Source organism: Cajanus cajan, chromosome 1 (genome assembly GCF_000230855.2).
Source record: "Cajanus cajan strain Asha chromosome 1, NIPB_CcT2T_4, whole genome shotgun sequence".
Taxonomy (NCBI): Eukaryota; Viridiplantae; Streptophyta; class Magnoliopsida; order Fabales; family Fabaceae; genus Cajanus; species Cajanus cajan.
Genome location: NC_138517.1, coordinates 32,376,092 through 32,448,180, shown reverse-complemented (window position 1 = coordinate 32,448,180; position 72,089 = coordinate 32,376,092). Strand labels below are relative to the sequence as shown.

The 72,089-nt window shown below is 30.4% G+C and overlaps 5 protein-coding genes across 9 annotated transcripts; 3 read left to right on the top strand and 2 right to left on the bottom strand.

Moving 5' to 3' along the window:
- Positions 1 to 19,656: 19,656 nt before the first annotated feature.
- LOC109804447 (protein CHLOROPLAST IMPORT APPARATUS 2) lies at positions 19,657 to 23,625 on the top strand. The gene is made up of 2 exons (XM_020366273.3): positions 19,657 to 21,127; positions 23,019 to 23,625. Exons 1-2 carry the CDS (start codon positions 20,147 to 20,149, stop codon positions 23,037 to 23,039), a joined length of 1,002 nt encoding a protein of 333 aa, XP_020221862.1. The 5' UTR covers positions 19,657 to 20,146; the 3' UTR covers positions 23,040 to 23,625.
- Positions 23,626 to 32,507: 8,882 nt separating this feature from the next.
- Positions 32,508 to 35,155, bottom strand: LOC109803911 (ATP-dependent RNA helicase). Its single transcript, XM_020365587.3, has 2 exons — positions 34,781 to 35,155; positions 32,508 to 32,708 (listed from the first exon to the last, which is right to left on the bottom strand). Exon 1 carries the CDS (start codon positions 35,059 to 35,061, stop codon positions 34,795 to 34,797), a length of 267 nt encoding a protein of 88 aa, XP_020221176.1. The 5' UTR covers positions 35,062 to 35,155; the 3' UTR covers positions 32,508 to 32,708; positions 34,781 to 34,794.
- Positions 35,156 to 46,590: 11,435 nt separating this feature from the next.
- LOC109803146 (putative clathrin assembly protein At5g57200) lies at positions 46,591 to 52,708 on the top strand. Of its 3 annotated transcripts, XM_029272585.2 has the most exons (15): positions 46,593 to 46,829; positions 46,976 to 47,045; positions 47,633 to 47,730; positions 48,128 to 48,266; positions 48,375 to 48,502; positions 48,590 to 48,682; positions 48,814 to 48,864; positions 49,487 to 49,552; positions 49,632 to 49,697; positions 49,799 to 49,879; positions 49,958 to 50,035; positions 50,559 to 50,753; positions 50,836 to 50,914; positions 51,361 to 51,473; positions 52,108 to 52,708. In XM_029272585.2, the coding sequence occupies exons 1-15, from the start codon at positions 46,740 to 46,742 to the stop codon at positions 52,552 to 52,554; spliced, it is 1,794 nt and encodes a 597-aa protein (XP_029128418.1). In that variant the 5' UTR covers positions 46,593 to 46,739; the 3' UTR covers positions 52,555 to 52,708. The 3 variants fall into 3 exon arrangements, with proteins under 3 accessions (XP_082915398.1, XP_029128418.1, XP_029128419.1); XM_083059272.1 differs by lacking the exon at positions 49,958 to 50,035 and having other exon boundaries at positions 46,591 to 46,829; XM_029272586.2 differs by lacking the exon at positions 49,487 to 49,552.
- A 1,880-nt stretch (positions 52,709 to 54,588) lies between these two features.
- LOC109804465 (uncharacterized) lies at positions 54,589 to 58,574 on the bottom strand. The gene is made up of 3 exons (XM_020366295.3): positions 58,075 to 58,574; positions 56,834 to 56,993; positions 54,589 to 54,867 (listed from the first exon to the last, which is right to left on the bottom strand). Exons 1-2 carry the CDS (start codon positions 58,433 to 58,435, stop codon positions 56,863 to 56,865), a joined length of 492 nt encoding a protein of 163 aa, XP_020221884.1. The 5' UTR covers positions 58,436 to 58,574; the 3' UTR covers positions 54,589 to 54,867; positions 56,834 to 56,862.
- Positions 58,575 to 65,368: 6,794 nt separating this feature from the next.
- On the top strand, positions 65,369 to 70,701 carry LOC109803541 (uncharacterized). Of its 3 annotated transcripts, none has more exons than XM_083059265.1 (5): positions 65,369 to 65,528; positions 66,079 to 66,272; positions 68,960 to 69,202; positions 69,486 to 69,634; positions 69,915 to 70,701. In XM_083059265.1, the coding sequence occupies exons 1-5, from the start codon at positions 65,442 to 65,444 to the stop codon at positions 70,106 to 70,108; spliced, it is 867 nt and encodes a 288-aa protein (XP_082915391.1). In that variant the 5' UTR covers positions 65,369 to 65,441; the 3' UTR covers positions 70,109 to 70,701. The 3 variants fall into 3 exon arrangements, with proteins under 3 accessions (XP_082915391.1, XP_082915389.1, XP_020220747.2); XM_083059263.1 differs by having other exon boundaries at positions 65,370 to 65,528; positions 66,055 to 66,272; positions 68,963 to 69,202; XM_020365158.3 differs by having other exon boundaries at positions 65,370 to 65,528; positions 66,055 to 66,272.
- The last annotated feature ends 1,388 nt before the right edge of the window (positions 70,702 to 72,089 follow it).

Genomic DNA, 72,089 nt, shown 5'->3' with positions numbered 1-72,089 from the left:
CTATTTTTTTTATAGAAAAAAATAAGATATAGTATCATAGTTATTGTTAATTTTTTTTAATTAAAATTAAAATTTTACCTTAATAATATAAGTAGTCTCGACTCATTTTCATTATAGTTTTTAATAGATACTATTAAATTGATTATGTATTATTTCTTTAGATCGACAATAACTAAAGTGTATTATTATGTACTTTAGGTTGTGAGTAAGGATATGTAAAAACATTGTTGTTGCTTCAATTATTGAAATATTTCTTGTTCTCACTAATCCTTCATTTTCTTGTAAAATTCTACAAAGTTTGAAAAAACGCACTCTTACTAAGCCTTAATTATTCAATGCAATCTTTTTCTGTCCCTTTATAAAGATGATTAAGGAAACTACGTCGCTCCAATTCCCAATTATGAGTTGTTTCTTTAACAAAATAATTATTATAGTACCATGTTACTACACCCATAAGCATATAAACCACACAAGCAACAACAAATATAATTATCTCCTTAAACTTTTCTTTTTTATGTTTTCTTGAAGTAATTATGGTATTGACTATGCTTACATCTTTTCTTCTCAATCTACACCATGTGAAACTAATATAAGAGAAAAACTAAAATAATTAAAATGAAACATAAAATAATTTCAAATATATTATATATGTCAAGTTTCTACTACGTATAAATTCATTATACTTCAATATACAACATTAGAAATGATAGTTAATTAATAAATGATATGACTTTTACTAGAAATAGAGAAACAAAACAAAAATATTAATTCTGTTAGCCACCTCAACCTCCACACACAATATTTTGTAAATATTTTAATCCTAATCCATTTCTGTATTAAGAATAAATAAATATATTTTATAGTAGTTATTAAAAAAGAATTGGCTATATATAACAATAGATCTTTATCTTATTCAATCCATTTTTGTATTGGAAATAAATAAGTATATCTTATAATAGCTATTAAAAAAGAACTCGCTAATATAACAATAAATCTTTATCTTATCTAATACATTTTTATATAAGAAATAAATAAGTTTATTTTATAATAGTTATTAAAAAAATCTGATTAATATAACAATAAATATTTATCGTATCCAATATATTTCTATATTAGAAATAAATAAGTATATTTTATAATAGCTATTAAAAAATAACTTGTTAATATAGTAATAGATCTTTATCTTATCCAATATATTTTTATATTAAAAAAAAAAATATATTCTATAATAGCTATTAAAAAGAACCGACTAATATAACAATAGATCAACCATATTCATTATTATTGAAGCATGGAATAAAGCACAAACCCTACATAATATAAGTGAGGAAGACATATGCCTAATTTTCAAAATCAAATAGTTGTGGGTTTTGGCAAGTTAATAACAGACTCGTGCTAGAAGCCTAGAACATAAGTAAATAATTTCTAGAACATAAGGGAAATTCATGGTGAGATATGTATATGAGAAGAGATATAATAATATTGATGTAACTTTTACTAAATATTATATTGCTTAATAATTATATTAAATGTGAATTTTGTAAATCGAACTGTTAGATTGAAAGTCCATATCACTTCATATGTTTATATTAAATTTTTTTAAAATTAAATAATAACTTGAAGGTAATTAAAGTGTTTATATTTTAGTATATTTTGAAATGTATATATTACATCTATTTTGTTTTACAAGAATGAAGTATCAAATCATCTTAGATTAATATAAAATTTTGAATATATGATCTAAGAGTGAAGAACTTTCAATCTAACAGTTGAATTTATAAAATTCACATTTAATATAAAATTATAACACTGGTGTAACTTTTATAAACTTGTTTAAGATAATGACATTTAATCTGATTGGATTGAAAACTGGACATAATCTCAATAATTAAGACAAACCAATATAAAAATAATGTATTTAATGTATCTCTTTTTTAAAATTCTTTATTATTAACATTACTACTTCACTATTTTAAAAAATAAAAAAAATTTATTAACACCTTCTAATATCTATCTTTTCTTCCCATATTGAAATACAATGGGTAAGCAAATTGGGATTTCTTGAACCAGCCCAACATCAATCTTGAGGCTCGGCTGGACTTCAACCTTCTCAATAAGGTCACTAACTCCCAGCTTATGGGGCTCATCAACTTTTATAATCTTAGGTTCAACAGTTTAAGGAGGATCCCTTATGAACCCTCGACTGGTTAACCTTTGTCATTGTTGCGGAACCCATTAAAATATTCTTCTGAATACTTGCGATAGTTCCCCATGTGTAGCTGATAGGATATTCAATTTCTTGCTTTCACTAACACCACTATGAGATTCGCAACCCAACCCTCACACACAGCATAAGACACCCTACTCCCTTTACCACAAGGCTCTTGCACCTTTTCCTTAAGGTCCTTTAGACCCTATCCAATTATCATTCACAACCTGGCCCTTTCTCCTATTGGTCCTTGTAGCATAAGCAATGAAGTCTTTCTCCAAATCTTATTCAAGCATATATGGTCCTCGTCCATACTAGAAGCTTGAGAATCAGAGCCTCCATCAACCCCCGAGATAACATCTTTGTATGATACCCTCACACGCCTCACTATCTTTTTCATTATCCACCGAAAGAGAACCTCCAAGAAACCTACAGGCATACACATCCACTACCTTTTGCTTCCTTCGACACTTACTATGTGACAAGAGGTCTAATTCCTCCAACGTCAACCCCTCTATATCCCTAGCAGAAAAGTCAGGCCCACTCATTCATGTTTTTTTTTTTGTTTTTAACTTCTCTCAATTTTCCTAAACAAAGCATCAAGAAGATAAGCGAATATCACTGGCAGTGTTCTTTAGGAGCCACGAAAAGTTTCGGAATCATTGATCTCATAATACATCCAAAAACCCATCTACTTTCTTCATTTTTTTTTTGGTAACTCCATCTACTTTCTTCATACATGCACGCATAGGCCCTATAAATCTAAGGCCTACGTTATTAATTACATCATGCCTTAGTGGTTTCTTATATATATTTTGATATATTTCAAAAGATTAATTTATATATATACAAAATAAATAACAATGATAAACTTACATCCAATTTTAAGAAGGAAAAAAAGTAAAGAGAAAATTAATAGATGTATCATGCAATGTCCTTCAAAACTAGTTGCAAGACCTTTTTTATAAATAATATATATATAGAGAGATAATCACTTATACACTGTCAGTGTAAAGTTTTTTTACACTGACAATTAATTATATTTTTTAATTGTGTCATGTTACTGTTAAAAGTAAATGTGTTTACAGTAACATAGCACAATTAAAGAATATAATTGGTTGTCAGTGTAAAAAAAACTTTACACTAACAATATATAAGTGATTAACATATATATATATATATATATATATATATATATATATATATATATATATATATATATATTAGTATTAATGAAAGTTAATAAATACTTTTTTTAACCCAATATTACATAAAGTGTCGATTACATATATATGGACAAAAAATAGATTGAGAAATATGTTGCTGCAAAGTTGAAAAAAACCTTAAACATCAAGCTGAACAAAATAAATAGAAGAACGACCCAACAAAGTTACAGAGGAGAAATTCAATTCCAATATATCTTAATGAAATATACCATCGATAAGAAATAAAAAAAAAAAAATCCAATAATACATGTAGATCGATTACGAATACTATTAGAAAAATAATTGGTTAAAACTTTTATTTGGTCTTCTATAATATTTTTTTGTTTCAATTTAGTTTCACTTTAATTTTTTGTTTCAATTTGGTCCTCAATAATTTAAATCATTGCAATTTGGGACTTCTGTCCAAATGATTTAAACAGAGTTAACTGGTGGCCACGTGAATGCTACGTAGATGAACAGGTAGATGTCAAACTTCATGAATACACGTGGAACCAGAACGACCCGTTCTGCTTGCACATGTTATGTGTTAATTTTGCAACTGGAATGGGCCGTTCCAAATGCAAATTTAACATAACATGAGTGCATCAGAACGGGCCGTTCTGAAACCAGAACAGGCCGTTCTACTTTTAGAACGGGCCTTCTGGATTCAGAACAGTCTGTTTCCAGAACACTAACTTCATGCTTTTTATTATATATTTTTTTCATTATATATATATTAATAAAAATACAATAAATTAATATTATTTATGAATAAAACTAAAAAAAATCAAATAAATAAAACCTTTCAAAATCTTTCTTTGATTTGAACTTATCCAGTTCAAAATCTTAACCAAAATGCCGCAATGTGATTCAAAAATTGAAAATAAAAATTCATAACATATCATAAATTCAAAGACAGAAACATGATTCAGAAACTGAAAATAAAAATTCAGAACATAACATATACTAAAAAAGTTCAAAGAAATTACTGAGAATGCACATGAAATAACATATACTGAAAAAGTTCAAAAATTCATCATTGATTGTATAGTGTCAATTTGGTAGTAAGTGGTTCACTCCAGTTTGACTAACAATGAAATAAAACCTGCTACCATTATCCTTAGTGATACACTGCATCGTCCTTAATGATACACTGTATAGCCTAAATGTTTAGCAATCGAAGTTATCAATCCCCATTGACAATATTACCAAATCTTGTGTTTGAAATGCTTTGTACGTTGAGATTTTATCCACGAAAATTCAGGAACCAGAACTGGCCGTTTAGGTTTCAGAATGAGCCGTTCTGGTTCCGGGTGTATTCAAGGAATTTGGGATCCATCTACGTGACATTCACGTGGTCACTAGTTAACTCCGTTTAAATCATTTGGACGGAAGTCCCAAATTACAATAATTTAAATTATTAGAGACTAAATTAAAACAAAAAATTAAAGTGAGACTAAATTGAAATAAAAAAATATTATAAAGAACTAAATAAAAGTTTTAACCAAAAATAATTTGGAATCTTAATAAATAAAAGTAGACAACACTAGCAAAATAAACAATCTTACAAGAGAGAAAGAGATGTTCAAAGATGATTCCAAACTCAAATAATTCAAATTGAAACACGTTAAATTTGTTGCATCTATCATAAATGACATTCAATTCGAGTGGTTTTAGTCAAGTTGCATAAAACACATTGAAGCAATCGAGCAACTATGTTGTTTGGAAATGTTTTTTCTTTGATTAACGTGTTCCATGAGAATTATCATTATGAAATCACACATCCTCTTTGTTTTTTTTTTCCTTTTCTCTCTCTCTCTCCCTCTCTCTCTCTCTCTCTCTCCCTCTATCTCTCTCTCTCTCTCTCTCTCTATCCCTCTCTCTCCCTCTCTCTCTCTCTCCCTCTCTCTCTCTCTCTCCCTCTCTCTCTCCCTCTCTTTCTCTCTCCCTCGCTCTCTCTCCCTCGCTCTCTCTCTCTCCCTCTCTCTCTCTCCCTCGCTCTCTCTCTCTCTCTTACATCATTTAATGATATTATTTAAAAATGTTTTTTCTTTAATGGATGATTTTTTTCAGTTGCATTATTTCTTTTAATATTTATAATAAATATATTTATATATATATATATATAAATAGTAAAATTTAATATAAATAATTAATTTTTTATAATATGTGTAAAATATATTTTTTTAATAATAGAGTAAAGCGAGAATATGAAACTAGTCAATAAAAATCCAGTATGATTAAATGAAATCGCTCCAAATTTAGTCGTTAGATTTCTAATATGAAGCAACAAGCCAAGCAACAGGATTTGAATTAATACTAATCGGCATTTAATAAGTCACATTATGACTATGACCATTCATACTTATAGTTGTCGTAACCATTCCTATATATAGTTGTCTTAAATTACTAGAATATGCAGTTGAAAGAATAAATTTTATTAAAGGTGTTGATTAGTCAGATCTTTTAACATATATTAATTATTGGTAAAATTAATAAATATTTTGTATTAATAATATAATTAAAAAAAGTATTACTCTACTTAATAGGTTAAATAGGCCGCTTAATTACAACCCAAAACCTAGGCAAGTAATTCAAATGGATTAAATATTTGCTAACACTAGCGACCGTTGTAGGAGTGACCGATGACGGCTTGAATTATGGATAAAATTATTAAAATTCAAGTTTTAGTCCATTAATAAATAGTATTTATTTAAAAAATAATTAAAATATATTTTTAGTCTTTATAGTTTAATTTATTTTATCTTTTAATTTCTATAGTTTAAAACAGTTTTGTTTTTAAAATTTTTATGCTTATCATTTTTAATTTTTTTGTTTTTATAATTTAAAATAAATATTTTTATTTTTTATACTTACATTTTTGCAATTCATTTAATATTTATTGTCAATTTTTTTTTGTGTTATTGTAATAGAAGTCTTTAGTTTTGTAACAGCAAAAAAAATGGTGTCTCAATAATGGACATTATAGGTGATGATTAGGGATAGCAACGGGGCGGGTCGGGTACGGGTTTCATGATACCCGTCCCCGTCCCCGCGAGTTAAACTCATCCCCGTCCCCGTCTCCATACCTGTCGGGTATAGATTTTTATTCTCATTCCCGTTCCCGTCGGATATCAGGTATACCCGTACCCGTACCCGTACCCGTCAACTTTTTTTATTTTTTATTTTTTGTAAAAAAAATAATATTTTTAAATTTTTTTTATTATATTATAATTATAATTAGGTTATTTCTTTATCTCATATTATAATAAATAATCACACATAAAAAAATATTAATTTTTTTTAATATAATAAAATTGAAAGTGAGTATTAAATTAAAAATAAAAACGGGACGAGTACGGGTACAGGTACGGGGCGGGTAAGTACATACTCATACCCGTACCCGTACCCGTACCCGGTCAAACCGGGTATTCCCCGTCAAAGTCGGGACGGGTTCGGGTATTACCCACGGGAGCGGGTATATTTGTCATCCCTAGTGATGATACAAAAGATGTACGAAGTGCTCGAAGACCTAAATTAGAATAATTTTAGTTAAATAAATTTGACAGACATATAATTGAACTAATATATCTGTTACCACTACAAGAAAAATGATAAATTGCGACGGACAAATTGCGACGGTTATCTAGAAACCGTCGCCGCTTTGATATTGCGACCCTTCATACGACAGTTTTTCAAAACCGTCGCAAAATTGTTCAACATTGCGACGGTTTATCGTAAACCGTCGCCAAATTTGTTTAATATTGCGACGGTTTATCATAAACTGTCGCAAAATTTGTTTAACATTGCGACGGTTTATGATAAACCGTCGCAAGTTTAACATTGCGACAGTTAATCATAAACCGTCGCAAATTTAACATTGCGACAGTTAGTCATAAACCGTCGCAAAATTTTCAGCATTTTTTTTTATTAGAATTTTAAATTTTTTTTTTGAAGTATTATGTATATTATCTTAATGAACTTATATTTTATTAACAATTTTATATATACTTTCTTTAACATGAGGTACACGATTTTTTTTTTCTTTATATAATTTCAAAATCGTGACTAGAATATAAATTTATCTTTCAACAAACTTATAAATTTATCTTGTATGTAAGATGTGTTAGAGTATATAAATAAGTATAATTATCATTTTATAACTTAATTTTTGAGTTATCACATCACATATTATTGAATAATTTACAATGTTAAATTTTATAAATTTTATTTTAAATGTCCATCTTTTTAACATTATTAAAAATATAAAAATAAATATGTTAAATTTTATAAAAATCCAGTTTAATTTATTTATGATATAAATATGTTTTTAATATCTAATATATATTTTTAGATGATAATTTATTTTAAAATATATCTTATAATAACAATTCTAAATGGAACATAAATCTTCTGATTTTTCTTATTTTGATTTTTTTAATCAATATATACAATTTTACTATTTTGATTTTTTCAATCAACGTATACAATAAATAAAAAACACAAAAGATAAACATGCATGGTAAAAATTTTATTTTATCAAAAACTTTTTATTTTAATATATTACATTATATATGTGAATATTAAGACATATATATATATATATATATACATATATATTATAATTAAAATTTTTTAAAAAATTAATTCATTATTAAGAAATTTTTTTTATTACATGAGAATTAATTTCTTTCAAAAATTTGACAGATATAAAATAAATAAACGTTTTTTCTAAATTTATATTTTTATTTTATTAGAATATAATTTTTATTTTTTAAAATATATTATTTTTTTAGATAAAAAATTATGTATATGTCAAATAGTAGTGGGGCAAGTGCCCACTATTCCAAACGTACATCTGTCCCTGTATAATTATACCAATATAACTTTTATTAAGTATTATGTTGCTCAATAACTTTATATTAAATGTGTATTTTGTAAATCTAACCGTTAAATTGAAAGTTCATATCACTTTATAAGTGTATATCAAATTTTGTTAAAATTGAACAACAACTGGAAGGTAATCAAATTGTTTATATTTTAATGTATTTTGAAATGAATATATTACATCAATTTTGTTTTATAAAAATGAAGTATCAAATCATCTTGGGTTAATATAAAGTTTTGTATATATAATCTATGAGAGATATGAACTTTCAATCTAACAGTTGGATTTACCAAATTCACATTTAATATAAAATTCTTGAGCGGTGTAATACTTAGTAAAAGTCACATTTAATATATATATATGAGGGGGTTTATAATTACATCAGTGTAAATTTTACTAAATATTACACCACTCAATAACTTTATATTAAATGTGAATTTTGTAAATTTAACCGTTAAATTGAAAATCTTTTACTATTAAATCATATATACAAAATGTTATATTAATCGAAGATGATTTCTTATAAAAATTAAATTAAATCTGTCAGAAAATTTATATTTTCGATGAGAAATTTTTTGTAGGAAAAGCTATATTATTGATGGAATATTTTAGAAAAATTTATATTTGTCGAAAATGTAAGAACTGGTTTTAAATTTGATATGAAAATATTATGATATAATTAGATAAGATTTTAAGTTAGTATTTTATTAATATTTGATAATTAAAAAATAAAACAAGGATAAATACATTTTTTGAATTTTATATGTTTGATTTAAGATAACTTACAAAATAACTCTTGGTAAAGTTATTCCGCTCAATAAATCATAGTGTGTGTCGAATTTCATCGATCCAATTAATTGTTAATTTAAAAATTATTAAATTTTACTAATAATTAATATAAAAAATTTAATTAGTTTTGGAATAAATTATTTTCTAATTAACAATATAATTGAAACATTAATTATTTTAAATTATTTAACTAAAATCTTATTGCCAATTTACTATATGATCTTAATATTATTGTATAACTAATATCTAGTTTTAAATTTGATATGAGAATATTATATATAATTAGATAAGATTTTAAGTTAGTATTTTATTAATAGTTGATAATTAGAAAATAAAACAAGGATAAATACATTTTTTTTGAATTTTATATGTTTGAATTAAGGTAAATAAATATATTAAATTAATTAATAATTTATTTAAAATATTAAAATTTAATTTATAAGTATGTAATAAATAAATATTTATAATTTTATAAATTATATTATCATTATAAATTAAATAATTTAAATAATTTAAATTATAATTTTAAATCGAAATAAGTAGATGTTAATTATAAAAGTAAGTACATATAAATAAAGAATAACTAAATATATTATTATTATTATTATTATTATTTGTAATATAAAATTATTATATATTATTATTATAGTACAAATATGAGATTGTATATTTGAGAATGACTTAAATGAATTAATTTGTACAAGTTATACTGACAACATACATATACATTTCGGTAGCTTACTCATCAGAACTTCACAGTTAAGCGTGCTTGACCTGGAGTAGTACAGGGATGGGTGACCTTCTGGGAAGTTTCCCAGAAATTACACAAGTAAGGATAAAACATGCTAAACAGTGAAATATCGTGAAATAAAATCCTTGAAAGGCCAAATATGAGGATTGTTACATTAATAAATTTATTAAAATAAAAAAAAATTATAATTTCCGACGGGTAAAAAAAGGGTTGTAATATTAATTTAGAGGCAGTTGGTGCGACAGTTGATGAAAGGGTCGCAATGTTAATATAGAGGCATTTGGTGCGACAGTTGATGAAACGGTCGCAATTCCAATTTTGTGACGGTTTGTGCAACGGTTCTGATAACCGTCGCAAAATTGCCTGGTGACGGACGATTCTGCGACGGTTCCCAAACCGTCGCAATGTTGTCTTTGCGGCAGTTCTAACCGTCGCAATGTAGGCCATATAACCGTCGCAAAATCGTCATTTTCTTGTATACATCAATACAAAAGAAATGATGTTACAAAAATTTACAATAGAGACTAAAAGATTAAAACAACTACAAGTATAAAGACTAAAAAAATCTAACTTAAATTATATAAACCAAAAATGATTAAAAAAAATACGTATAAGGACTAAAAATGTATATTTTAATTTATATAAATCAAAAGGTAAAATAAGTAAAATTATAAAGACTAAAAATGTATTTTAATCAAAATAATATATATATATATATATATATATATATATAATATAACTAATTTAAAATAAAATTAATAGGAAAAAGAGACACTTCGTAACTCTTTATTTTTAAAAATTATAAATAAAATTAAAAAAAAAAAGATAAATTGAATGAGTGGTTATATAAAAGATATGAACAAATATTTCATTTATTGTTTTTTTAAACAAATGAAAGGTATAATAGTTCACTGAAAATAGTTATTCATTGTATGTTCCTTTTATAATATATATATATATATATATATATATATATATATATATATATATATATAAATAATATGTGTGTATAAAATATTTATTATTATCACCTATTATTAAATTACACACTATCTAACCGAGGAGTTGAATACAACATAAGTAGTTAATGCATTGAACTCAATTGAATCAATCGTTCGAGCAATGTTTGAGTGTAATCATTGACAAAAATAATTCTTGCCGATTTTATTACTTATCTCCAAATCAAATTAGTTTAGTCTACGACAAAGTTTTGGAACCCCCCTGTTGTAAAATAAATAATAATAATAATAATAATAATAATAATTAAATACACGCTATCTAGAGTATGAAAATCGCTGATGAAAATTCAACTTTCGTGATGTACATCGAGTCTCACTCCTTTCTTAAGTATTCAATGATTTTAGTGTTATCTTTACAGATAACTAATACCATTGCTATATCCATTATGACCATTAATTGATCAACTACTATCGATCACGGGAAGATCGCTAATATTAGCGAAATTTTTAAATGCCCTTTCTAGCTTGCCTTCATACTTAAAACCTACCAATATGATATCACCCCATTGAACACTAACACCGTTTGTGATCATAATACAAAATTACAAGTTACTTACCATTACAAAATTTTTAGTTTATACTTGAAAATCTAATTTAATATTGAATATGGAAATACTTTATTAAATAGGTTTTTTTAATATATAGAAAGTAGTTTAATATCACATTTGGTTCTAATTATAAGCATTAAATTGAATTTTTTCTTTGATCCTAATTATAAGTAACAATCATTAATTTTTAAATTTCTTCATTTATTTCTCAACAGTTGCAAATATATATATATATATATATATATATATATATATATATATATATATATATATATATATATATATATTCACACACATAGATGTCACTCACATAGAATGTCGCAAGTTAGTCACGAACTTTTGAGCTGTCGCATCTTTACAATCATGAATTTCTCAATACTTGCATGAATTTGAGCTTCCAAGCTCTTGCACCTTTAGGATCACAAATTTCTGAGTTTGCATGCAATATTGAGCTTTGAAGCTCTCATACCTTTACGATCATGAACTTTTAAGTTCTTTAGCAATCCTCGACTTCCAAGCTTTTACACCTTTACAATCATGAACTTTCGAGTTCGCGTGAGATACTAAGCTTTTGCTCCTTTATGATCATGAACTTTCGAGTTCATGTGTGATACTAAGCTTTCAAGCTCTTGCACCTTTACGATCACAAACTTCCAGATTCACATGTGATATTGATTTAAGCTCTCGTGCCTTTACGATCACAAACTTCCAAGCTCGTATGCGATACAAAGCTTTTGAGCTCTCACACTTTTACAATCACAACTAAGGATTTGTGAGTTTACCAACAACTTTTAATTTCAACCTATCACAATTACAAGTTTCCAAACATTACAAAAGTTAACAAATCATCAAACCAAATATATCATCACATGAAGGAATCCAAATGCAAATTCAACTCATTGTTCGAAATAAACATAACACCAATTCAAAAATAGTTCAAAATAACAAACATCATCACCAAACATCCTCAAGCAAGGAAACCATCTGCCATTTGCTTATCTACCATCTTCACAATGACACCAAGACTGGAAACCTCCCCACTTAATTCTCCATCAATAATGGGAACCTCGACAAAATCTTCATAGGACCCCCACCCACAATAGGGACTTCAACAATTGTATGTTCAGTAGCATGATCAACATCCATCTCAACTCCCCTGTAGACACGAGTATCACCTTAACAACTTTCATAGCAAGCACCTCATTCGCCTCCAAACAACAGCCTTCTCATTTGTAGCCATAAAACCCTCAACTTTCTCAATTGCCACAGATTTCCCCTTGCTAGTTTTGACCATACTTTTTGCCTCATTCTCATCCTTATCAAGAATATCAGCCCCATTCAAAAAACATCCATATTAAATATATAAAAATCCACAAATAGCCTTTATGTGTTCCTCACAAACAACCTCCTCAATCACCAAAAGTTTCTCGCTTAGATCCTTCTTCTCACCCTACAACTACCCCTTTTTAAGGGTAAGTGAACCCACTTCATCATCTAAATCATTACGACTCACCAATAGGGCATCCTACTAAAAAACAAGCTCAGCTACCTCAATCGATTGGAGCTCTTTCTCCTCCAAAAGCTTTTTCTTCTTGCCATCAAGGCAAACACATGTCGTCATTTAGGTCACCTTATCAATACAATAACCTTCAACTCAACCTTAATCAACTTAATATCCTCATCCCCCATTGCCAACTACTCCAACTCACACTCCTTCTCCCAAAGCTAGCTCTTCAAAGCAACAAAGGCCCCCTTAACACGATACCTTTCTCAAACCACCCTAACAATATACTGCCTCCAACGACCATCCATCTGTCGCCCATCCCTCAAAGTAGTAGCAAAAGTGATCATGGCCTTTTAGTGCACCACATACGTCATAAATACTTACGGAGTTAGTGCAATTCACATGAGCTTGATACCTTCCCACTCGAGCTATGTTGTTCACCCACTTACCCTACCGAAAATTGACCATCACAAATGACCATGTGAATATAACCCTATTAGCATCCAACCCATCAATCAACCATGTGTTCTCCACCATGTGGCGGTCAAACTCACTCAAACAAGCAACTTGGTAAAAATCAGAACTCAACTTACCCACACTCCATAAGGAGTCCACAATAGAATCAGGTGACACATGATCTAACCTCCACGCCTCCCCTTATGGCTACAAATAGATAAGAAATAACTTACTGACTTCTTCACGAACGACCCCCACAAAAGCTTCCTACGCTTCCTTTATGGGGGTAAGTAGAACCCTCGCTCAACTCACTAAATCAACCTCCCATTGGAAGACATAGGGCCTTTCCCCTTATTAGCAACTTCAATAAGGTCTAGCCCTTCATCCACCACCACCACTACCCTTGATTCAAAACCCCCCACTTTGGTCTTTTTGCTAGAAAAGACATCATTCTTAGTGCAACCAAACCAGTGGACCCACTCGTTGTAGTTGAGTTGGTCTTCTTTGGCAAATGAAATGAGAGAGTGGTCCTCAAAACAACAATGTTTTTCTACTTCTTCACTAGAAGAGGCACCACCATTTCCTCCTTAGCTTATCCAACCACAACCATTGGTTGATGGACACTTATAGGCCTTTACTTGTTGTTGTCCACCTTAAACTTGGTTTTCGACTACTTCCACATACTATTTCCCATTATACATCCACAAAAACCAACATTGTATCAAAATATAACACAATGAATAACAACGATAAAAGAAAAGAAAAAAATCACCTAAGGCAACCGCACTCACCCTCCAAAGCTCTATCGAGACTAATGACGCTTGACAACGTGAGCACAACCTTTACATCTAAAGGATGAGGCAACTTCACCAACTCATTACACTCACTAACCGTAGCCTTTGTAATATCTATTTTATCCTCGTCATTGAATCTATGGGGATTCTCCCTCTAGTACCAAGAAAACTCAATTGCCCCATCCGACCCTTGAAACATAGAATTCCCCATCTTATGCTCGATGGTTGCCTCTATACAAACATAATCACTCTTAAAACCCTTGAACGATTGGACAAACAAACTAAATAGACCCCTCTTTTTCCACTCGTTCAAAGAACTCCAACCTATAGGTGAACTCACCTTCATCTAATAAAAGAACATGAACTTGACCAGGGTCGACTCCATCCCCAAATAAATACACAACACTTAGAAGGCTCAAAACAATTCCCAATTGTTCGGATGAAGTTAGCTTTAGGCAACATTCACTCGTCTCAAAATGTCACATTCAAGAGTACTAAAAGGTAAAGTAATGCCAATGTTATGAAGAACACAACAATATATATACATAAACGAGTGAGTGCACATCTCCTCGCCTAAGTATACCCATTCACCCTTGACATAGGAACGAACTGCAAACAAATGAGAATTAGAAGGTGTAGACAAGGCATAATTGTCCAATAGCATCACCATCGCCTCCTTTGTATGTAACTGACTCTCATACCAATCAACTTCACCCTTCACCCACTTATTTCCCTCCCTGTCCAAAGGGCCTTTAACCTTATCATCACCCAAATCCTTTGATAATGACACTGCAACTTCTTCAACCCTAACAAAGGTGGGCTCTGCCATCACCATTTGTTGAACCACATTAGTAGTAATCACCCCTACACTACCCACACCAAACGTCCCTTCACGGACAGTAGGAGGAACATTCTCACAACCTTATAGCAGCATCAAAGAAGTCACTATCCTCAAAAAATAATCTCAAATTCCTCTTCCCCCATTCCAACACACATGAAGACAACACGGGCCAAAAAACTAAAAAAAAAATAGCGAGGAGGAAGAAGGATACCTAAAGTGTTAATAAATTGGGACAAAATTTGGAACACAAAACAACAACCTAGGAACTCACGAACGAGCAAAAACAATGAGCAAACACAAGATGACGTACAACAAAGCAAGAAATGAACAATTTCTAAAAACCACTCTTAAAACATAAAGCATAACTATTGCCCTTTTTCTCTCTCTCCTAATAAACAAACCACATTCAAATTCGATATGCAACAAACGACCCAGATCTATCGTTGAAACAACAATTATTACTCATTAAAGCACACAAGAAAACTATCAAAAGTGTACGCCATACGCCAACAACTCCATCACTTGATCAACAAAAGTCAAAGGTGAACACACTAATAATTCCTTCACTCTACGAAGTTCAGAACTTGGGGGCTTATGTGCTACCAGCACAAACAGACCGAGGTGATGTCATAATGAGCTTAAATTGGCCGAGTAGCCTCGTCAGCTCATCATAATAAACCTAGAAATCTTGCGCCAAATCTCCATAAATCTTAAAATGCACTTAAGAGCGACATATCAGGGATAATATCTCTACCCATAAAACACTCCACATAATCACAAGGATATATTCCCAATGTATCATGTAAAACTATCTCTTAATCAAGAGATATGATCAACCACAACCACCTATATATGGGGCATCATGTATCATTTTAACCTTAATTCTACTCTTACCTTGGACTTTTCTCTAACTTGAGTGTTAAAGTGTCTTTAGAAATACTTTCACCTCATTGATATTGAAGTGACCATGATGTCATCCCCACCATCAGTGCACTTACAAATGTTGGTAAAATAGATACATTTCATGTGAAGACTAGGAGCAAACGAATTGAAGGAGAAAATCACCAAGTTAACCTTAAGTAGGTACAATATGATTTTTTTACACTTTTATTTAATTAAAAATATTATAATTATGTTTTTAAATAATTATATAGGTCAACAATCTTACCATACATAAATAGTTATAATCAGATGTTAGTATAATTTTTTTTATACACAAGTATGTTTTATAATTCAATTCTAATAAATAATTTACTTTATACGATATATAATAAATTAAAAAATTATACTATTATTTTATCACAAATAATGACATATGATGCATTTTAAAATAATTATCTTCAAACTCACGTATTATATAGTGTACCATCTTCATTGATCATTAGTTTCATCTAAACTTTGGTAATATATATTAAGTGTCTTCTACACCTTCATATAGTTAGAAATTGGTTAAAACCCTTATTTGGTCCCTTATAATATTTTTTTGTTTCAATTTAGTCTAACTTTAATTTTTGGTTTCAATTTGGTCCCCAATAATTTAAATCATTGCAATTTGAGACTTCCGTCCAAATGATTTAAACGAGGTTAACTGGATGCCACGTGGATGCCACATGGATGCCACGTGGATGCCACGTAGATGCACAGGTGGATGCTAAATTTCATGAATACACGTGGAACCAGAACGGTCGTTCTACTTGCACATGTTATGTGTTAATTTTGCAACTGGAACGGACCGTTCCAAATGTAAATTTAACACAACATGAGTGCATCAGAACGGGCCGTTTTGAAACCAGAACGGGTCGTTCTGAAACCAGAACGGGCCGTTCTGCTTTTAGAACGGGACGTTCTGAATCCAGAACAGCCCGTTTCCAAAATGCCAACTTCATGCTTTTTATTGTATTTTTTTTTCATTATATATATATTAATAAAAATACAATAAATTAATATTATTTATGAATAAAAATACAAAAAAAACCAAATAAATAAAACCTTCCAAAATATTTCTTTGATTTGAACTTATCCAGTTCAAAATCTTGACCAAAATGTCGCAATGTGATTCAAAAATTGAAAATAAAAATTCATAACATATCATAAATTCAAAGACAGAAACATGATTCAGAAACTGAAAATAAAAATTCAGAACATAACATATACTAAAAAAGTTCAAAGAAATTACTGAGAATGCACATGAAATAACATATACTGAAAAAGTTCAAAAATTCATCCTTGATTGTATCGTGTCAATTTGGTAGTAAGTGGTTCACTCCAGTTTGACTAACAATGAAATAAAACATGCTACCATTGTCCTTAGTGATATACTGTATAGTCTAAATGTTTAGCAATTGAAGTTATCAATCCTCATTGACAATATTACCAAATCTAGTGTTTGAAATGTTTTGTACCTTGAGTGTCTTTCTGTGAAATTCTGGAACCAGAACGGCCCGCGTTCTGAAACCAGAACTGCCTGTTCTGGTTTCACTCTTGGTGTGTAAATTTTGTACCTGGAACAGGCCGTTCCAGGTACAAAATTTACACACCAAGAGTGGAACCAAAACGGGCCGTTCTGGTTTCAAAACGGGCCGTTCTGGTTCCAGGTGTATTTAAGAAATTTGGGATCCATTTACGTGGCATCCACATGGCCACCGATTAACTTCGTTTAAATCATTTGGACAGAAGTCTCAAATTGCAATAATTTAAATTATTGGGAACCAAATTAAAACAAAAAATTAAAGTGAGATTAAATTGAAACAAAAAATATTATAAGGGACCAAATAAGGGTTTTAACCTTAGAAATTCTATGAAAAGTAAAGAATCAAACAAAATAGGGAACAAAAATAAAATAAAAATAGGACAAAAGATTCGTCGATAACCACTAGAATAATAAAATAGTGAGCAATAAAAAAAGAGAATGAAATTTGTAACTTTCCGTTGGTAACTTTCCAGTAATTTTCATCTTCCTCATTGGTTATGCTAAATCACGAGCTTGTGTTGTCATGTCACGCCTCACCCGCTCTTTTTCTGTACCTGTTTTGTGTCGCAACCAAGATTTATGTGTTCTCATTGCACCTTCGTTATAATACAGTAGGTGCATTTGATGCTTACCTCAAACACTAATTGAATGGGATCACAAATAATTTTACAAAGAAGCTTTAACACTATGGTTTCATTCATTCACGATTGTCAGAGGAGCGACAATAATGTAAAGGAGTTTCCAATTGGGAAGGAGGTTAGAGAGAGATCTAGTTTGAAGAATGCACAATATTATCATAAAAAAATAGATGAATCTAACAATCAATAAACACTAATGAGAAAATAGTTAATGAAATCAGTTATTTTGGCTTACAAAGTTGATGGGTAGTTGTACAATCAATTTTTGTTCCTGCCGTTATAATAGTGAGGTAATTTTAAAATCAATTAATTATGAACGATTTTAAAAGTACCACAACCTATTTTGTATGTATGGATATCTCACAAAACCTAAACTAGAACCACTGTCGAACCTTCAAAGAAGTGCCTCATCACAAAACAACATCATCCTTGTCAATAGCTTTATACACGAAAAATTCTCTCCATGAAAACTTGCAAGCAAAAATGTGCAACCAAAACCCATCACCACGAAACCTACAAACCAAAACCATCCACAAAAAGGTTCTTCTCCATTCAACCCATCATTAGGGAACACAAAACAAAACCCATTGTGAAATTTTGATGAGTTTTGTTTCTATTTTGCTGGAGAATTGACTTTAATGGCTCGTGATGATTCAGACAGAAGCCAAAGAATTGGTCAGAATCCAATGACATTTCCTTCCTCTTTCTCTTTCTCTCTACAACTTGATCCCCTTTCACTTTGCAAGGTAGAACGGTTTGAGTGAAGAGGCATTGTGTGTAGTGATAGGGAAGGAAACTTAACCCAAAGCAGAGGTGATGAGAGAGTGGAGAAGAGAGACAAAGTTGATAACAAAGAGAAGAGACCTTTCATAATTAAGAAGAAGAATCAAAGGGAGTTAGATTCTAATAGAAGAAGGTACCCACTATGACAAAGAGGAGTTCCCTTTTAAAATATGTTATACAAAAACTGATCTTGTAAACTACATATTTAGTGTTTATTTGGTATCTATTTTTTAATGTAATTTCTTCTTCTCTTTCTACGTCTAAATGTTTGATTTATGTGAAAGTTGATATATATATCGCTTCAAATTTAAATGTAAAAAATCACATCAAAACTTGAGTGCAAACATACACTTAAACAATTAAGGATTTCATATACAACATACAAAGTCCATTAGATATAACCTATTCAATAAGTTTCATATACGAAATTGGTTATTCTTATATATTTTTAAAATCAATTCTAATACAACCAATGAAATTATTTATAAAATTTTCACCGCTGCTCATTATATGGCAGGTCCCATATCTCAACATCATATCTATGTTTTGCACTAGGGAAAGTGGTGCACCATGAACCAATTGTGACCTTATTTTCATGTTTAAATAATGAAATTGAAACGGCTACGGTAAAACAGGTTGAAATAATTGAAAATCTAGTAGAAAACAAAAGGAAAACTAATGCAGGGTGGTCCCATGAAACCAAGCATTGTTTTTTTCTCCGTTCTCATCTTGTGAGTCACAGCTATATCACTGACTGTCCATAATCCATAGGCATAGCCAACTTACGCTCTGCCACTTTGCCTATATGTTCAGGTTTGGCTCTTTCCCTTTTCCTCTCCCTCGTGACCTTCTCTCTTTCAATTGCTAATTTCTAAACAAACATTCATTCTCTCTTCATATCCCCTTCCCATCTCTCTCCTTGTCCTATCCTATTCCTATATTCTCCAACTCTCCATCCCACCTTTTTGGCTTTTGCCTGCAATTGGGACCTTTAAAATCTATGGTAACCCCAAAAACTTACTTTTTCTTTACTTTTTTACCTTTCTACTTAGGGTTTAGGGTTTTGCACCTTCTAAAAAAGGCCTTATCTTCCTGGACAATCCCCCAATTAGGTGTGTTACACATAGACACAAACTCTCAAGATATTTATTCATTTCAAACTTTCAAACAAAGTTAGTTCCTAAAAATCACTTCTCTCATACTTGATATATAAACAAACACTTCATTGAACTAAGGATCTTGTTTATAGCAATGACACCAAGTTGTGGAAGAACCTATGGCTATGGATTCAATTTGCACTTCATTAAATCTTGTTCATCCACATCCACCCTAACTTCACCTACCTCTTCAACTACCTCAGAAACCACCAACTCTCCCCAATCCCAATCAATCTTCACCACCAAACCTCGAACCCTCCGAAAGCGACTCAACCAAACCTACAACGAAGCCGCGACACTCCTCTCCACAGCGCACCCCAATCTCTTCTCCGCTAAAAACCTAATAAAACCCCAACGCTTCACCAAACCGTTAACGGAACACACCAACGACTCTTCAGAACCGTTATTACTGTTCAGAGAGTATCACCATAACGATAACGGTAACGGTAAGGGTAACGGTAACGGTAGCGACGCTTTCTCTTTTCTACGCGAAGGAAAACGCGGTTTGAGAACGGGGCCAAACAAGGCCTTCTTCGGTGTGCGAGAGAAGCCATGCGAGTTCAGCGCGGGAATAGCGAACTGCGACGAGTTCGAGAGCGAGGACTTCGACTGCGAATCGATTTTGGACGAGGAAATTGATGAAGGAATCGATAGCATCATGGGAGGGAGAGTGGAAGACGGAGGCGGCGGCGGTGGTGGTGGTGGTTGCGGCGAATTTTGTTGCGGCGGCGAACGGCGGAGTCCGTGGTTTGGTGTGAGGGCTCTGCGGCGAGTTGAGGATGCGAGCTGGTGGAATTTTCTGGTGGTTGATATGGTTGAGATCTCGCCGGGGATGAAGAAGGATGCGACGGAGGGTTTGGTTCCGGCGACGGAGAAAAAGAATAATAATAATAAGAAGAAGAAGAAGAAGAAGAAGGTGAAGAAGGAATTGGCGGAGATGGGAGTGGGTGAGGGTTTGTTGCTGAAGTTGAATTACGACGACGTTCGGAATGCTTGGTCGGACCGGGGGTCGCCGTTCGCCGGTGGCTCGCCGGGAAATGGCGTCGCCGGCAGTGTGAAATCTAAAAGGAAAAAGGTTTGAACTTCCAAGCTTTCGTTTTTCACTGTGAAATGAGAGTAAATAAATATAGTGTAAACTGTAAACTCTTTCCATAAAAAAAAATTAGGGTAAATTATTGGAAATTAGGTTTTTAAATTTTTTTTAACTATTTGAAAAAATAAATGTGAGGAAAATATACTTTATAAACTTATTGTTTTATCGATTGAAATTGATTTAAAATTATAAATTATTTAATATATTTATTGCAATTTTTAATGTATTTTTAAAAAAATATGTTAAAATGAGTGTTATTAGTATTTTTTAAAAAAATAAAATTAGACATATATCTAAATTATAAAACGGAAAAAGATATATATCTAAATTAAAAAATTACATTTCTAAAGTTATTTCTTGGTTATTTAAAATTATTAAAAGATAGTTTAAATATATAGAATGAATAAGTAAAAAAAATTTAATTTTAGTTTTTTATTAAAAAATTATTTTTCATTTCTCTAAATTTTAATTTTATTATTATGTATTAATTTTAATTATTTACTTATTAAAATATTAAGTGATCTTACTAAATATTACCTATAACTATTAATAATATTATGTTAGTGTATAATATTTTTAAAATAATTTATAAATTTTTAAAATAAATATTATTTATATATTTTTAAATTATCATTAGAGAGAATTTAAAATAGTGATTTTAGATTTTAGAAAAAAAATTAAAAAATATATTTTATAGGAACTAAAACTAAAATTTATTTATTTTATAAAAATAAAAATATTTTGAATTAAATAATATTTATAAATTTTAGAAGAAAAAAAATTACATATATCAAAGTTAAAAGTCGGCCATTTTATAGGTAGAAAACATATTTAAGATTAATAATTTGAGGTCAATTCAAAAGCTAACGAATCAATTAAAAAAAATATCACATGATGAATGACCTACTTAAAATATTATTTTTTAAAATTTGGAAACTTGTTTGAAAGTTATGAAATAGTTTAAAAATCTACTTTCTTAATCATTTAACCTAAACAGTATAATTTTTTTCCGGTACAAACTTGTAGGATATTCTTCGCCGTTTGCAGGTGTTATTAATTGGGTTTCAAGCTCTAAATATTCCAAATTCCAAGTACATTTTGTCCTACCATTATTTAAATTTAAAAAAAAATTGCATGATTTTTTTTTAAAACTATGTTTTCATTATAAAAAATGGGGAAATTAGTTGCATGTACTTTCATAACCATCAGTATATAGAAAAGAAAATCATCTATGATCACCTTTTTTTTTTTAAGATAAGAAATATTATAAAGATTGTCACAATAAAGATTGAATCTAAGTCCTCATACTTTTAACTACTTCAACCTCTTTTTATTTAATTACTAAGCTAATTCTAGTGGTTTATAGTTATTTAAACGCTAGTAAACAGAAAGAATGAGAAAAAAAATATTAATATAAGAGATGATCCGGGTGATATATTATATAGAAAGAGATAATATCTGTTGCTATATATAAAATTCAATTATCCTAATTTATTTAAAAATAAGAAAAATACTTAATTTAATTAATAATAATAAATTTAATTGAAAACTACCTCTAACACAAAAACGGAAGGTTTCCTCCACCTAACTAAAGTGATAAATAATTGGTTCCCACTTCCCACAGCATTTATCTCTCTAGGTAGCACCCCAACAATGTCTTTGATGCGATATTTACGTAATTTTATTACAATATTTATTTGTTAGGATTTTTATTTATTTTTTTAACATCAGACATGTGTTTGTGTCGTTGCTCAATGTTATTTCGATGCAAAAGCACGTAATCGTTTTTATAATTATTTTGTTATTGTAATTCATAAGGTTAAAACAAAATAATTGAAGTATGTTTATGAAGGGTGAGTTGGTGTGGTTGCAGGACACGTGGACAGGGAATTGAGAGATGACAGAAAGAAAAGGACAGCGCAACGCCTGTGCCCTAATCAGACTTCAGTTTAAAAACTTCAACCAATGAAGGCATGAGGTGTTAAAGAAAACGAATGAAGGCATTATTGAGTTGAATTGTTCACATTTTTTTATAAATTAAAATTAACTTTTATATGTGTTAATTTGTAAAGCTTTTTATATAATTTTTTTAAAAATTATAAATTAGTTAGTGGATAAATTTATATAAAGAATTTTTTTAGAAGTTTATGTAGACACATTTTGGGAAGAAAAAAAATATTTGTTAGAAAAAGGAGTTTTTTTTTTTCGTTCATGATATGTTTTTTGATTTGGTTTCGTATAGTGGTTGGTCACTTGGTCCAACATTTGAGGATTATTATTTAAATACTTTGGTAGACTGTCATGTTTAGAATTTTTTTTTAGAACAAATTTTGGACTTGTGTGATGCCTGCAAATATAAAGTTAGGTTAAGATTCTTCTAAATCATAATAAGTTGTTGTTTTAGCTAGTCACTTAGTTGGTGATTACTATTTGTATCTTGTTTTTTTATTAATAATACCAACCATCTCATTTTTTTTTAATTTTAAAAATACTTTATCACCGATAACTGCAACATTATTTATTCCACTTCTTTTTAAAAAAAATAAAAAATTAAGCGATGTTATCTTAATCGAAAATATCATAATACTATATTAGCACATCAGTTGTCAAATTAGTAAATTACTAATTGAATTGCATAAATTATTTGTGTTATATAATATTTATTATAATATTAAGATAAATTTATATTATTTGCATCACAAATTAATTAAATATGTATTATGTATTAATGAACTGTTAAACCGGTAAATTACAAGTAGTAGCGGTCAATACTTTTACGATTCCTTCAAAGTTGTCACACGTTTGTGCATTGTCATATACAAATTTTTTTTTGTCAAAATGTCACCCTTTTATTTGTTTTTAAGCACCAGAATGTCACACTACACATTTTATTGATCAAAATATCACACTTTTTTTTTTAACTTTAAATTTTAACTTATAAAATATATTTTTAATATATTTTTTAAAATAATAAAATACAAAATAAACTAAAATAAAATATTTTATAAAATAGTAAGTACATAAATTTAAATATTTTTATTAAATTAATTTAAAGTAAAAATCATTATAAAAAAGTGTACAATCTTTTTTTTACTTAAGTTCTTTAAACTTGTTATAAAGGTTAATTTTTGTATAATATGTTTGATATTTATTTTTGTTTGAACAATGATTAATACTCATAATTTTCATAGTTGTGAATTTAATAGAGTCACTTTCATGTCTTGAATTGGTTCTAAAAAGTCTTCATAATTATTTTTACTTTAAATTTTAATTTATAAAAATATATTTTAATATATATATATATATATATGCATGCATATATATATATATATATATATATATATATATATAAATGAATGAATAAAGCATAATATATATGTTATTAAAGAATGTTTAAATTATAAATTAAATTTAAAGGATAAATTAGATTTAAATAATATAAATTACAAAAAAAATTGCATGAATTTTTTTATTTTTTATTATTAAAACACAAAATACATTAAGAAAAACATAAATCACAATTGTTGCAATTGTGGACATTTTTTCTTGAATGTCCAACAGTTCAGACAAATTTTAGTCATAAGACAATATAAGATAGATCATTCATTGATCACAGTTCTCATAGAGAGATAGAGACCTAAGACACACACATTCCACCAACCATGCGATGAGTGCACTGTGACATTAGGGGATGTGACACTCCAACCAGGACTTAGGGTAGATGGAAGAGTAGTTACTGAACCTAATTATCTAGATTAGGAGGAGTTGCGTGAAAGACTTTTAGGTGTGATTCCTCCGCTGGGAGTGTGAAAATGGTTTGCAATCAAACTAGTGTGGTTGAGAGAAATTATAAAAGAAAAACTCCCAAATGAATCAACCCAATTACAATTACAAGCATATTGTAAAGCCTACATAATGTACCTATTTGGAGGTGTTATATTGTCGACCAATCATCCAATAGAGTTAACCTTATGTATTTAAACCTATTAATAAATTTTGACAATATTATAGTTAGGTTTCAACATGTTTGACAACATTATATAGAGAGATGTATCTAGGAAGTCTTGCAGGTGCACAAGTTATGAGTAGGTGTGCATTATTGTTATAGTCTTGGGCATGACATTGCATACCTTTCATGATACCACAAGTCAATCATTCATAAGGATAATATCCTCGTGCAATTAGGTATATAAAATTTAAACATATTTTTGTCCTTATAGTTGTTACTATTGCTTATTTACTCACGTCATATATATATATTATACTAGATGGAGTGGTGGCAGGTTAAGGCATTCCGGGACACCAAAAGGTGACTTAGTTGGGCATAGGTCAAGAATTGATTACATGCAAAATACATAGGTATACATATTTCCTTTAAATTGTTAATTGTCACATATTAAGACATTAATATTCATTCTTAATTTTACAGTTCCTTTGGATGCCTTATAAAGGTTATGAGTGCATATTGCCAAAAAATGCATTTAAAAATTCAACAATGTGAAACACTTTTACTATTTTAATTTATTTTGCAGTGGTTGAATGGCAACAAATGGATAGGGTAAAACTCCAATTTGGTTTATGCTAAAATATACCATCATCGCCTATAAATTTGGATCAACAACATGAGACATCCATGCAAAGAAATGCTTACAATAAATGGGTAGAAGAACATGCCCACTGGATCCAACAATGGATGAAACACTAACAAAACGTTGTAGTAGGACAACCTATCCATAGTCATTCATCTCATACTGATGAATATATGGCATTGTATAGGCAAAATACAATTCTTTATTTGTCTATGCCCCAACAATTACATGACCCACGAGTTGTAGAAAACATTGATGATGGTCAAATGTTACAAGTGCTAATAGAAATGCCAACACAATGAGAATGTCCACAACAAAATATAACTCCACATTCAAACCCCATTGTTATTGATAATATGGAAAATGATGGTTGAGAATCACAAACTTATTCAATTGTTATAACTCCTCCAACACAACAACATCTTGATCAACACTCTAAAGCACCAATAACAGACAAATTTTTTAATAACCTATTGTCGCAACCCAAAAAATTTTTATCTCGCGACTAATGGTTTAGACATCCTTTTAAAGATCTCATCAATTAAGGAATGTATGGACACCAGACTAATCCTTAATTAATGATTTTGAAAAAATGAGTTTATGGAGTCGCCACCAATTTTTTACTCAAAACATTGGAAAAAGAAAAGGTTTTAAAAATCCAATAATGGTCTTGATAACCAGAATTGGGTTCGGGGACGATTACGTGTAGGGAAGATATTAAACACCCCTACAACACCCTCAATTGGTACCCTATGATGAAGTTAACGTTATAAACAATAATAATGTAAATATGAAATCCCCTTTTATTAATAACTATTTACATGCTTGAAATTTAAATTATACAATTGACTCTAAAATGTCTACATGATTGCTTTTATTATAAACAATATTTATCAAGGATAAGAAATAAAAGAGAGAGAAGAAAATTAACTGAAATACCTCTTGAACGAGCTCTATTAATCTTCAAATATGGAGATTTAGGTGCTTTGTGACAACCTTTCACACTATAATAAGCCTCACAAAACTCAAGAAATATAATAGGAGAGAGAGAGAGAGAGAGAAATTTCGAGTTCTAAGGATCTTTGGACGAAATTTTGGAGGTCCTGGTGAAATGAGCCCAAACTGTCTATTTATAGACTTCAAAAAGGGTCCAGAACGACCCGTTTCAAAATCGGAACGGCCTGTTCTGGATATGGTCGTTCTGTATTAATTTTGTAGGAACGGCCTGTTCTGAAATTGGAACGGCCCGTTCCAGGGATAAAACTAACACATCCTTTGGTAGACTGGAACGGCCGTTTCAAAGAAGGGTTTTTAGGCCTTTTTGTTAACTTGGAACGGCCCGTTCCAGTAAAGCTTTCAACCCACTTTTTATAAGCATGGAACGGCCCGTTCCAATCTTGGAACGGCCCGTTCCAATTTAGGGTTTTTGGCCATTTTAGAAACTTGGAACGACCCGTTCCAAATTCGGAATGCCCCGTTTTAGTTTTGGAACAGCCCGTTCCAGTCTTCTAAAATCAGCTTGTTTGGGCTTTTGGGCCTTCTAAAGTCCTGTCTTGTTGTTTGCATGCTTCGGGAGCTCCTTCCCTCCATAACAGAGGTCCATTTCCTTGTTTGTATGCCCCTGGACGAAATTGGGTGTCTACACCTATTTGGTGTAAATGTTGGTTTGTCATAATCAACTACAACATATTTGCAAAATATGTATCCTAATGGTGTCTCATTTTTAACCAACATGAATCTTATCTTTAGCAAGAGCCAAATACTATACTTCTGCATTTGTTAATGATTACCATTAATCTATATCCCAAACTTAATAGATTGTTGATTATGAAAACAATCATACACGATATCCAAGACAAACTTGTTCTCATCCCAATCCTTCGCAAAATAGAAAATCGCCACCTGTGGAATTAATTGGTAGTCATCTTCGATATTGAGATTCGTTTTTTAATTTATTTTTGTATTGCACTTTAATTTACAACCATGAAAATTAGGAATATTAAATTCACAACCATAAAAATTAGGAGATTAATTATTGTTCAAACAATAAAAATATCATACACATTAAACATATTATACAAAAATTAACCTTTACAACAAATTTAAAGAACTTAACTAAGTAAAAAAAATTGATTTTACAAGTTTTTATAATGATTTAACTTTAAATTAATTTAATAAAAAAATTTAAATTTATGTATTTACTATTTTATAAATTTTTATTAAGTTTATTAAGTATTTTATTATTTTAAAAAATAATATATGAAAAATACATAGTTGTTTACCATTCATGTATTTATATATATGTATGTTAATTCTTTTCACTAGCTTACTGTTTACGGTGAAACTCGTTTTATGGATTCTTTTTATTCGAACTAGCACGACACACGTTTCAATTTAGGTATGTTTCGTTTTGAGATATTTGAAGTACAACGAGATGGAGCAGAAAGATTTAAAAACTACTTGTTTCTAAATATTCATCAATGATTAACAAGTAATAATATTCATGAAAGTAAATCCTTAAATAAACATCATGAATGATAGATACATTTGCAATACAGATCATGGTTCACTTGCATAACTAACAGGAATTACAATGCCAGAATGCTAGAACTACGTAATCAAAAGAAATAAGAAGAACGAACTACACTAATACTACTCCTAAAAAGAAAACAGAAAAATGGCTGAGAAGGAATCATACCCAAAAACAATTCCGTGCACGAAAGCCATATGCGTAGGCAGAGAGTGCTTGAGAGTATAGTTTTAGTATGAGTTTCCCGACCTCCGTAAATTACCATGTTTTGCATATTTATAGAACTTAGTCAAGGGCAGTTAAATATGTACTCGTGAGTTATTACGTGGTCTGACAGATAACTTCTCATAACCGTTAATCCCACGTGTTTTTTATCTTTTCGATTCACTTTCCACTAACTGTTCCGTTTTGACTCTTCAACCCTTTTTGGAAACCTCTGGTAACCTCCTTTATCTATTTTCGAGCATTTCTCTTTTCGATTCGACTTTCGAGCGCAAATAATTAAGGCCCCTGATACAATCCTAGTAGGTGTTGACTTTATCTTCATTTCGAGTACAAAACACCTTTTTCGAGTCATACGGTTTTCGAGTAACCCTAACACTTACCCTTTGTTATTTTCATGTGATTTGGACTGCAATGATCATACTATGTATGAGAGCAGAGTAGGGTTAGGTTGATGTCTTGAGGCAGGTCTGCAGCTGGCAGATGGAGTTTATTCTTTATGTTATTTTTAGCTACTTAGTATAGCAATTGGGTTGTATTTTGTATATTTGGATTTTTAAGCCCCAGGCTAGACATATTTAGTTATATGTATGTTCTTATCTGTGTGGTACTGTTGTGGGTTGCTGTGTGACGGTCAGACAGGTCGTTACACTTTAGTGGTATAAAATTTAAAGTAAAAAAATACGTTAAAAAATTAAATTTCGAATACCCGACTTCTCAATATTTATAAAAGTGTGACATTTGTATTAATAAAATGTGCGGTGTGATATTTTGAAGCTTACAAAATAAAAGAGTGACATTGTGACCAAAAGTTGGTCACACACAGCACTTGAAGTTGCGATTAGGCATGGCAACGGGGCGGGGCGGGGGCGGGTTTTACGTTCCCTGCCCCCGCCCCGCAAATTTAAACCGCCCCCCGCCCCCGCCCCCGATACCTGCCGGGGGTAAAATCTAGGTCCCCATCCCCACCCCCGGCAGGGTTCGGGTTTCCCCGCCCCGTCCCCCGCCCTCGCTCCTATTTTTTTTCTTTTTTTCTTTTTATTCTATTTTTCTTTTAAATAAATATGAATAATTTTAAAAAAATAAAAGAAAATAAAAATAATATAAATTTTTACATATAAATATTTTTAATTTTGGTTTATATATATATAAAAATAATTTTTTAATTATATTATTAAGCGGGGCAGGGGCGAGGGCGGGTATGGGTGCGGGGGCGGGGTGAGTATTAACATCCCCGTCCCCGCCCCCGCCCCCGATTTTATCAATCAGGAAAAACCCGAACCCGAACCCGAACCCGATAAACACAGGTTTTCCCCGTCCAAATCGGGGCGGGTTCGAGCGGGTACCCACGAGGACGGGTTAGATTGCCATGCCTAGCTGCGATGCTCCCTCCAAAGTCACACCATTCATATTCTAAAAGCACTCACATAGATCATTCTCGAAACTTGTTGAAGTGTTTATTTTGGTGGCGCATTTACATCTCAAAAAATATTAGTAAAATGCTTCCCACACATAGCATAGTGATTTGACAGGAGATATTCAAACATGTATCTTAATGTTATTAATATTATTATTCTTAACTTATAATATATGTAATACTCCCTCTATTTCTTTTTCAGAGTCGTTTTGTCAGAGTTTGTTTTTTTTTTTTATTGTCATATTACTAAAATCAGTGAGTTATTAATTTTTTTCTTCCATTTTTACCTTTGATAATTAATACATGTTTCCTGAACAATGTGTGTATTTATTTTTAATGTCTACCTAATTTTTCTCCAACTACTCATATAAAGTTAATGTGCATTTATAAGAGCAATATGTTCCCAACAAAATACTATAAATAAACAAAAAAAAAAGGACAACTATTTAATGAAGTAGTTCAATAGTCTAAAAAATGCAACAAAAAAAAATAAAGGGTAAAATAGGAAAGTAAGTAATAAATATTTTTGAAAACTAAAATATCAATGATTTCCTTAAGTCCCGTGCAAAACCTTAAACGACTATGAAAAAAAAAACGAAGAGAGTATCAAATTATATTTTATTTGTGTAATCTATTTTAATTGTTTTGCTAATATTAAATTTAGTACACTTTTTTTTATAACTTATATACATATGAATTTTATTAAAATTTATAAGTGTAAAATATATATATGATATGAATATTTTAAAATATATATATATATATATAATAAATATTAAAAAATACATATCATATGAATATCTTAAAAAATATATAATAAAAATTAGGACATGCAATTAATTAATAATTCACTAATTTATTCTCTAATCTATTGACTCAATATCATTACCAATTTAATAACAATTTAAGTTTTTAAAACATTGCCTTAAACTTAAAGTCATGGATTCGAGTTGTAGTAGTGTATATTTTTACTTTTCTTGTCCTATATTTTAAATAACAAATCAATACTTTGATCCGGTCAATAACTCCTTAGGTGAAATTAGCACACATGATGTGATTCATGTCCCAACTAATATGATGGTAACATTGGATTCAAGTTTTAATCTTCTAATCTAATTAGTGTAGTAACATGGGATGTTGAGGGAGGGAGTCAATGAATAATGATTGGTTGGAGTATTGGGAGTGTGCATCAAGCATTTTAGAAAAGGAAGAAAGGGTGTGGAGTGAAAAATTGTGTAAAAAAGGATTGGTTGATTTTTATTATTACAAAATTATTTATTTATATTTAGTGTAAAAATATAATAATTTAATATTGCAATAATTGCAATTCGTATCGTAATAGTAACAATGACTCAGTCACAACCGCAGTAATTGCAATTGTGACTACAATTATAATATAGAACGATATAAAAAAGTATTTGTCCAATTTAAAATAAAGATTATAACATCTTGCATTATTAATGAGACATGAAGAATGGAAGAAATACAAATAAACCAAGATTAGTGTATAGAAAATAAATCTAGTCACTTAAGAACAAATAGGAAACCTGTGAAGTTTTTCTTTCTTTTTTCATTCTATTTTGGTCATCAAGAAACATAAACATGTACCTTTTCTTTTCAAACAAAAATCACTTTTTAGCTTTTCCTTGAAAATATAATTTTTGTAAGGCTAAGATACATGAGGTATTATGTCAGTCATGTTCATGGTTTATATCAACAGCAATATCTAAACTTGACAACAACAACAACATATAATTTTGGTGAGGTGTCGATTATGGTGTCAAAGTAGGTGATAGTAGCGATTTTGAGATGATGAGTGACCATGACAGTTAAGTGTTACTTTGATAAAAGATTAGAGAGATGATGATCATGTACCTTCTCTTTTAAATTTCACAAATGACATATTTTTATTTTTAATTTTAATGAGTTGTCATCTTTTAGTTGTGTGCAAAGATGACGTGCTTAAGTTGTGTATGTATATAAAATTTACTCTCAGAGAGTAAGAGATATTACAACAAAACGTGCATAAAATTAGAAGTGTTTAAAGTAAGTCATAACTTGAAGTATTTGGCTTGGCTCACCAAGAATTTGAATTGGGTCGAATTAAGAGAAAATATATATCAATTTTAGCTCACTTTTGACGTGACTTGCTTAACTCACAAGACAAATGAATTCGAATTAAATTGACTCATTTAATTCACATGAAATTAAAACTTAAAATGTAATGATGAGTCAATTAACTTATTCGACCAATCTATGATGCGCCAAATCAAATTGATAACTTCTTAACGCACCAAAAAAATAAGTCGAGTTTGACCGGGTCTCTATGACAAAAAGCTATGAGAAATTTAGAAGAAAAAAAATTGTCTTGGGATTTAGGTACACTTTTTGTGATTGTAGTTTTACAAAATGATATCACTTATTGGTGTATATAATCAAATATTTCTAATGCATTTTTTTTTCATACACATTTTATAAATTGGGCAAACCTGTGATATACAAATATAACTTTAGCACGCTGTATATGAATTATTAGAGATATGAAATCCATACCAAAGAAGTCGCAAAATAAAATCACCACATCAAGATAATTATGCGACAGAATCAAATAAAAATGTATGTTCTCTTTTCACAAATTCAATTAACATTAAGTGCAGGAAAATTGAGTATTGATTCAGATAGAACTTATTTTATCATCCAACCGATGAAATACATAGAAGCTGACAGTTTCTTTCTGCCTTGATTTTTAAAATTTTAAAACAAAGATCAAGCAAGCCAACCACCTCAATTTCAAGGACGAAGATCCTGCAAACCAAAACAGGAAAAAATATTAGCCACAAATATGTAGTTACAGTTAATTATAGAACAAGTATTACATATTAATAACAATAGAATCGTGGTACTGTTTCATTAGTCATCACTGGCCTAGAATTTGCATCAAGTAGAATATTATGAAAAATAACATAATTTGATGTTTAGGACGCCAAAAAAGACTGATCTGTTGGGTAATTATTTTGGAATGTAAAAATTTACACCATAAAAATCATTTGACGGCTGCATTTTTGGCTCCGTTGGTCAATTTATATTTTCACAGGCCAAGATCCCAAAATTACTTCGGTACTTTTGGGGTGTTCGGTTTGTTGTTTTTTTTCTTTTTCATCATAAATTTCAGTGATAACAACAAAAAATCACCTTGTTTACAAGTTTAGTAAAGAAAATAGAGAAAATAAAACATTTCTTTGTTTTCAGTATCTCCTACAAAATTTTGAAATAAGAATTAAAATGAAAACAAGATAGCACTTGCATAATTATAAATGAAAACACGTCAACTGAAAATGAGAAAAAAAATCCCTTTAAAATGTGGATTAAAACTACAAAATAACTAAAACGAAATATTGGACTTTATAGAGTGAGTCCCCTATTCCCAAGTGTGAATCAAAAAGATTGCAGATCATAGAGATAGGATGCTTATAAGAATTACAGAAGGAGCTCTGTCTCCTCTCAATTCCAAGGAGCTGAGTATCCTAGCCCTGCTACCCACTACTTTCCAATCTGAACTCCCTCCCAGACCCCTTTTCATACCCTAATATTCCCTCCTTCTCCCTATCAATTTCAGTTAGAGACTCTAAGTCTCTAACCAATCAACCATCATTAACAGAAGCTAACAAAAAGGTTCGACTAATCTGTGGTCATCCATTATTATACCTAACATACACCTAGGTCACTCGGGGTTCTCCAAGAGAATGCTACTGATGTCCCAACATCCTCTTGGAAAATTGAAGAGTAGGGATACACGAAACAAATTATGAGAGGTCAGAACAGAGGAGATGCTATACAAAATTTGTGCAAGCAATTTTTCCAAATAGGAATATTTTTTGTAGCAACGACCCTTACACTTATTTCATCTGCAATATTACTAAGTCTAAAACCTGAAAGGTAATGTCGATTATCAAGTATTTGGAAAAACGAATTCCCAGACCAATTTTAGTTGGCTAAGCCTAGGAATGACTCAACTTTGTCATGAACATAAACAGTCCAAATAATATGCAAAATTGAAGCGCAAACAGTAACCAAATATACATTCAGCAAGGAAGCCTTTAAAATGATAATTCAGCTTACACTTTTAGTCTTCCAACAAGGAAAGCAGAAGCAATTGCAAATAAAACCACCACATCAAGAGGACTAAAGCACTGGATTCAAATAAAAAAAATATTCTCGTTCACACATTCAAATGCAAAAAATTGATTATTGCATCAGAGAGAACCCGTTTTATCATCTAATCGATTAAATACATCAAATCTGACAGTAACTTCCTGCCTTGATTTTTCAGATTTAAAACAAAAGGATCAAGCAAACCAACCATCTCCAACACAACAACAACAACAACAAATTTATCAGATATCAACCACCAAATATAAAACAAATTAGTCCTAACACATAGGGTTAACAAGAAGCAAAAGTATAGTCCATTAACAGCAATAGCATTGTGCCACTATTTCATCAGTCATCACCATCCAATAATCCACTCAAGCAAAATACATTACGAAGAATAACTAAGAAAAGTTCCTAAGTTCGGGACTCAAAAACCCACCACAAAACTTCTAGGGTCTTTCTTTAGCTTGTTTCGTGTTTTCATTTATTCCCGCCCCATTTTCATCATCATCCTCCTTTCCCAAAAAAAATCGATTTTTTCTTTTAAAAAACGGCGACATTTTGTAATTGTACAACTACAATTTACAAACGAAAACACACGAACCGCAAGCCAAAACAAACACCCCCTAAAAAACCCTAAAACTCAAAATTCAAACAAAAAACAAATGACGAAAACACAGGATCCACGAATTCGTAAAAGACGAGACAAAACGGCGTCGCATTACCCGAAAAAAGAAAATCAGTGGTTCTGAGCGTGATGCTGCATGTGCTCGAGGTGGCGTCGCTCGTGGGGGAGAGCGACGAGGTAGGAGAAGATCATGCCGCCATAGCAGACATGGAAGAGGGGTTCAGGGGAACTGGTTTCGATGTACTTGGCGTGGTAATTGTCCATGCCTCTCTGGATTGTTTTCTTGATGTAGTTGAGCGACAGGAAGGGCTTCACGTGCTCCGGGATCTCGCTCACCCTCTTCCCCTTTATCTCGTTGTAGAACCTCCTCAGCGCCATTGCTTCCCAACGAACCCTAGATTCTGCGATTCGATGCAAATCCCAAATTCCAACTCTGCGTCTGGATCGATCGATGGGTCCTTCTTGCTTTCCCCTTTCTTAACCCAACCTGTACCTGTACGTGCACGTGTCTCTCCGCTTTGCACGTGCCGCTGCTGCTAAATATGGGCTTCACCATTGGCCCGGATTAAGGCCCATGCTATTTGTACCGCTCATTTCACTATTCACTCCCCCTAATTTTGTTTTCACCGCGGATATTGAGTTTTCGCATGTAAGAAAATGTACATAGAAAATTATTATTGTGTTATAAGCGATTTTGAATGGAAGGTGTTTATGCATCGAATTTTTTAAAAATTTAAATTGAATCGAATGAAAATGGATCAAGTAATTGATCTGATTTTGTAAAATACACTTGATCGGATTTTATTTTTTTTAAATGGATCAGAGTATTAATATGAATAAAATCAATTATAAGTCCATTTAGGTTTTTTTTTAACACTTTTAACTCGGAATGTGAAAATAATGTATAAAATTCTTAAACTTAAAGTTATTATGATTTTCACATGAAAAATTATATGTTTTAATATTAGCTAATGTCATATGTAATAAAATGGTTATAAAGTTAGTTATTATATATAAAACGAATCATGAAGAGGAATGTGAGAGATTTAGATGAGATTTGTTGAACTTCTTTATAATAGGAGTATTTTCTATATGAGCCTTTTTGATTGAGTACAACAAATTATGCATGACCTTTCAAAGTAAGTTGATATAAGATATTAATTTGAAAAAAAAAATTCTTAAGTATCAATAATATATTTTAGGCTAGCTTGATCCAGCCTGAATTATATATGGGTTGGTATTTTTTCAATGTCAAACTATCAGACTAAATTGACCCTAAACAAAAATGAATAAAAAATATTATAAATTATTTTAGGTAAAAAATTTACAAAAATTAAATATATTTTTAAAATGAAAATAAGGAAATTGTTTACATGAAGAATGAATGATCAAAAAGTTTTCCTTGGCAATGGATGAGATTAAATGTCTTTTAACAAAGTATTAAGTAAAGATGAACTTGATGTACTTGCTTGTTCTACATATGTACCAAAAAGATTATACAAACCATCTTTCACCTTATTCAGTTTCTTTTCATAATCATATGGATAAAGTCTCCTGTAATAAAAGTTTATGACATTCAACATTGCCTTAGGGTCAATAACACATATAAATGCAAGATTAATACAATATTCACTCTAATACTTAATCATTTTTTTTCTTTTTTAATTTTTGATCAATCAACCTGGCCTAAGGTCATTTGACTCATCAAATTATTCAAGTTGGGACAAGATGGTTTGTTTCTATTTAGACCACCTTTTTTAAGATCCAACATGACCTAATTTTGGGACCGCCTAGCTAGCCCATCAAGTGACTTCTCTAATGACGACATCAAATTTTGTGATCCAAGCTCAATATATTATAAATAAATTGTGAAATGCAAAATAAAAGCTCATATAATGAAAATATGAGTTTCAAGTTTCAATATTAGTTATATTTTGCAATATTTGTGACACTCTTTATTAAGGCTGTTCAAAATTGAACCAACTCAAACAAAAAACTGCAACCTAATCCAAAAAATTGAAAGTCAATGGAGAATCACAAATTCACATTCAGTTTGGTTTTTAAAGTTTTAAAACCCTGTTGTTTGGTTTGGTTTCATATTAAAATGTAAAACCACTATATATCAAACTAAATCGTACTTATTTGTAAATATACTTTTTCTTTCAAATGTATAATGCATGTATATGAAATTGACACATAACGTAATAGATGTTTTATAGAATTGTGAATTACTAAAATGTGTTTTTTTCTTCTCCAAATACACGTTATAATATTTAAAATGTATTTAATAAAAGTGTAAGCTACTAAATTGAATTTTAGAATGAAAAATTATGTATTATTTATAACAATCAAAAATATATTTTTTTAATTACAAACTATATATATATAAGATAAATTTTTTAATATGATAACTAAAATTGTATTAATGAAATACTTTTACAAAATAATAAGATAAGAATTGATATTAAATACATTAAGTGATCAAAATATTTTAGTACTTGTATATTTTTAGTTTTCTTTTGATATTATGTTTTTAAACAAATAATATAATATTAATATTTTTAGTTGATACCAAATTTTAAAAATTACAAAAATCGAACTGAATCAAATTGTAAAAAATTGGTATGGTTTGGCTCAAATTTTAAAATTCATTTAAGTTGAACCAAATCAAACCATAATTAATTTTCTTGTTTGGTTTAGGTGATTCTAAATCAAATCGCATCGCAAATACCCCTAGTTCATACCCTTTATCCTTTAGAATTTAATATCATAAATAAAAGAAATTTTTACAATTAAAAGAAGAGTAGAATTTTCTAAACCTTTATAATCATCCTAAAAAAAAGGTTCACATTATAATCATTAGTCAAGTAATCAAATAAATTGGTAACTAACATAAATTACTTAATAAGCACTTAGCAATCCAAAGGCCATACATAGGTCCAAAATTTAAAAGAAACATATATCAATTGATAACAATAAAACCCAAGCCCCAATATCAGTTCAACAAGGACATGATATCCAAAACTACAACAAAGGAGGTCTAAGTCTATTTATCGACATCAACTTCAAGTTGATCCTCACCTACAAATAACTTTCAACCTAAATACACAAAAAATATATGAAGGAAGTGAGATGTATCTTACTCATGATCTTAGCCCTTATTTGGAATCGATGAAATAAAAAAGAAATAGGAGGGGATAGAAAAATAGTCAAGAAATAAAAAAATAAAAATAAAAATAAAAACTTGTTCATTTAATAAGAAAAAATTTTGTTAACAAAAAAAAAAGATGTGGATCCCAATTTCTTTTTTGTAAATATTAAAAAAATGAATAATCGACATTTGAAATCATATCATATTCAATTACATATTACTCTCAATTGAATAAATTATATTTTTCATACTGAAATCATAAAACTTTTATTTGATTACGTTTATTTTCATCGGATTAAATAAAATTTTTATTTGATTATATTTAGTTTCAACATTTTCAATCGATTACAAAAACAAATTTATTTGATTGAAAGTTTACATTTTTAAACGATTTTTTAATTATTTATATAATTTAAATTTATTTACTTAATTTAAATATATTATTTTAATTAGCTTTTAATCTTATTTTATTTTAGAATTATTTAATTACTTTTAATTAGTTATTTATTTTATTGTAAAATATTATTTATTTAGTTATATATTTTATTTATTTGATTAAAATAAAAGTAATAATAAAAAATTAAAAAAAAACTTTTCTATTTCATTCTTTTTACTTATTTTTTACTCTATTTATTTATTTGTTTATTTCTCTTTTTTATATATACCTTATTTCTCATCTTTTTTTTTCATCTCACCACACACACATAATATTATTTCATACATATTTCTCACTTATTTCTCTTAAACCAAACAACCAAATTTTTACTATATTTCTTACATATTTTCACTCATTTGTTTCTCCTTTTTCTATTTCTCTCTAATGTATTTCTCACCTATTTCTTTTCATTCTACCCAACACACCCTTAGTGTGAAACTCAAATACAAACACATCCAATAGGTATACAATGTAATGTAATGAGTCATGTTTTATGCAATTATACATTTGGCTCTATTTCAAAAACACATCACAAAGAGAGTAGCCTAGAAGTACATGCCGATAAACAAAACCACTTGGTTTAGGTGCCTACCACCAAACATTCTCAATAGGGTGAAGATCCACCATTGTGGTTGGAGTTCCCAAACCAAGTTGATTGCCAAAGTTTGAATACTTTAATCACTAAAAGATCTTTCTAGCTTAAGATTCCACACCAATACCTCAAAACAAAAGTTTTATGCATATAATGTATGTCAAATGTAAATATGATTCAAACAATTCAATTGTATTATCAATTATTTCAATTGTTCGATTGAATATGTCTTATAACTGTTTTCAAGTTCTCAATTGTTTGAATACTAATTAATTACTTCATTAAATTATCATCTCTAACTCTCTTTCTCTCTTTTTATCTCTCTCTTTTGCCATTGTACATCCTTTCAATTCTCACATACTAGAGTCCCAAATGCTGAAGCAGCCAACAAGGAACTTGAAATGAATGTTAGACTACAAGGAGGGGTGTTGAATTGTTTTCTATTTAAAAAATTTGTTCTTTATAAAAAAAAATTTCTTCAAAAGACACATTTTTAAGTACTAAAACTTAGAGTATTTGTTAGAAAACAGTTACTGAGTTTACTTATTTGTAAAACAAATTATGCATCAATGCAATAATGGATGTAGTAAATTAAATACAAGTAAAGATATAAGGAGAGAGAGAGAGAGAGAGAGAGAGAGAGAGAGAGAGAGATTGAAAACAAGATTTCTACTAATTCACCCCAATTGGCTTACATCTAGTCCCATGCAACCTTGCAAAATTTTCACTAATCATAGTCAATTGTTGTTCAACAAAACTCAGCCACCTGTTAATACAAACCACTACTACACAACCACCTACCGTTAGTAACAAACACTCAGGCACCTACTAAGATTTTTTCACTCAACCACCTGTTAAGAAAACAATCCCACAATCATCTGCTATGAGATTACACAACACCTTTTGTGGTTCCTTTCTACTTTCCTACACCTTTGCACACTCAAATCTAGGTAGGCATGGTTTATAGAAATGAGTTTTATGTTCTTTCAGACTACTAAGATCACAATCAACTCTCCTATAATAAAGCTTCCACTAAGAAAGATTTCACACTTCTTTCTATTACAAAAATGACATATAAATACGAAGTGGAGATCTCTAAAAAATCATGGTTGGGGTAAACACAACATAACTATGGTTGTGCTCACCAATAACACGTTCTTTCTCACCTACACTCGTGCTCAAAGTGTAGTGTTCCCAAACTATAAGAACAAATAATATACAACATGCTCCTCCCAATTCTCTCTTATTTTTGAATCTCACATTTTCTTTCATCGATTGGTACTATTGTCATTATCAAATTCATAAGTATACTAGAGAGGCATGGCAGAAGGAAAAAGTCAAGGACTCCTCGGTATGTTCTAGTAATTAATAAAATCTAAAGGATTATTAAAGATGTTATAATCATTAATGGTCTTATCCTACGGGCCTAGGCCCAACAAGGTTAGTATAAATAACAGAGAGAAAAAAGTACTTTTGGTATTTATTACAAGATTAAAGGTCATTGGTTTGTTTGAACCCGAAGGCTAACTAGAGTGTTGGGGTGCTCTTATGTACCCTCCCTTTATCCTCCTCGAACAGTTATATTCAAAGGCTACCAAGCGTATTATAAAAGGAATAGGTAGGGATGGCAATGGGGCCCCATGGGGGCGGGTAATAGTAAACCCGCCCCCGCCCCGCTAAATGAAAATTGGCCCCATACCCACCCCATATCCGTGCGGGTATCCATTAAGCGGGTATCCATGAATTTCTTGAATACCTACGGATATCCACGTATATCCATGGATATTTATAAAATTTTTAAGAAATTAAAAAAATTAAGTACAAATAATTTTAAGTTTATATTTTAATGTCATTGAAATATTAAAAATAAAAATTCAATGTTAATTTTAAACTTTTATTTAACGTTAATTTTGTTGAAATAATAATAAAAATTCAAGATAATCAATAACTTAAAATACATCAATCTCACAAGTAAGTTAAAGTCTCATCACAAAGCTACAATAATTCAATCTCATAATTCCAAATGAAAATAAACAAACAACTTAAAATACATAAATCTTTTTTGTCCAATCAAAGCTAGAAAATTAATCAAATTACATCCAACATAATTTTATAACATGCTTAACACATGTCGGTCATCAACCTCACTTTTGTAAGAAAATAAGATGAGAGAGTGTAGTTTTAGGGTTATGTAGTACAAAGATAATTGGGATATTTAAGAAATAATATTAAACGGGTACCTGCGGGTATGGATATCATCATACCCGTCCCCGCTCCATTTATAAACGGGTAAAAAATTATCCGTCCCCATTATTCGCGGGTACCCAAATAGCCTATCCATTTATTATTCATAGCAGATTTTATCCACAGATACCCGCGGGTGCTGGTATTTTTGCCATCTCTAGGAATAGGTAAGGAACATTAATACGAGGACTTAGAAGAAGGAGGACAAAAGTGAAAAAATTATTGATGTGCCCTCATGTAGGTACATTTTGCCACCATGGGGCCCTATTTTGAAGGCCTATACCAAAAAGAATACCAACTCTATTCAACCTAAACAAGTTTCTGGACTAGTGGTTGTGGAAGATCAAACTGATCTCTAACTAATCATGTAACAACAACTCCTCAAACAAAGGTCCCACCCATGTAGTTCTCAGTCATTCCTGAGCAAGCTCTCCCTTGGTATGGAATAGTAATTGGATCTTTTAAGCATCCTTTTACTCAAAGAATCCTGGAAACAATATTATTTGACAATTGGAGGAGCCTTCCTCTAAAAAAATATGATGGATCCTCTAATCTTGATGAACATCTAAACACATAACTTACACAAGTTACTTTGCTAACACATGAAGATGTTGTTTTATGTCATATATTCTTTACATCTCTGAAAGGTTGAGCATTGAGTTGGTTCATTAAGCTCCCTTTGGGATCTATAAATTCATTAGAACAATTATCATTCTTATTTACTGTGCAGTTCGCTACTAGTCAGCCATACCAACTAACATCATTGGCATTGGCTAATATCAAACTAGAGAAAAAAAAGTCTTTTCAATTTTTCATGGATCATTTTAATAAAATTGCATGGAAATAAAAAATATGAACCACGTAGTTTCTATGGATGGATTGAATACTACACTATAAAGCCTGAATTTTTCATAAATAGTTTGTGCAAAATACCCCCTATGGACATGAATGATTTAAGAAGAATAACATTCAACAATTCAATATTACACGCATTCAACTGAAAGAAACAATTATCAATTTTAAGAACCCAAAGACATCCAATCATGGCAATAACATATCAAAAGTCAAACCATACAATTCAATCCAATCATTCATAAGATATTCCAACAAGAAATATATATGAACACAACTTTGAGGTATTCAAAACCCCTTCAAGATCATTTAATATAAAACCTACATGGTTAAGGAACAATCCTATTACCCAAAACTTATTCCATACTCATAAGCAAGATAACTCACTTTTCCCTTACTTGAAAAAGCTCCTACAAAGGTAAGAGTGCAACAAGGTGGTCTTCTTATTATGTTCCAAGTTCCTCCAACAATGTTTTAAACAACAAGAGAATATTTAGAAACAAATCAGAACTCATAATTTTTCTAAAAGTTATTTTAATTAATTAAATTAATTATTTTATTTTAATTATGAAAACTAGAGTGGTAAATTGTTTTGCTAATGTCATAACTCAAAAGTAACACTTTTGAAACTAGAATGTCAAAAACTAGATCATAAATCAAAAGTAACACTCATTCATGTGAGGTTAAAAGTAACTATTGAATATATTACTAAAATAAATGGTCTTCTAACCTTTTATCTCATTTTTTATTTATTTTAACTATATTTAATACTTACATTTTGTGCTACATGAGTGAAGGTTTCTTTGGCAAAAAAAATTAGATGAAATCTTAGGTGAAATACCAAAAAAATAGACCCTCATTCATGTGAGGTTAAAAACAACTATTGGATATATTACTAAAACAAATGGACAATTGAGAAGAAATACAATTACCTTCAACATTCTTAAAGCACTCTCATTAAAAAAAATCAACTTAAAAATACTTGCATTCAAGATAATCATTCAAATTTATAGAGATAGTATGGTTTGAAACAAAATATTTTCAACCCCTTTACTTTAAAATATTGACATTTAATCTCCCTTTATTTTTTTATAATCATATGTCACTTTCATATATTTTAATTTTCACCTATTTTTCTAATAGATGATGCACACTAAAATGGTAAAATATATAGAGAATTTTTTTTTCATTATATTTTGTAAGATTGAGAAACTGAGAGTCAAGACATAGATTGTAGTTCTCTTTGAGAAAGTGACAAAAAAGAAAAAATTGGTATTTTACATAAGACAAGTGGTGAGTTGTATTGCTATCACTATTTGTGAGAATTGAAATATATTATAAATCATTATTGTTAGGATAACACAAAGATATTGAAAAAATATATTATATAAAAAATGAAAAACTTTGTAATTATACTTTCACTAATAGAAATGCTTTTACTAGATTAGATTCTATTATTTTTCTTTACTCGTATTATGGAGGTTTTCACATTAAAAATTAATGTTATTATTTTATTTTCATACTTTCATTCAATGTTTATTTTAAGTTTACATTATTAGTGAGAAATTAATTTACTAAATTCTAACGTGTTATTTTTTATAATTATTTTTATAATTTTAAATTCATGTTTCAGTAAATCAATTCCATTACAAAATAATTATATCAAAATTTAAATTATCGTCTTTGGTAACAATGTTTTCATATATGTGATTTATATGATTTTATGTTAATTATATGTTGCGTGTTGTGGTTTCAATAGTTTTGTAGGGCTTTGAGGGTACCTTTAAGGCTAAGTTGAAGAGTTGTGGGTTGAATTGAAGCCAAGTTTGACCAAAAAAAGAAGAAGAGGAATATATAGATTTTGAAAATTGAAATTTTATAAGTTTCATTTTTAAAAAAACTCTATAGAAAAGTTAAAGAGATGAACTTTGTGACCAAGGAGCTTGTTTCTTATTCTAATCCTTTTTGAAGCTTCAATATCCTTCCATGAAGTTGATATCAAGTCTTAGAAGTTGATCAAACCTTCATGAAGCATGAACTTAAGGAAAAAAGTTGACCTTGGAGATTTTAAAGTTCTTTCCCTTTTGTTTTGATTTTAGCTTCTAAGAAGCTGATTGAGGCAAGAAAAGCTTGTTTGAAAGTTTCTTAAAGTTGTTCTAAGTTAAAATTGGTGTTGGAAAACCAATATGATGACTAGACATTAAGATTTTGAAGGAATTACTTATGTTGGAATTTTTGGGTTTTGAATCCTGTTAGAGGGGAAAATGATTTGTGTTGCAAATGTTGTTGCATGCATGATCCATTGTTGATTCTAGTATCCATTAAGGGTTTGGTTTTTGGTTTTAAGGCCTAAAAGTGCCTTGCATAGTGAAGATGAAAGGCATTCTCATTTAATGAGATGAATCTTGCTCAATGTGCCTCAATAGGTTGAAGGCCCAAACACGAAAATCAAGTTTTTTTCTCAATAGGATAGGGTCTTGCCCAACAAGAGTGATAAAAACTATGAAGCTTTACTTAGCGACATGGGTTCGTTGTGTGAGTCTCTACCATGTTAGTTATGTGGCTCAATAAGAAAATATCGTTTACCTAGCAACTTTTAGGGGTAAACTGAGCGAGGTGGTTCCCATTAGCGAGAGTTTACCTTTGATGGGATGAATGTTTTAATTTTCTAAGTAGAAGGGTCTTGTTCAATGAATTACGATCTTTGTCATGATGAGAGTTTTTGAACTCGTTAAGCTAAACATTTTGGCTAAGCGAGTCTTAGCCTCTACCTAAAGCCTTTTTTGAAGGTCACGAAGGTTCTTGTTGAGCAAGTTTCTTCCTAGTGGCATAGGTTGCTCAATGAGAATGTCTCGCTCAACGAATCCTTTGTTTTGATGAAACTCTAATTTAGAAACTTTTTTATGTTCATATAGGATGATGTATTCGAAAGTTGCATGGATAATAAATTTGTATGTTGATGATGAGGTTTATGCTAAAGTGGCATATTGAAATAAATGTTTGTTCTTCCAAAAGTTGAAAATAAAGCAGATTAAGTTGTTTTCACTTTGTAAAAATCTCATTGTATAGGTTTAAAGTTGTAGTGCTTCAAGGAGTCTAATGTTAAAAATTATTTAGTTAGAAAGTTGCCTCCTGAAAAGAAATTGTTTTTCTAAAGTTATCTCCTCTAAATTCTATTGAAAATGGTGTAAGAGATGGGTTGCATAAGTAGTAAAGTTGAATGTTGAAAAATAGTCAAAGTTATGAGTTTGCTTAAATTTGTAAGTTGTTTAGTTAAGTGAATGTGAATGTTGATGTTGTATCAAATGTTGTTCATTCATGTTATTTTCATATATCTGTTATATGATGTTGCATTGTTTATCAAGCTTACCCTTATGTTTTCTTGTGTTAGACTATATTAATCAAATTAAATACAGGAGCAAGCTAGGTTTATGTTGAAGTTGCCTTATGGGTAATGGAAGGTCGTGTTCGGGGCTAACTGGAGTTCAGAGATGTGTTCTCCAATACTTATATAGTTGTTTTGATCAACCTTAGGACTTTATGTTTATGATATTGTACAATTCTATATTCAAGGATGTTGTAGCTCCATAAGGGTATTTATGTTTTATGTCGTCCAAGGAACTATCTTTTGTTGATTCTCGATATCCTTATATATTATGTATTATGTATGCATGAAATCCAGATTTTGTTTGCAAGAGAATCATAGATCGAAGATTTATGTGGTTTTGTGAAATGTATATCTACATTATAGCAGTGTTTATCAAACTTTTTCAAATAAGTTTTCTTTTTAAACTATATTTATTGATTAAATATTTAGTCAAGAAAGATTGATTTAAATAATAAGGATAAAATTATATATTATAAAGATGTTGATTTGAGTTTCTTTGTCAAGGTTAGTTTAAGTTTAATTCTTGACGTGAAGACTTTATTAAAATAAAAATTCTCAAAACTATTAATATTTAAGATTAGTATACATAAGTTAAAAATTGTTGAATACGTATAAAATTAAAATATTTAGTTTAAAATATTTTAATTTATTATAAGAGTCGCTTAAACAAATGTATCCACAAAATAAAAGTATAAAGAAGTTAATTTATATATCAATAATAGTCTTAGAATTAAAATACTAAAACATTAACATTTTTAGAACAAAAAACATTTTCTTCAAAAAAAATTAAAAATAAAGAAGGTAATTTATTTGTAGGAATATTTATAAACATTCATTTTTAAGTCTTTGAGACATTTTCTAACTTTAATGAGCTACTAAAATATAACATTCTAATAAACCTTCTTTTAATAAATAAAATATTTTAAAAATTCAACAATATCAAACTATTTGGTATGATAGATATGTAATAGGACAAAGTAACTCATAGCGTCTATTTGTGTTTTTCTCCAACCACTAAACAACTTTATAAGACAATTCATTATTATTACAAGAAATAGGTCATTTTAAGTTCAAAATATCACACCAATTAATGTTAGTTCCTTCGATCAAAGTGAATTTAACAATGACATTTATGTAACTTGAGTCAAAACAAAACAGAATCTGTCTTTTACTATTCTTGGAAATTCACTCGACCGATTCTAAAGAAATCTTCATTGAATGTAACTCAATTGTCTCATCAAGATTCATAAATTAGTTAGGCCCAACAAACCTAAAAGTACCAAAATACCCTTCCAAGAGATAAAACAAACAAGAAGAAAACAAGGATATCGTTCATTCTACTTTTTCTCTTTCCATCTTCAAAATCATAAATGCAAACCATTTTTAATGAATCATGGGAACGTTTCAAAGCTTCAGAAAAGCTTATGGAGCTCTCAAGGACTCCACCAAGGTTGGCCTTGCCAAAGTCAACAGTGAATACAAGGTGATATATTATTTCTCGATTATATGCATAAACATGCAAACATGCATACATACATACATATACATGTATATATGAATCTATATTATTTTTCTTGCTGTTTTTTAATTTTAATGTTTAGATGACTGAGTTCCATTATGTTTATGAAGGAGTTGGATATTGCAATTGTAAAAGCTACAAATCACGTGGAATATCCTCCCAAAGAACGTCATGTTAGAAGTATGATAAGATATAATTATCAACTTTTGTTGAATGTAAATGATGATTTTTATTTTTTTTAATATCACATGTGTCAGCATGAAACATGCTTTATGTAATCTCTGGATTAATCGATGTTCATTTTCAAAGCTTTGGGTCATCGATCTATATATGCTTATTTATTTTCCTTGCTACTATTACACCAAATATGTAGAAAGATTACCACAACGTCATTGTTAAGGTATAATAAATCTGATTTGTTTTTTCATGGCAAAACTTATTAATTTCTTTCACACTTTTATCTAATATTATATAATTTGCCTTAAATTTCTTTCACACTTTTACATTTTTTTAATATCACATTTGCCAACATGAAACATGCTTTATGTAATCTCTAAATTAATTGATGTTCATTTTCAAAGCTTTGGGTCATCGATCTATATATGCTTATTTATTTTTCTTGCTACTATTACACCAAATATTTAGAAAGATTACCACAATGTCATCGTTAAGGTATTATAAATTTGATTTGTTTTACCATAACAAAATTTATTAATTTATTTTACATTTCCATCTAATATATATAATTTGTCTTAAATTTTTTGTAGAAATATTCTATGCCACGTCAGCACACCAGCCAAGGGCAGATGTGGCATACTGCATTCACAAACTTTCTAAGAGACTTTCCAAGACACGAAGTTGGATAGTAAATCCTTTTCATGATACTTAGTAATCTTTTTAATATGACATGGTAGAATATTATAAGTGTTGAAATAGTTTTGTTACCTTTACTTTCCTTTCTATGTACAAACACTAACAAAAAATAATAAATAAAAAGGGAAAAGGAAGAAGAAAATAAATTATTAGAAAATATTATGTGTAATCAATCACGAATTCACACTTATATATAGTGTAAATATTATTTTTATTAATGATATATAGTAAACTAATGGGATACAACATGTTTATAAACTATCATTACATATCATATGAAAGGGAAGAGTAAACTCTCATGTATGGAGAGGAATTGTCCGCATTTTTAATAGAAAAATAATTTTCATTATTGTATAAAATTAATATGTAACTACGTAATGAAATAACAGGTTGCTATAAAGACATTGATAGTAATTCATAGAACTTTGAGAGAGGGTGATCCTACCTTTAGAGAGGAGATTCTTAACTACTCACGCAGGGGACATATTCTCCAAATATCCAACTTCAAAGATGACTCAAGTCCTCTAGGTAAATTAGTTTTGTAAATTAATTTGTTAAAACCATTTTGAAAATCTTGACCTTTTTTTTATTCAATATTATTTCATATTTTGTGACCAATTAAATTTCTCTTTGTAGCTTGGGATTGTTCTGCATGGGTTCGAACCTATGCATTATTTTTAGAAGAAAGACTTGAATGCTTTAGAGTTCTTAAATATGACATAGAATCTGAGCGTTTAACAAAATCATCACCCGCTGTAAATAAAGTGAGTACTTTGCCTTATTTTATTCATACTTTTTTTCAAGGATCACATTTTCCTATTCAAAATATCTCTATCATTTAACTTTGGCAGGCACATAGTAGAACTCGATCATTGGCTAATGATGATTTGTTGGAACAATTACCTGCACTACAACAACTTCTATATCGCCTTATTGGTTGTCAGGTATAAATGAATTTATGGGAATTTTTTTTTAGGTTTAATACCTATATTTTTTTTATGACACATACCTTACCATTGAATCACTATATTTCCTTAGTCTAAGTTGACATTTAATTTGTTTTGACATCTTGTAGCCTGAAGGATGTGCATACAACAATTATATAGTACAATATGCGTTGGCCCTGGTATGCATGTTTAATATCTGCACTCTTCACATAGCACTAATTAAAGCATCAACTCAGAAAATGTTAAGGAAAAATATCATGACTAGTTAATCAATTGAACTAATATTTGTCAACAAGGAACTATTAGAATTATATGAACAAAACTTATTAGACAGTTACTTTGGTAGTTTTAGCCTTGTTTACTTGTCAAAATTGGTTCTTTCTTTTTGTAACTTATATTGATCATTAATCTCAATCTTTGTACTCAAATTACCAATGTGAAGCTTATTTTCTAATTAGAGAATAACATATAAGAAATTACATATAAGCTTCGTCTAAATTGTATCCCTGTGATTTTTGCTACTAGATAATGTTACTTTTGAAAACAAGTCATTGAATAAATGGATTCTACACCTAAATAAAGATCGTATTGATTTAGTGGATTACAATATTATGTGGTGGAATTACTACACTAAGAGAAATTTATCTCTTATAATTCAAAATTGTGGTAGCCTAATTCTTCCTCAACATATTTAACTCCATAGAAATAAATGAATTTTTTTTATTATTTTTCAATGCATGTTTTTACATGGATTTGTGTCTCATTTTGTCAGTATTTGTGACTTTTGACAATGTTATTTAGGTTTTGAAAGAGAGTTTTAAAATATATTGTGCACTTAATGATGGGATTATCAATCTTGTGGACATGGTAATGTCCATCTCAATTTAACTTGTCGCTTGATCACTTTATTTGAATTTTAAATGACACTAACTAATGAAAATTTCAGTTCTTTGATATGTCAAGACATGATGCAGTGAAGGCTTTAAATATTTATAAAAGAGCTGGCCAACAGGTTTACAATGATGTTATTCATGATAGACATTCTTATTACTATCCAATATAAATTGAGTCTTGTATTCTAAGGTAAATGAATTTTGTTACAAAACTATGTAGGCTGAGAATCTTGCTGACTTCTATGAATACTGCAAAGGCTTGGAACTTGCTAGGAATTTCCAATTTCCAATACTAAGACAGGTTCATTTTGTTTGTTAGAGTAAACACCATGTTCTTGAAGAAAAGAATCTCATGAAACTTTTTTACTTTAATGAATAGCCACCTCCTTCTTTCCTTGCAACAATGGAAGAATACATTAAAGAAGCACCCCAAACAGGCTATGTTAACAAGAGATTGGTAAGAGAAAATGATGTACCAATTCATTAGAGTAAACTTGTGTAATATGCATGTTCTTACATTTGATAAAAACTAATGAGTCCAATTCAAATTTAAACTTCCTAATATTACAAATTGTAGGACTTATGATATACATTAACATGAAGGAATGATAAGACTCTATAAAACATCTTGACTATTAATAAGAAAATAGTTACTAATTAATTATACATTGGTTTCCAAAGTATTGGTTACCATTTTCCGATACCTATTTCACAATTTATTCTTATAACTATAATTAACTCAAACTTTATATCCACATTATTATTGTTTGGTGGTTTTGTCACTTATCACATGTCATTACCTTATTAAGGTTTCATTATTTGTTATAATTGAAATCATGGAGAAACCAATGCAATGAGGGTAAAATTGCTAATTGTTCATAAACAAACTTGCTCTAGTACTTTCATCTATATGTACTCTTACATGTGATTGCAATGTACTTGTATAATATGATTCATTAATAAATGTTTTTCAACACCAGGAGTATCAGGAAAATGATGAATCGCCTAAAGAAGATTCAGAATCTAATGAACCTGAAGAGCCTCAAGAAAATGAGGAACAAGCTGAGGAAGTCAATGAGGAATCACCAGTAATAGAAGAAGAAACACAACCTAAGGAAAAGGAAGTTGAGCCTCCTCCTTTGATATCAACAGATGATGCTATAGATGATTTGTTGGTATGTGTTGGTTATAAATAATGTTTTGTATGCATATTTGTAATGTTGACTTTATAGAGTATACATTTGTCCACCTTTGTAGGGTCTTCATGAAATAAACCCAAAAGCTATGGAAATGGAGGAAAGCAATGCTATGGCTCTTGCAATTGTACCACCCGGTGGTAAGGCCTAAAATAATTTCTAATTGATTGTTAAATATAAATTGATTTAGCAAAAGCCCTGTTGAAGATTGTAGTGTTTTAATGCATATCAGCATTTCAAAGTTTGAGAGATTTAACGTTTAATAATCAAAAATTTATATGAAAATTTAAAAAAGATAAACACAACTTGTGAAAAATATTAGAAACAATTTTTTTTAGCTTGTCGCATGAACCTTATATGATAAGATAGTGGATAGCTATAGTATAAATATTAATATTATATCAGTTATGTCATTTTTGTTATATGATTTTGTTTGAAATCCATGAGGCTTCACATGAACTAACTAGAACTTGAACATAAGAAACTTTAGATTTTCTTCTTTTTATGTCAATCATGTTTTAAAATTAATTAAATTATATTTGTTGTTTGGTACTTGATCCATTTCTAATTTTGAAAGTCTATGTAGGAAATAATCCAAACAATCTTGCCTTAAGTAACATTGAAGGGACAAATGGTTGGGAACTTGCATTGGTTGCAACACCAAGTAATCATACTAGTCAAGCTGTTGATCGCAAAATGGTTTGTTTCTCTGCCATACTATTATCAATTTATCAAACTTGAGATATCAATTTTTCTCTTAAATAATGATATTTGTGTTGATTAAATAATTTTTATCCCTGCATAATTAGGTTATACACTTTTACACTGGCCATTTATAAAGGCCTTTTTGAAAATGGATTTTAAATGTGTATATATCATATATAATCATGATATAGTATTGCATCAAGGTCATAGTGAATTGAGCTTTTAAGTATTTAGATAATAATAATAATAATATTTTACACCTTAATTTTTTACACAACCCTCAATTTTAATTTAGTACCTCATTTTTTACTATAAAAGGAAAAGTGTAGAATATTATAAAAAAATTAAGAGACTATTTGGTTTGAAAATATTTTTATTTTTATTTTGTTTCATGTTTTCAATAGTTTATATAAGGAATAGAGAAAATGGAAAATGGAAACAAAAATCAATCAAAAATTGGTTTCTATGTTTTTTATACAAACTTTAAAAAATGAAAATAAAAAATATTTTCTCAAACTAGACAATCCTTAAATATGCGAGGGAAATATTATTCTTATCTTAATGAGATTATAGACCATGATGCAAAAAAATAACACAATTCTCTTTCCCTCCTTCACTATTGAGTCAGGCTGGTGGTTTTGACAAGCTATTATTAGACAGTTTATATGAAGATGAAAATGCTAGGAGACAACTTCAGCTCCAAAATGCAGGTTATGGACATGGGGAAGCAATGGACATACACAACCCATTTGATCATTATAATAACCAAAATGATCCATTTGCAATGTCTAAAAACATAGCACCTCCACCCAATGTGCAAATGGCACTAATGGCTCAACAACAACAACAGCAACAGCAAGAGCAACAAATGATGTTCCAACAACAACAACAACAAATGATGTACCAACCACATCAACACAACATGATGATGGTCCCTCACCAGCAACAACCATATAACCAATATCCTCAACAGATGCAAGGTTCAAGTTCTCATAATCCATTTGGGGATCCTTTACCCGTACCAAACTATTATCATAGTGCCATGCCCCAAGAGGGAAATTACAATTTAATGTAGAGTGTCTTCTTTGTCACCTTTCCCCACTGAATTTTTCACAGCAAAAAAATATATATTCTTATTGGTTGCAGTAGTATAACAATTTTTCATCATATTGATTTTTTTTAATTAATTATTGGCTAGTGAATAAACTTTTTTTTTTCATTTGAGATTATTGGTTGTTCATTTAGAAAAATTATTCTCTTATCTAGATTTACTACTAGTAATACACTTGCATCATTGCTTTTTAAGTATTCAGATAATTTTTGTGAAAATAAATATTACATTAAAAATCATCATGCATGTGGGATCAGTGAAAAATCGTTTAGCTTACATGTTTCACTAAAAAAAATGCATTCTTTTGAAAATTGAACTGAGTAGTGTAACTGATCTGATAACCAATAAAAATCAAAGCATCTCAAAACTAGTGCAAATCAATTAAGATTGATCCAAAGTAAGTGTAAAAATCAGTTTGAACAAGGGTTTTATTCAGAAAATTTTAATTTTTATAATTTAATTTGAAAAAATTAATATAATAATATGTATTTAATAAAAATTATAATTAGAATAAATTATTTTATCAATTATTTTTAATATTTTTCTTATAAAATATGAATTAATCATTTTTATTAATTTATAAGCTTTTTATATCTTGAGCTTTTATAATTTATATTAGGCTTCAATATTTTTTCACCCTTGGAATATACCTATTTTTCACTTTTTAATCCAGCTTTTTGCGTTACTTTTGATCTCTGGAACTTTTTTTTATTTGTAGTTTTTTTCATTGTTTTAATAAAGTGTCAAACATTTAAACACTATTTCAAGTGAATGTAAACATATTCACGTTTGAAAACAGTGAAAACAGTCGAGATAAGAACTAAAAATTAAAAATTATTAATGTTTCAATGATCACTTATTCAAAATTAATATTCATTATTACTCTTATTTAACAATAAATTTTATATTTTTGGGTTGATAACGTTGTAATAATATATCATATTTATTTTAAATTTTATTTTATATTAATTAATATTGATTGATTAAATTGATTATAATATAACAAATCAACAAATTTACTTTAAAATTTAATTTGTAACATTGTTAACATTTTAAGTTGATATTGTATTTATTATAAAGTATCAAATAATTTATATTTATTTTAAAATATTTAAATTTTTACAATAAATAAATAATTTTAATTGTATTAACCTGATTGATCTAATTCAATATAACCCATTCATGATCTGAATTAGGTTGAATTTTAAAAAAAATATATAAACCCGATCCAATCCAACCCATTAAATTTTGATCAAATTAAATAACAAATTCATCCAAATCCAATCTAACCCGACTCCCATGCACTCGTAAATTTAAAGATTAATAGATGAATACTCAAGAAAGGGACAAAAAAGTAAATTTTATAAAATTAAAACATTAAAATTGCAAAATTGAAAATTGAAAAATTATAATTATAGACTTAACATTATAAAAAGGATAAAATTACAATTTAATCTACTTTCTTTAATTCTTTAGCCAATTAGGCACAATCATTTATGTTATGCTTGATTCATGCAATAGTCATTCACACTTCAACTTACTTTTAGAAAAAATAAATAATATTTAATCAGAATTCAACATGTAAAAACTTCCACACTAATAACACATTCCTGTCAAACTCATTTTGAAAATCACTATGTTTAAACCAAAATATGAAGAAAGTATATAAAGGTCTCCCCAAATTGTTCCATTTCATAGCACAATTCTTGTTTGGAGGGATGCAGATAATCTTATCAACAATTTTTGTTTCTCAACATGTTGCATAGTGGCTTGCCTTTCAATGGGAAACTATTTCTTCGAAAACAAATTAACAGGCAGAGGGGGTTGAAAAGAAAAGATAGTGGAACTTAACTCCAAAGCTAATATGTGACTTCAAAATGTGTTCCCCCATGAAGCCCATTACAGTTTTGTACCCCAAAGAAATGTCTATTACAGTTATATACAGATCAATATAATATATGTGCAGTAAATTGAGCAAATGCTAGCTGTTTAGAGGAATATTCTAAAATGTCTTTGTTTTATTAGCTGGATAAATATATACATTGAGCCTACAAGGATTCAACCTAACATTGCAAATATTCAACATACACGGATAAACAGATCAATGTTGTGTCAAGTAGAGTGAGATGGGTTTAATCCCAAAACAACCACCAGTTCTGCACCTAAAGGAATTTCCATTTGCATGTATTGTCCTTTTCAATCCCCAGATAGCTTAGTTTTTTTTCCCTTTGCGTTTCTTTGGACTTCTCTATGAGCCTATGTTGCACCATGAAAATCCTGCAAAACAAGTGTTCAGCTTGGTATTATTACATGGGCAAACAATAAGATACAAAGATAATGTTCAAAATATACTATATGCATATTTTGAACTACAAAATCATGATTGCCAAAAGCTTTACTTCTCTTTCATCTTGAGATGTCCTCAGTTCCCCCAAACAAAAATGTAGGGGATTAAAGGATGTGAAATAAGCCATATTACGACCCACCGCAAAAAAGGAATGGAAAATAGTACAGATAATGAACATCGTTATATTAGACACAAGGCAAATAAAGATAACATCAGAACAACAAAACATCACTATATTTCTAAGGCATTCCTCATAAAATAGGTACACTATCATATACCATCAAAATTTAGAATCATTGTGCAGTATCTTGGCAGAAGTGTCAACCTAAAAATGCATAACATATTAGGGCAAGGTTATCAATAACGGATAACGGTCTATGGTGGTAAGCCAAAAATCTGCCATAAATATATGGCGGATGGCATGGCAGCTTATGGCGGTCGCCATGACGGACAAAAATAATATATATTAAAAACAAAACCAAAAAAAAAAAAAACAGACTTTTAGGATGCATGACTTTAGTGTTGGGTGCTTACTGCTTACCATTGTGCTATAAGTGAAACAAAATTGGGAACAACATTATAGGTTTAATATAGAAAACAACATAACAGAACATGATAATGAAATTCTAAAATATAGATAAATAAATTCCAAAATTTTGAAAAACTGAGAACAAAAACATTGAACAGATGAAGAACAAGAACAATCACATAAAATAAGAGAGAGAGAGAGAGAGAGAGAGAGAGAGATGATGAACATCTGAAGAAATGAAAAATAGATGGAAAAAAAACAGAAAAATAAAGAAATGGAAGGAAGAAGAAAAAACAAACAGAAAACAAAAAGAACTCTTATGGGTCACCGGATTTGTTGGCTGGAAAACTTTCTGGAGCTTAGGCCGCTATGGTTCAGGTTGTTGGAGGCTGGTGGCCTAAGAAGGCTCACCATAGTTGTTTGTTCGCAATTTAGGAGCTTCACAAGAGAAAAGATGAGAAAAAAAAAAAAAGAGGATGAGGAGGAATTCCGCCATGAAGCCATGGCCAAGGCAGATATAGCAGGCGCCATGGCGGATATGCCAGGTTCCATGGCGGACACCGCTATATAACGGGAAATAACGAATAGCGAATGGCGGAGAGGTTCAAAAATGCCATGTTATACCTTTATGGTGGCGCCATAACGGTTATTTGATAACATTGAATTAGGGTAATTTCTTATTTTTGACCTATAGATCTGACATTTATTATGTTACTTATGATTTTGATATCTTTCCTTCGTTTTAGAGATTTTATCTCTGATAAAATATCTATTCTAAGGAAATTTGCATTTTATTGAGATTATGTATCTAAATAGGATTTATCTAGGTCCTTTGTTATCTTTGGGTTACCATTTTGGTAGCATAAGTTATTCAGACTTTGCATATTGATGATTATTGATATTTTGCTTTCCTTCATAAAAGAAAGCAAAGCACTTTTCAGTCAGGGAAGTAACCTGACCTAAGGGCATACTCTTCATTACCCTCCTACATCACATAATTGCTGCAAGGATATGCATATAAGGCTGAGCAATAGAAGAAGAATGAAAGAAGCTATAACACATTTTAAAATTATCATCTTCATATGTTCCATTCTTTTGAATTCCATCTCTGATCTCTCCTCCTTTTGCTTTTGCTTTCAAAACCATGCATTAATATTACATATAGGCAGGTTATATAGTAGCACATATTATCAGAAACTTTTAAAATTCCTCCTCTACCCTGCCCCTCTTATTTTTTACATGAGATGCATTGCCTATGTTACCTATCAAAAATCCAAAAGTTTATTTACTTGCACTGTATAATAATGTTCACAAATAAAGGCAGAAGCACAGAATAAACTTCCAAGCTAAAGAAGAAGCTTGCTCACCGCAGCAACTGGCTTAACTAAATTATGGATCATCCCTCCTCATCCTCTGATTGAGCTACATTTTCTGAAAATGTCAGAACCTTCACTTTCACAGTCCCCTCCATCCCGTCTGGACTCTTTATCTCCATATCAGTATTCTCACCATCAGTAGATTCATTCTCTGAAGCCAAAAATACAGCACATTTAATTGTTTGAGCTTTTAAATCACAAAATTTTCAACCGCCCCAAAGTGCAAAATGTTTAAGTTGTTTCATCTGCAGTCCTCAATGTCAAATATTTAGCCTTACAATGAACCTAATGTTCAATTCAAATCAACAACTTCTTACACAAGTTAGAAACCTATGAACAGAAAAAAAAATATATGAACACTCTGATCCTCGGAGGTTCATTAACTGATTAGCAATGGCCATTAGAGTGCATTGGCCGATCCACCCACTCATAAGCACATAACCGTTCATACATTGCCAAGAAGGCAGAACACCATCATATTGCTTTTCATTTCAGTTTCTTTTAACACACAAATGACACAATCGCATGCATCCCACCAGCTAATTCAAGCTAAAACCTACACCAACACCAATAATTATTTCCCATTCCCCAACTATCACTTTTCACAACCCCTCTCACCAACAAAATGTAGAAGAATCTGATGAAACACAAACAAAATTCCAATTCGAACGAGTTGCACTCAAATTAAGCCGCTTGAAATAGAATGCGCAATCAGCATTAGAACCATTCGCTTGCACCTTTTCAACCAAAAATCATGCCTACAAACCTTTCATATAAATACGCACCCCCGCCCCACCCATAACCAAAAGAGGGAGAAAAACCATTCTAGTATATACGGTAAACAAAACACCCAAATCAATCAATCAATAAAAAAATAAAAAAACACCCCTGTATTTTCCCCCTTACTAGAGCAATTTAATTCATTCATTCACCCAGTTACACAACAAACCAAAAAATCAAATTTTGCGAAAGGGGTGAGTGGGGTGGTTACTGTTTAGTCATAGCCACTCACCATTGATGAAGAATCAAGGCAGCCACACCCCCAAACCAATCCATGAAACAGAAGATCACAACCATGCCTCTCTTCGATTTCCCCGAAGAGAAAACCCCAAAACACAGACCCAACAAAAAAAAAAAAGCAATTTTATTTATTTTGATATTTATCATTTGAGTCCCTAATTGACCCAACTAGACCAAAATGAAAAAAATAGAATTTTTGGCCGCTGACGAACCATTGATGAAGAAATTAGAGGAGGGCCATCCGCGGAGCGTGGAGAGGAGAGGGGAATCGTGTGGTCGATGGTCTTCGTTCGTTAGCTTGTGGACGAGGTCGACGACGTTGGCGGGCGATGGCCGCGGCGGGACCCAGAAGGAGGATCCCGGCACGAACGGTAGCCAGTCCGGTGTGGCCTTCTTGACCAGGATGCGCTGGATCAGGTCGTCGAAGTGCTTCAGCGCCACGTCGTACTCCGCCATGTCCACCTCCGCCACCTGCGGCTGCGCCTTGCTCGACCGCCGCCGCACCGCCCCCGCCAGCGACGGCATCCGCCCCACCGCCTTCGCCTTCCACAGGAAACCCAACATCATCGTCATGATTTGATGAGAGAGAGAGAGAGAGAGAAAAAGAGAGAGAAAAGGGTTTGGTTTGGTTTGGAATGCGAAATGAATGCGAGAGTGTGGCTTCAGGGGGTGTACGGATGGATGAAAGGAAAAACCGCTACGCAAAGACTCCTTATTATATTAATATCCAATCAATCTTAATCTTAACGGCGTTATTTAAGGTTTAACCATCTCCACTGATATTTATCCTCAATGTCCTTAGACTTTCGTCCTTTGGCGGTGGAGATAAAACCACATATAATATTCCTTCTACTTTTTTTTTTAATTGATGTTTAAGATTAGAGTTAATTATTTATTTACTTTTTTTAATTATTAATGTAAAAAAAATTTACACGGATAACTAATTATGTTTTTGAATTATTTCATGTTACTATTAAAAATAAATATATTTATAGTGATATGGTATAATTAAAAGATATAATTGATTGCTAGTATAAAATAACTTTATACTGTAGTGTATAGATGATTAACTTATAAAATTATGTAGAATTAAAAAAATAATTGATATTTTAATTTTTAAAATATTTATTATTTATTTTCTTATTATACTCTTTAAATGATTAAAAAAGAAATATCTACATTAAAAAATAAATAAATATATTGTCTAATAAATATACATTAATTATCAAGAATAAAAATAAAAAAATTTATTACTTAAAAAAATAATTAAAAAAATGTTAAAATGACTATAAAAAAATGAAAAAAAATAATTATCAATAATTCTTATTTTTTATTTTTTATCAGTCATATTTACAATCTTTCTCTTAATTTAAAGCCTTTATTTTGAGAAAAATATTATTTTTTTAATTTTTTAAAATAAAAATATAATAGTTAATAAAATATAGTGATTAAAGTGGTTACTAAAAAAAAGTATTCTCTTTATATATTAATATTTATATATTAATATAGATGGTTATTAAAAAAAGTATTTCTTTATATATTAATATAGATATATAGTAATTTGGGTGATTCAATTAATTTATATTGTACTAATTAGTTAGAAATTTAGAATTCATCCTCCTTTGAGAAAGTTGGGTAAGGGAAAATTAGGATAAGATAGACTGAAATTTTTATTTATCTTTTTCTTTTCTATGGAAAGCAACGTTGTATGTAGAGAATGGGACAAAAGAGAAACATGAGAATGCATGTGACAAGACAGCGAGGGATGAAGGATGAAATAGTTTTATAAATTTATGTAAGCCATTTACGCCCTATTTTTTTTTATTTCATTAATTGATTTTTAGGAGTTTTGGTTTTGTTGATTTGACATAAGTTTCTTAAAAATATCTGTTTTTCAGATGTTTTGAACAATTTTGCTAGGCCATCAAGAACGTTTATTTTTTTTCTTCATCATTATATATAGTGTAATATATATATATATATATATATATATATATATATTCTTTGGTAAATGAGTTTAAGATATTTTTGGTTCTTTGCAATTTCTTTGATGAAATTTAGTGATTTTTTATTTTAAAATTTTTATTTTTGTGTTTTATGTGATTGATTTAATAAGATTTTTTTTTACATTTTCTTCTTATTGAAATAGATATTTTTTCATTTTAACTCACTCTAATAATTATCTAATTATGTAAAATTTAAAATTACTAAAAACTTTTTTATAGTAATTTGTTTAGTTATTTTAATCATTTTTTAATTTAACAAAATTGTCTAAATTAAAAATTTTACATATGTCCGTTACAAAAAAAAATACCAGAGTATTTACGATGTTTATAAATTCCTTTAGTAGAAGAAAATTCTATTATAAAACTAATTTTAATTTATTAATTTATCTAATATTTTAAATTTTAAATTGCAAACATGTGAATTATAGAAAGAATCACTATAATAATTATAATATTCATAAATTATTTTCACAAAAAGATAATTTTATTATAAAAAGTTTAATTTATCAAATTATTTTAAAATTTTAAATATGTTAGTTAAAAAAATATTCATTAGAATAATTACAAGATTTGTAAATTATTTTTACTAAAAAATAATTCTATTGTAAAATATTTTTTAATTTATCAAATTATCTAAAAATTTAAAAAATATTTTTAAAATATGTCAATTACAAAACAATCACAAGAGAAATTATGAGATTTGTAACTTTTTTTTTACGGAGGACAATTCTATTATAAGAATATTAAACAACTAAACTAAACTCAAAAACTTAAACCTCAAAATCATAAAGTCCAAAACTTTATATTTTTTTTTTTCCAAAACTTTATATTTTTTTTTTATGAAATAGGAGACTTAAAACCTAATGAAATTACTAAAAATCATGAGGAAAAGTTACAACAGATTTATCTGCAAGTAGAGAAAAATAAATTCAACTAGGTAGAGAGTCGAAACAAACAATACCATTAGATAATGAAAGACCAAATTTAGCAAGATCATCAACTACTTGATTAGCTTTCCTAAGAATATGAACACAAACTAAATTATGAATGTCACCCGCCATTCTAACAATATGGTTTACTAAAGAATAACAAGGATTATCTTGAGAGCACCCATCATTAAAAAACTTGACCACTACAGCTAAATCCGATTCAATAATAAGATCAGCCTCGATTCCATGTTCCTTGATTAACCGAATGCCATGAAAAATAGCCCAAAATTTCGCTTGAAGAACAGAGCAAGCTCTAACCACTCCTAAATATGCAAAGATAAAATTACCAAGATAATCTCTAAGTACACCTCCACAAGTTGCCAAACAAGATGTGGTCATAGCTCCATCACAATTGAGCTTTAAAGCTCCATTCTCTGGCCGAATCCAGCTGATACAAGGTGCAACTATCTTATTAGCGCAGATCGTTATAACATTAAAATCTTCTCCCCTACGAATTGTACTAACCCGACCTTGGATCTCATACACCATTTGGCAAGGATTAAACTGGATTTGACTAAAAATAGCCATATTCCTAGCCTTCCAGATTGAATCCAAGGCCAGTGCAAACATGGTAATCCATACCTAGTTTGGAACATTCAAATTTACCTCCAGCCACTGTTGCAAGTTCATATTATAAAAATCACTATGTAGACTTTTACTTGATAACCAATTCTAAATTGTACTAATGAGAGTACAATCACGAAGGATGTGAAGAGTTTCACGAGCTACACCACATAAAGGACAGCTAGCATCTGTCGTTAAACCTCTTGAAAGTCTCCATGCATTTGAAACTAAAGTATCATGAGCAATTCGTCATAACAAACATCTAATACGCTCAAGCCCTTTCCATTTCCATATCAAAATAAAAAGATTACGTGGTCTAGAGACTGATTGAGACCAAGCCCCTTCATAAGCAAATTTAATTGAGGAGTGACCATCTAGAGACCCTCCCCACACCATAATATCTATGTCGTTATTAGAGGAAGGAGGTCCAACACCTTTAATCTCAAGCAAAATTTTGTCCGGAAGTAACTCACAGATTGAATCTAAGTTCCAATCTCCATTCCCATTTAGATAATCAGCCACTACTTTACTCTTTTCAAGTAAGGGAACCGAACCTATTACCACATTAACAAGTACTTGATGAGAGGGTAATCAACAATCTATCCAAAACTTCACTATTCTATCATCACCAATATTCCAAGCAATAAAAGGTTTAAAATCTTCCCAGACTGAACAAATTCCTTTTCAACAGTTTGAAGCTAAATGCTCTTTTATTGATTAGTGAAATGATATCATTTCCACAACCATACTTTTCACCGAGGATTCTAACCCATAGTTTATCTGCCTGAGAGCACAACTGCCAACAATTTTTCATCATGTAGCAGAAATTAACCTTTCGTGATTCCTTTAGTCTTAGACTACCCACAGCCTTAGGGCGACAGCTAGTTTCCCAAGCAATTGCTTGAATTTTGCGTTGACTTTCAGAGTAGCCCTAAAGGAACGCTTTGCAAAATTTGTCCATTTCATCGCAAACCTGTTTGGGTAGAAGAACAATTTGCATAGTATATGACAGGATAACCGCTAGTACAGATCTGGTTAGAGTAAGACGCCCTGCATAAGATAAATTCTTTTCCTTCAAAGTACTCAACCTACGATTAACATTATCAAAAACATAGATTGTAATGTGCGCCTATTCACTCTATCATGGTGAAGCTGAACACCAAAATATTTACCCAAGTTATCAGTTCGTTGAAATCCAAGAGATGAGCTTATCTCATTCTTAACAGACTGGCCAACATTTTTAGAGAAGAAACCCGAGTTTTATCTTTATTAATTTTCTGCCCTCAGCTTTTACAAAAGAGGTCAAAACATGTTTGGATAATCTCAACTTGATCCATAGAAACTTCCAAAAATAGAATTAGATCATCAGCAAAGGTCAAATAGGCTAGGGAAGGGCCTTTTTTAGAAACCTTAATTGGTTTCCAAAGTTTATGATTCACAGCAATATCAATCAAGTGGAACAATCTTTCCATACACAACACAAAAATATACATGGATAAAGGATCACCTTGGCGTATACCTCGAGAAGGCTTGAAACTTTGTAAGGCTTCACCATTCCAAATCACTTGCATTGGAGGAGTATATTTACATTCCTAAACCACATTGATGAAAACTTGAGGGAGACCTATGTCAGATATGATGTCTTTGATAAAACTCCAATTCAATCTATCATAAGCCTTTTCAAGATCAATTTTTATTACCATCCAACCAAATTTACCTTTCTTATATTTCATAGAATGAACCACCTCCTAAGTAATAATAATGTTATCTGTAGTCTGATACTAAGTTAGGGATTTTAACCTCTGACTTCGTAATTTACTCGGTTAATCATTCAACTAAGATGTGGTTTAACTAGTTCCATACCAAAAACCACATAGACCCTAGAAGGAAGTAACTTAAAAAAATACAACTTAATTCACCTCTAGCATCTATGTATCTCAACTTAGACATCTATCTCAACCACATGTCCACAACTTTACCACTTTATACAACATACAACTTTACAACTTTCAACTTTAAATAACTAAACAGTTTAACAACTAAACCAACATCAACCTCAACTTAACAACTTCAATTACAACATAATAAATATACAACAAACAACTTACAACGTAACATCCTTAATCCATTTATCAACTTACGACATAGGCATTCATCATCATGTATCAACATACATATACATCAAGATTTCGCAATCAAAGCAACATGCAACCATACATCAAGAATTCACCATGAGCTAGAGATTCATAGCTTCAAAACCCCTTTTGTTAATTTCATCAAGAGGAATGGGGAAAAGCAACAAAGCATTTGTTGCTCAACATCGGGAGTAATGCTTAGCCTCAAATTCTCTATCAACCTAATGTTCAGCATCAGGGAGTAATGCTCAATCTCAAATTCTCTATCAGCCCCAATGCTCAACATCGGTAGCAATGTTAAGCCTCAAGTTCTCTATCAGTCCAATGCTCAACATTTTAAGCAATGATCAACATCATAATCTCTATTAGTCCAAATACTCAACATTGAAAGCAATTTTCAACACGAGATCAGACAACCACTCAATCATTCAACTCCAAAATTTCAATTTGACACATGGAACTTAAAATCAATTGCATTCAACATCAAATTTCATATATATGCAACATTTTCAACTCATTTTCAACCAAAAAAAAAAACAACACATGCAACAATCAAGACATTAAAAGTATCCATTTTTGCTCTACCTACCCAAGAGAACATCAAAACCCCAAATCCCTTTTGTGACCCACAACTAAACCAACAATACAACATGAAATTAGGAATTTCAAAAGGTATCAAATAACATGCATACCACATAATCATCTAAGAAGGAAATAGGGAAGAAGAAGCTCCGCACAGATCCAAACTTGGCTTCGCAACACAACTTTAGGAAGAACTCTTATAATTACTCACCAACTACACAAAGAAAGGGAAAAAGAAGAAGATTTTTAGGAATGAGAAGAAAGAGTTTACTCGTCTTACACTAATTCTGGCCAACTGAACATAATCATGAGACCCCTTCCACTAACCTAAGTGTTACATTTGTTATAATTTTTTTATATAAAATAATTTTTTCTTACATACTACACAATTAAAATACTACTATCCAATGCGATTAATTATGTGAAAATTTACAACTTAAAATTTAGTTCTTAAATATAAAAACTAAATTATAACTTGAGGTTTGAAATAAAAATAAAAGTGATTAACATTATTATCTTCATCTAAATAATAATATATTTTTTATATTCTTTTTTCTTATCTTATTATTTTTATATTTATAGTCTTAACAATATATAAGGGAGATTTTTTTTTTTGGTGTACATATATATAAAAGAAAACAAAAACGGGAAAAGAACAAAAACAAACTACACTTCTGAGTTAGGAACACCCAAAAGGGTACTTTCCTTTGCTCTCCATTTTTTAAACATTTATATATTTTTATTATATTTTAATTTTTCTTATCAACATATCTCTTAAAGATAAAATAGAAAAAAATATGTATAAAAAATTATCTACTCTATCAATAAATATAACAAAAATAATTATTACTCACTCTATCAATAATAAAAATTTATTTAATTTTTGTCTCAATTTTTCGTTTAAAATTATTTTACTTTTTATTTTCTATACATTATTTCAATTAATTTATATTTTATAATCTCTATTTATTTGATTTTATGCTAAAAATTCCTCAAGTTTGGATATTCATTCAAAAGATCAATTTTTTTTTCATCATATATATTATTTTTCATTAAACCCCTAATTACATACTAGAAGAAAACCTAGTTACCTATCTATTTATTTACACCTAAACAAATGAAACATAAACACATGGAATGAGTAATGTAACACATGTTACATGTCCTTCTGTGATTGGTTGGTACACGAAGCTAGTACTCAACAAGTCTTGTATATAAAATTGGCACAACACAACACAACTGGTGTCGAATAAAATCTCAATTTTATTTCATTCATTAGACCCAAACACTGAGCGGATCAACAATGGCGGAAACCGAAAACCCTTCCGAAACGGTGCCGTCCAGTTCACAACCTTCTTCTTCTCAGAAATCGCCCCAAGATTCTTCCCAGGTTCCATTATCTACTTCAATTCCACTTTCCCTTTTTCTACTCTTCGTGCCTTTCATTCCTCTAATGCGCAAAACCCCCCATTTTTATATAATTGGTGCATAAACTAGGGTTATTATTATTAATATTATAGCTATTATTATTATTGTTCATTTTTTCTCCTTTCAAGTCTGTAATTGTTTGATTTCTTAGCTGATAGACCAGGACCATTATCGTTGTCATCGAATCGATACGTGGTGCTTTTCGGGCGTGAAATCCGTGTTATTTTCCCCCCTTTTTTTAGAGATAGGAGCTACCGGAACACAATTTTGAGCGAAATAGAAAATGTTGAGATGGGTTTCGTTGGGCCTTGTTTGTGTTAACAACCTAATTTAAAAATCTGTGCTTTCATTTGTGTACATGTTTTGAGCCTGCTGTGTGAAGATGAAGACACACGTGAATGAAAATGTGCCCTTATTTGTTGAATTAGCTTTTAAAATTCATGTATCTGAATCGTGGTCATGATTTTGTGAGGATATTGTTGTCTCAGGTACCTGCATTTTCGAATTTTCAGCCTTTTCCAGGTGGATATTATCAAATGTTTCCTGGTATGTACCCTGCGCTAGTTCCAGGGTTAAATATGCCGCAAAATGAGGAACATGGGAACCGTGGAGCTGGCATATATGCTGTTCCTGTTAACCCCTTTGATAGACAAGTTACTGGACTTCCTTACAACACTCTGATTCCGCTGACTTACCGTACACCTACGTAAGTGGCTGGTTATTTTGTTATGATGATATTTTGATGTATGTGACACTTAGTTATTGCATAATTTATGTTTCTTATGATAATATTTTAGCATTTTCTTCCACATGGGTATATTGGAAATGAATACCTTTTCATAGTTTGTTTCTCTTAATCATTTGGGTGAACTATAATGTTTCTACTGACTTGCAATCTCAAATTGGTCACAGAGATTGGTGCATAAAAGAACAATAATTTCTTGAATTGCTAAAATACAAAACAACAAAATGTTGAAATGACATTATTTACCGTAGGGAGGAAGTTGTGACTTCTAGCATTGAGTTTAGTACGCAGCTGTTGAATTTACACCAAGTCAGTTATGATGGTTATAAGACATGGATGGATTTGTAGGGTGTCAGAATGACCATGCACAAGTTCTCTTTTTTGATAATTATTTTTTACTTGATTCCATCTAATCTGCCCTTCCCTTTCTTCTGTCTGGAATCAAAGGTAGATTGATTGAAAGGATATTGTTGGTGTGTAAAGGCACGGAGTCTTGGAAATAAAATTAGGGTTAAGGGTAGGTGTTCATTTATTTATGTGAACAGTAACTATGGAGACAGGTTTAGTGATAACTCAAGCAAGAAACCATTAGGGATTTGATGGGGCGGATTTTGAAGACAGTCTGCTACTCTGCCATGAAAGTTTGGTATAGGAAATGAAGCAAAATTAAAGAAAACAGAATTGTAGCTGATAACAAGAAGAAAGCCTCCTCACAAGTCACACCTAGTGTTTGTGTCTGGTTGACCATTAATTAGCAATTTTCTGAAATCTCACAATCTGATCTACGAACCGAAAGAAAGAATTGACTTTTTAAGTAGCCATCCTAATATTTTGTAGGATTTCAAACAATTAATTGAAACAAGTAGCCATCCTCATAACCAATTCAACCTTGGTGTACAAATTAATTTTTTGTGCATAGAACCTCTCTGACAAATTGGAAATAAACTTGGTTAAAGATCTCCATACCTCTGTTTATTAAGAAATTTTTTCACTGTTGTCAAAACTCTGTTTCATAGTCTACACAATCAAGCTTCTTCTAAAGTCTTGGTTTAGCACATGCCTAACACTGGGAACCCTTTCTGGGACTTCTACGTATTAGGGATGTTTTTGTAATTTTTCCAGTACTTAGGTTAGTTTTTCAGCAGACCATGACCTGAACTGTTATCAGAATGGTGATCTCATCTTATTGAGGGATTCTATGTCTTACATTGAATCAGTGTTATCAATTGTGGATTGTGGAAAATGGCGGAAAGCCAATAATCAGCTATATCATATAGCGGATAGCATATCGGGTAAATAGTGGAAGTTGCTTCGTAGTTAAAATATATGATATATATCAATTATATATGTATAAAAATGTAAGCTGTATGCAAATAAAATAAAATGCATACAAACTGACGTAATATTAACTAAAAACACCAATTAGCTGTAGACTTGGTAGAGATGACTAGAGGATGTAGGATACACGCTGCAAACATGACACCATAGTGGCCACTATAGCGGAGGGAGTCATGATCGTGGATTAAAGGAATTCTTCAATGTAATAACGTTAGAGCGTCACTATAGTGGCTATTTAACAACACTGCTTTGAATTCTGGTGCTTCTTATCAAGTCTTGGTTTAGTGAAGACACTGTTGCTCTGAAGAACTACAAAAGTCCTTCAAGAATCTTCATTCAAGCTTTTTGTTTTCTTTATTAAACATGGAAGTTGTGGAGGGGAAATCCAAGCATGATAACATTGAGAAGGCACAGAACCATGTGACGTATGCTTTTGCTTTACATCCTAGTCCCAAGAAAGTATTCAGACCTGCTAATCATGTGCTCCCTAGCCCTGTCTTCTATCTCATGTTTTACTGAAGGCATAGGAAGGCTGACAATCTGAAAATGGCATGTCCTACCGAAGGGAGGGGGTTGGCCAAAATCTGAAACAGTTAGTATCAAGTAAAACTACTATAATTAGATGGATTGAAATAACAATTACAAGTGAACTGGATATGCAAGCTATCTCATGGGACATTGAAAAAAATGTTAACTGATGAAAAAAAATAATGGGATTACTCCACATTTTATTTTGTAGCTGGCTACGAAATGCAACATAAGTGTAGTGTATGCTGTATTAAACCTTGCATTCTCAATAAACAGTTTGGTTTAGCTTTTTTATGACAGTTAACAATGGTAAATAGTATGATATCTAATGTTGTTAGTTATGCAGTTTTCTCAAGCCCAATCATATTGATAATTGAACATTTCTGATGGGATAGAGCTGTATCAGGAATATGAAAACTCAATTTTTGGTTTTGAGTAACACTGGATTTGTTTTGAAGATATCTATTTTTACAAGACTTTTAGTTAGAAGATTCTAAAAGAGAACAAAATATGGATTTTGAACTACGAAAACAGTAAAAGAAAATCTTGAAGTGACCACAGGAAGGCGTTGAACTAACTCAAACAGAAAAGGACCTGACAGTAGTGAAAATGATAAATTTGGTTTTGATATTTATGCCCACCAGTTTCATTTAGTGCTTGTTTAAATTATAAACATAGATAGCAATGGTTTTATAAGTGAAAATTATATTTTAGCTTTATTTGTTTTCTTCGTAAGCAAATATGTTAATTAATGGTTTCTGTTACTGAATGGTCACCATTAGTAGTAGGCCAAGTTCTGAAGCTGCTGCTGCCAGTGAAAATCAGGGGCAAACAGGACAGCAACAGCAAGCTCAACAGCCGCAGCCTGCACCTCAAAGACAGGTTGTTGTCAGAAGATTTCAAATTGCATTTCAAATTGATTTGTTTCTTATGTTGAAGCTGGCCGCTGTGATCTTTTTGTTTAACCAAGATGGATCAAGGCAGAGGCTTGTTGTTCTCGTGTTCTTTGCTGCTCTTGTATATTTGTAAGTATTTACTCTCTTTTTTTTTTTTTTAAATATGTTTTCTGCTTGCTGGTGCTGCAGGTTTTAGGACTTAACCAGGAAATGCTTCTGATATAAATCCCCCACCCGCATCTTCTCTTTTCTTTATATAGCCAGGGTTTTTTTAGTTGGACTTTGCGTGCATGTGTGTCAGTATCAAGGACATGCAAATGTGCAATAACGTTAATATTGCTGAACTCAGTAGTCAGTACTGTATAGGTTGTGAATGAAAGCTGTAGTATTTACTAATTGAGATGTGTGACAGATACCAAACTGGAGCTTTGACACCGATTATAAGATGGCTTTCCCGAGGTATGCAGAGAGCAGCAGCACCTCCTCATCCACCAAGACCTGCAGCCAGGGCTGAGAATGTTCCTGCTCCCAGGCAGGAGGGAGACAATGCTGCTCCAGCAGGTATGTTTCGTACATTTTATGCATATGATTTTACATGTGCTTGTTTTGGGAAACACTACTGATAGAGTTGATGTGATGATTTATGATGTAATTTGTGATATCTTTGCTTCGTGGAAGCTTATGGGGTTCATTTTATATGCTTTATTTATTAATTTTCTTCATGTTAAATTTCATTTTTCAAATTCTTATGCTGGTTTTGTATGGAAAAGTATCAAGTTTTGATCACATATACACAACACAATGTCACACATGCTTACCATTGCTTCTTATATTTTCAAAGAGGGTCAACCTGAAGCCGAGAATGGGAACCAGCCTGCTAATGATGCAGACCGGGCAGTTGAGAATGAAAATGTTGCAGGACCTGACAGAGTCAATGGTGGGAATCAGTGGTGGGGCATTGTGAAGGAGATCCAGATGATTGTCTTTGGATTTATCACTTCCCTTCTCCCTGGATTTCACAACCATATGGATTGAACTATATTTTGTAGCTTATGAAATTGACATATGGCCTATGTGAGCTTGCCAGAGACATGGGTAGAGGGTTTTCTGAAATAAAATGTATAGCATCAGAAGTTCCAAGCGTCATAACTAATCTATACATAGTTAGGTGCAACTATATTCCAGCGGAAAGTATGGTGCAACTATAGAGTGCCGTTTTTGTATCATTACTTGGATTGTTGATAAAAACAGTTTTTGCGGCTTCTACAGCGCAGGTTTCTACCTCACAGGGGCTTTGGTTTTGTTTAGCTCCCAGTACTGTTTTTGATTGCAAGTGCCTGATGACTTGGTTCTTTTCAAACTCTACGATCTTTTCAAAGTGACTAATGATTTTCAGGTCATCAATCTCTCTCCAAATTGTCTCAAGTTAACATTAATGGAGAGCAATTCACAAGTCTGCATGTTTGGAACTTTTGGGTGCTGTAAGTATTTTTGGTGAAGGTTAATCTTTGTATTTTTGTTTTTTGTTTTGAACGTACTTTTGGAAGAAGTGATGATGACTATCCAAACATAATTGGACTGAACGTTGAATTTCACAATAAATGAAAAAGAATTATATTATAACTCAACTTGATATACTTATATCGATCCTTAATGTATAAAATGCACTATAATTTTAGCTGGAGTTCCCAAATCTCATCTGCTTGATATTTTAGTCTATGAATTGATATAAACGGAAGGGCTGTAATGGAATGTTAAGTGTTTTTTTTTTTTTTTTTTCATTTGATTCCATCAGTCTAAGTATTTTTTTCATAACTCCCGAACTGGGGTTTATGAGATGGAATGGCTCTTTTCCATTAAATTGTAAATTTATCATTTTACTCTTACTAATACAATAGAAACAATCACCATATCAACATTGAGCGTTACAAATAATAATGATTTGTATGTTTTAAACAAATTAATTAAAACTTGAATTTTGATTTAATATATGAATAAATTATGTTTTGACAACGAATATTTTATACTTATGTTATAGTAATAATAATAAAAAATAGAAGCAACAATCTTAATTTGACTTCGTGTACAATGTGCTCTGTTATCTTCCTGCACAATTTAAGCTTTTTACACAATTTTTTAATGCAGAAATCTTCAAGCACAACATATTCTATTCTTCTTAACAAGGTTTAAATAGCATATACTACGCTTTCAATGACTAGCGATATATGCAGTGGTCCAGCAAAAGGGTACTTACACTTGACATAAGCCCAAAAGTCTAACATTTTTCAATCATAGTTTATATTATAATAGCTTTGAATACCAAACTTGCTAACTACTTTTGTTTGTACTGTATTGTAGTGCAAAAATACCTGTCAATCTTGTTTGCCATATGTAACATTTGTCAGTAAGAAACTTTAACGGATATTGACTTGATGTGGCTATCACTATACATGCCATGAATATTCAACATCATAATTATTCTACGATAACAATAATTTTCTCTTGATATCTGTATTGATAGTTGGTTTTCTTTAAAAAATTTCAAGACTTTGACAGGTTTCATGTTTTTAAAAGAATTTCACGAAGAGAAGTGATTAAGATATATACAACTGCAATTTATATTTTTAAGATAAGGGTAATATAGAAATAAATAATAATTTATTTTGCTCCACTTATAGTCCAAATAATAAAATGATTGTTTTTAGCATTCATCATGATATATCCAGATAATGAAAAGATTGTTTTTCTCCAATTCATAATTAAAAAATAGATCTCATTTTATTCAATGGAATAAAACGGATTTTGTTTCATTCCATTATAATATATTCAAACAATGGAAATAGATTTATATTCCATTATATTTTATTCTATTCCATCCCATTTTTTTTTGTAAAATTAAAACACTGCCTTAAAGATATGTCAACCAAAACTAATGAGCCTGACACAATCTTCATGGGTTGTCTTGTCCACAAATTCTCGGTCTAAAACAGTTTCACCTTCGACTCACGATATATAC

Excerpts from the sequence above, each read along its gene's own strand:
- LOC109804447 (XM_020366273.3), top strand. The coding sequence starts at position 20,147 with ATGACACCAAGTTGTGGAAGAACCTATGGCTATGGATTCAATTTGCAC. Across the intron at positions 21,128-23,018 it reads TGAAATCTAAAAGGAAAAAG|GACACGTGGACAGGGAATTG; the intron begins GTTTGAACTTCC and ends GTGTGGTTGCAG.
- LOC109803911 (XM_020365587.3), bottom strand. The coding sequence starts at position 35,061 with ATGGCGCTGAGGAGGTTCTACAACGAGATAAAGGGGAAGAGGGTGAGC.
- LOC109803146 (XM_029272585.2), top strand. The coding sequence starts at position 46,740 with ATGGGAACGTTTCAAAGCTTCAGAAAAGCTTATGGAGCTCTCAAGGAC. Across the intron at positions 46,830-46,975 it reads AAGTCAACAGTGAATACAAG|GAGTTGGATATTGCAATTGT; the intron begins GTGATATATTAT and ends ATGTTTATGAAG. Across the intron at positions 47,046-47,632 it reads CAAAGAACGTCATGTTAGAA|AAATATTCTATGCCACGTCA; the intron begins GTATGATAAGAT and ends AATTTTTTGTAG.
- LOC109804465 (XM_020366295.3), bottom strand. The coding sequence starts at position 58,435 with ATGACGATGATGTTGGGTTTCCTGTGGAAGGCGAAGGCGGTGGGGCGG. Across the intron at positions 56,994-58,074 it reads CTCTAATTTCTTCATCAATG|AGAATGAATCTACTGATGGT; the intron begins GTTCGTCAGCGG and ends TTTTGGCTTCAG.
- LOC109803541 (XM_020365158.3), top strand. The coding sequence starts at position 65,442 with ATGGCGGAAACCGAAAACCCTTCCGAAACGGTGCCGTCCAGTTCACAA. Across the intron at positions 65,529-66,054 it reads CGCCCCAAGATTCTTCCCAG|GTACCTGCATTTTCGAATTT; the intron begins GTTCCATTATCT and ends TTGTTGTCTCAG. Across the intron at positions 69,203-69,485 it reads TTTGCTGCTCTTGTATATTT|ATACCAAACTGGAGCTTTGA; the intron begins GTAAGTATTTAC and ends GATGTGTGACAG.